This window comes from Rattus norvegicus, chromosome 5 (genome assembly GCF_021556685.1).
Source record: "Rattus norvegicus strain SHRSP/BbbUtx chromosome 5, alternate assembly SHRSP_T2T, whole genome shotgun sequence".
Lineage (NCBI taxonomy): Eukaryota > Metazoa > Chordata > Mammalia > Rodentia > Muridae > Rattus > Rattus norvegicus.
Genome location: NC_141538.1, coordinates 78,206,780 through 78,278,868, shown reverse-complemented (window position 1 = coordinate 78,278,868; position 72,089 = coordinate 78,206,780). Strand labels below are relative to the sequence as shown.

General features: G+C 42.6%; 1 protein-coding gene and 1 long non-coding RNA gene across 5 annotated transcripts in view; one reads left to right on the top strand and one right to left on the bottom strand.

Moving 5' to 3' along the window:
- The window catches only part of Musk (muscle associated receptor tyrosine kinase), a 106,012-nt gene extending 77,127 nt beyond the window's left edge, over nt 1-28,885 (bottom strand). For 3 of the 4 annotated variants that reach the window (XM_087551325.1, XM_087551327.1, XM_087551328.1), the window contains exons 1-5: nt 28,656-28,885; nt 20,789-20,915; nt 17,692-17,843; nt 12,817-12,944; nt 10,801-10,942 (exon numbers count right to left, since the gene is read on the bottom strand). In XM_087551325.1, the coding sequence (XP_087407451.1) occupies nt 10,801-10,942; nt 12,817-12,944; nt 17,692-17,843; nt 20,789-20,915; nt 28,656-28,734 (628 nt within the window). In that variant the 5' untranslated portion in view covers nt 28,735-28,885. 4 annotated transcript variants of the gene reach the window in all.
- A 7,306-nt stretch (nt 28,886-36,191) lies between these two features.
- Nucleotides 36,192-65,978, top strand: LOC148005811 (uncharacterized). Its single transcript, XR_015620240.1, has 6 exons — nt 36,192-36,289; nt 52,114-52,321; nt 53,842-54,105; nt 61,185-61,604; nt 63,890-64,038; nt 64,459-65,978. It is a non-coding gene; the product is annotated as an uncharacterized LOC148005811 (long non-coding RNA).
- Nucleotides 65,979-72,089: the final 6,111 nt, after the last annotated feature.

Genomic DNA, 72,089 nt, shown 5'->3' with positions numbered 1-72,089 from the left:
CACAAAATTGAAACAGATGGAGCACTACCGAATTCCTTCTACGAAGCCACAATTACTCTTATACCTAAACCACACAAAGACACAACAAAGAAAGAGAACTTCAGACCAATTTCCCTTATGAATATCGACGCAAAAATACTCAATAAAATTCTGGCAAACCGAATCCAAGAGCACATCAAAACAATCATCCACCATGATCAAGTAGGCTTCATCCCAGGCATGCAGGGATGGTTTAATATAAGGAAAACCATCAACGTGATCCATTATATAAACAAACTGAAAGAACAGAACCACATGATCATTTCATTAGATGCTGAGAAAGCATTTGACAAAATTCAACACCCCTTCATGATAAAAGTCCTGGAAAGAATAGGAATTCAAGGCCCATACCTAAACATAGTAAAAGCCATATACAGCAAACCAGTTGCTAACATTAAACTAAATGGAGAGAAACTTGAAGCAATCCCACTAAAATCAGGGACTAGACAAGGCTGCCCACTCTCTCCCTACTTATTCAATATAGTTCTTGAAGTTCTAGCCAGAGCAATCAGACAACAAAAGGAGATCAAGGGGATACAGATCGGAAAAGAAGAAGTCAAAATATCACTATTTGCAGATGACATGATAGTATATTTAAGTGAACCCAAAAGTTCCAACAGAGAACTACTAAAGCTGATAAACAACTTCAGCAAAGTGGCTGGGTATAAAATTAACTCAAATAAATCAGTTGCCTTCCTCTATACAAAAGAGAAACAAGCGGAGAAAGAAATTAGGGAAACGACACCCTTCATAATAGACCCAAATAATATAAAGTACCTCGGTGTGACTTTAACCAAGCAAGTAAAAGATCTGTACAATAAGAACTTCAAGACACTGAGGAAAGAAATTGAAGAAGACCTCAGAAGATGGAAAGATCTCCCATGCTCATGGATTGGCAGGATTAATTTAGTAAAAATGGCCATTTTACCAAAAGCAATCTACAGATTCAATGCAATCCCCATCAAAATACCAATCCAATTCTTCAAAGAGTTAGACAGAACAATTTGCAAATTCATCTGGAATAACAAAAAACCCAGGATAGCTAAAGCTATCCTCAACAATAAAAGGACTTCAGGGGGAATCACTATCCCTGAACTCAAGCAGTATTACAGAGCAATAGTGATAAAAACTGCATGGTATTGGTACAGAGACAGACAGATAGACCAATGGAATAGAATTGAAGACCCAGAAATGAACCCACACACCTATGGTCACTTGATTTTTGACAAAGGAGCCAAAACCATCCAATGGAAAAAAGATAGCATTTTCAGCAAATGGTGCTGGTTCAACTGGAGGGCAACATGTAGAAGAATGCAGATCGATCCATGCTTATCACCCTGTACAAAGCTTAAGTCCAAGTGGATCAAGGACCTCCACATCAAACCAGACACACTCAAACTAATAGAAGAAATACTAGGGAAGCATCTGGAACACATGGGCACTGGAAAAAATTTCCTGAACAAAACACCAATGGCTTACGCTCTAAGATCAAGAATCGACAAATGGGATCTCATAAAACTGCAAAGCTTCTGTAAGGCAAAGGACACTGTGGTTAGGACAAAACGGCAACCAACAGATTGGGAAAAGATCTTTACCAATCCTACAACAGACAGAGGCCTTATATCCAAAATATACAAAGAACTCAAGAAGTTAGAACGCAGGGAGACAAATAACCCTATTTAAAAATGGGGTTCAGAGCTAAACAAAGAATTCACAGCTGAGGAATGCCGAATGGCTGAGAAACACCTAAAGAAATGTTCAACATCTTTAGTCATAAGGGAAATGCAAATCAAAACAACCCTGAGAGTTCACCTCACACCAGTGAGAATGGCTAAGATCAAAAACTCAGGGGACAGCAGATGCTGGCGAGGATGTGGAGAAAGAGGAACACTCCTCCATTGTTGGTGGGTTTGCAGACTGGTAAAACCATTCTGGAAATCAGTCTGGAGGTTCCTCAGAAAATTGGACATTGAACTGCCTGAGGATCCAGCTATACCTCTCTTGGGCATATACCCAAAAGATGCCTCAACATATAAAAGAGACACGTGCTCCACTATGTTCATCGCAGCCTTATTTATAATAGCCAGAAAATGGAAAGAACCCAGATGCCCTTCAACAGAGGAATGGATACAGAAAATGTGGTACATCTACACAATGGAATATTACTCAGCTATCAAAAACAACGAGTTTATGAAATTCGTAGGCAAATGGTTGGAACTGGAAAATATCATCCTGAGTGAGCTAACCCAATCACAGAAAGACATACATGGTATGCACTCATTAATAAGTGGCTTTTAGCCCAAATGCTTGAATTACCCTAGATCCCTAGAACAAATGAAACTCAAGACGGATGATCAAAATGTGAATGCTTCACTCCTTCTTTAAATGAGGAAAAAGAATACCCTTGGCAGGGAAGGGAGAGGCAAAGATTAAAACAGAGACTGAAGGAACACCCATTCAGAGCCTGCCCCACATGTGGCCCATACATATACAGCCACCCAATTAGACAAGATGGATGAAGCAAAGAAGTGCAGACCGACAGGAGCCGGATGTAGATCGCTCCTGAGAGACACAGCCAGAATACAGCAAATACAGAGGCGAATGCCAGCAGCAAACCACTGAACTGAGAATAGGTCCCCCGTTGAAGGAATCAGAGAAAGAACTGGAAGAGCTTGAAGGGGCTCGAGACCCCAAAAGTACAACAATGTCAAGCAACCAGAGCTTCCAGGGACTAAGCCACTACCTAAATACTATACATGGACTAACCCTGGACTCTGACCCCATAGGTAGCAATGAATATCCTAGTAAGAGCACCAGTGGAAGGGGAAGCCCTGGGTCCTGCTAAGACTGAACCCCCAGTGAACTAGACTATGGGGGGAGGGCAGCAATGGGGGGAGGGTTGGGAGGGGAACACCAATAAGGAAGGGGAGGGGGGAGGGAGATGTTTGCCCGGAAACCGGGAAAGGGAATAACACTTGAAATGTATATAAGAAATACTCAAGTTAATAAAAAAAAATACGTTAAATAAAGCAATGAACTTTTGAGAAAAAAAATATAATAGGAGCAGAAATTCAATCTTGCAGGGCAACGTTGTCCCCAGTGATCATATGACTTTGTGCATATGACTTTTAAGCAGCCTTACCATCCATATCAGCACTTTCTGTTCTCATCTCCCCAAGCCACTGTGCCCCCTAACCTGGAGAAAGCCTTTCAGATATACAAGGAAACACTTTGGCTCACTCTGTGGATATGAACCATATCCAAGTTAAATGTAGAGCTGATTAGAGAGATAGCAGGACTTTCCCTGAAGGAAAAAAATGTCCTACTATGTAGCACTGAAAAGTCAGTGTGTCTCTGTTTTTAGCCTAACAAAAATAATATATGAATAACAATTTTTGAGGTGAAAACCATTGCATGGAATCATTTTACTGGGGAAAATGGGATTCTTGCTTCTATGGGAGCTCATTAAAATAACCGATGACAAGCAGAAAAAAATCATTTCTAGTCTAAAAGAAGGCAGGCAGCCTTGTAAGCTAGCATGGTTAGCATATGTCTTTTTGATAGCTGCATAGCAATTCTCATATGAGAAGATAGTTAAGTAATGAGTGCAGCTAAGGGCTGAAAGCCACAGCCCAGTTTAACTTCCTTTAGCACCGGTAAGGTTGATCTCAGCAGGCACTGACGTTTGCAGTTAAGGAAACCAATGAGACTGTGGTTTGACCCAGATACAGGAAAGTACTAAAAATGAACATCTTAGACTTTATGCAATAGGTCAAGCAGATTTCCCTGGCTGTATCCATGGTCCCAGAGGACCCAGAGACAAGAGTTATCCTTCTGTAGGAGGGCAGGCACAGTCATGAGACTGACAGCCCTCTTCTGCATTTCATATGACCATGGAACTCAACAGACAACGTAGAGTCCCTGTCAAGGTGTAATCGGTGTACCTCTGTCCGTCTCACCTAAAACAACACTCTATTTTTCTATGGGAGCCTACATTTGTTTTATATTCCTCTTTTTCTATAAGTCAGTGGCCAATGGAGCTGGAATACATTCATAGAAGGATCAGAACATAAACTCAGTGATTATGCTGGAGGCTCCAGGCCACTGGAGAATCCTAACAAAAATTTCAGGTATCTGCTTCTCAGTAAATAAATGACCAAATGCAGAGAACCCAGGCATATACCTGTCCTGTGTCCTCCTTCACCTGAACCATCTAGGAAGTTCTGGTTACTTTCTCTGCAGAGCTCATGCAGGATGTCTTTATGGATTGATTTCCTTCCTAGAAGGAAGAGCAGAATTTCATTTTCTGCTCACCCAGGTCCTCACCTCCAATATGCTCCAACTGAACCAAGTATGGTGAGTCAACCTGTAGGCTAGACCAAGGACTTTTGACTAAGTGTTCCCCATCCTTGAGTCTTTTCTGGAAAAGCATAAAGCATCACGCAGATGAATGGGAAGGTTCATGATGCCTTATCAGAGCAGTACAATATTTGGGAGATATAATTTCCCAAACATGAACATGGTATATTAACTTCCTAATTATAAAAGTCTCTTTACACAGGTTCAAAGAGTATACAGCTATTTAAATTGTATAACCTAACTTCTCCCATAATTCTATAAACAGAGATGTGGGCCCTTAGCTTTGATTCACATTTACTTAAATATATGAGTAAAATATGAGATGGTGTTTAACTTACTTTTTCACTTATGAACATATTACTAGGCAACTAATTGATACTTTTCAAGAACCATGTTAATCCTTGTGCAAGGACTTATTAAAGGAGAAGAATAATAAAGCCTGAAAATAATTGTGTGGTTTTCAATATGTGCCCATGCTAGCCCATGCTCACAGCAACCTAAGATGTGGGTGACAGTCTTATTTGTATTTTAGAGACAGGGAAAATGAGGCTCAGAATAGATATGAGGGATATTCCTATACCTACAAATCTGTTTCACATTTTTCATGGCTGGGTGGAATCATAGGCCTTTTTTTTACTGATATACAGTATAACTCTCATTTAATTTGCTGCTATTATATGCAACTTTATAACAACTAACCTCAAATATACACTGATATAAGCTTTTACTTAGACAATGCAGAGTATAAATTATTGAGATGATTCTATATACATCTTAACGGGGATCCCCCCCCCACTAAAAGACCACCACTAAACTATCCCAAATTATCAGGTAAATTGAAAGTGGTTGCTTGGCCATTCGGTCTTTCTCTTTGAATGTGTATAAGCTGTCTTTTCTTCAACATTTTGATAACACGCAGTTCTTGCTGTCTTATTGTGATGGGTCTGGATAAAGCTGACCCTGTTGGCTGATTAAGACTTGATTTTTGTTGTTTGTTTCTTTGTTTGCCCTACTTGGGGGGGGGGTTAAGTCTTCCATCACTTCTGGCACGTGTTCTGGGGGTTCATTCGCTGTTATGTTCCTGAGTTCGGATTCTTCCTTCCTTCCTTCCTCCCTCCCTCCCTCCCTCCCTCCTTTCTTTCTTTCTTTCTTTCTTTCAGATTTTCTATTAGCATATTTTTCATTATTTCTGAACTCATTTCCTCTTTTCCACCTTTTTTCAATGTAGCTGCGCTGATGTCTGAATTCTAAAGTGGTCTCTTTAATGAGTAAATGACCTCTCTGTTTCCACCAGGTAACTATTCAGCAATCAGATTTCAATTTCATCCATTATATATCTTCACTTACTAAAAGTACTCTTTCAAAATTGCCTCCCATCTTCCTAAAATGCATTTTAATTCATCCTTTGAGAATCTCACACGTGTATACAGTACACCTTGCTCATATCTACCCCCTACTCCATCGTCACAACTTCTTGTTCACTTATTTATTTCTAATCTCACAAAGAGCTCAATCAGGGATGCCCTTGTTTGCATAGGTGTGGGCCCATCCACAGAGACATGGAGACCATTCCCCAAAGGGTGAGTGCTTGTCCCTCTCCAACAGCCAATAGCTACTCAGCGGAGGTGGGGCTTAGGAGCCCCTCCCTTCTAGGCTGGATTATCACACAGGAAACATACATTTTGTTTCTATTTCTCCTTTTGTGGTTTTCACTGCTCTGAGCATGTTTATTTGTGCTCCCTACTATGCTATTCTGCTTGCTGAACTCCTCTGTGTTGACGTGAACTCAGGAGCGTTCCTTCCTAGACAGCTATAACTCATGGTGTGAGCTCATCCTTCCTGTGTTTCTAATACATCAAAATGCTATGTCCCCTGAGTAAGGCACTTTCACTTTGCATAATTTTTTTCTTGTTAAACTTTTCACTTAGAACTGACTCTTTATGTTAATTTCTCCTACCAGTGATCCCCAACTGTGTCAATTTAATATCCTATCTCTGTGTTCTGAGTGTTGAATATGTTTCTTTTTTTTTTTTTTTTTTTGGTTCTTTTTTTTCGGAGCTGGGGACCGAACCCAGGGCCTTGCGCTTCCTAGGTAAGCGCTCTACCACTGAGCTAAGTCCCCAGCCCCGAATATGTTTCTAAGAAGACTTTTTATTCCCTTATAATTGGAATTCAGGTAAAGACAGACAAGTTTTTACGTGTGTGTGTGTGTGTGTGTGTGTGTGTGTGTGTGTGTGTGTGTGTGCGCGCGCGCGCGCGCGCACATGAATCTTCCTGGCTTCTCTTGCCATCGCTACGTTCCTCAGCCCTAAGCAAGGATCTGGGTGTTCTCCTCTCCTTCTCATGGGGTCCAAAACCTCGTCTCCTCATCTGTACGGATCTTAAAACTGGGAAACGGAAATGGGGATATCACCCATGGCCTCAGAGCAGCAGGGAACATACTTGGGAATTTACCAACAAAGTTGCTCATGCCTAATTACTTCTGGTGTCTGGATTTATACATTTTACCCCCATGAGTTGTGTAGTGCGTCCTGAATTTCTAAGTCTTTGCAGTAGGTAGGCTCTCACATTATCATATCTGTCCTATTGCTGGCGCTATAAGATTTAAACCCAGGCTTCAACCCTTTTGGATTCAGTGTTTGGATACTAAGCTACATACATTTCAAGCATAAAAGAATCTGGGATTCATTGCTTTACTCTCTTGGGGAATATTCTTTTTTGCCTTATTTTCCTTTCTGGCAAGATTCTAATACTCATGTCTTGCCTTTCAACACAATGTAAACATTCTCTTTCTAAATGCTTATCTGTAGAATAGATCAAAATTCAAGTGGGTGGGGAGTGGTGTGATTCAGCCATGCAGAAGAGGCCTCTCCTTCCATATCCATGATCCTGTTCTCTGCTAAAGTCTTAAAGTTGTTCCACAATCCCGTGTTTCCTTTTGAGTCATCTCCCCCATCCCATGGCTATTTTAAAATCTTTCCACTCTCCTCACCCTGCCGACCTCCAACCCCCACCGTGCCCTCTTTACCCAGGATAACCTACCATCTACTTCCTAAAAGAGATGTTCAGATCGGGGACTATTCCCATTTCCCCTCTACCCCAAGGAAGAAAACTCTCTGTCCCTAGGGAGAACAGCTGTATAATGGACCATGGAATCCTAGATACTTTAGAAAGTAAAAAGCGGAAGTCTATTAATATTTACTCCAGAGCGACAGGTGTGAAACAGAAGTGTCCTGGGAAAAGCAGGGCATGTGATTTCCCTCTGTATAAAGTTCATAGTTCCACCTGAACCCTGGCTGCAATCCTTGTGTGTGCCAAAGCACCCTGTTACTTTGACTGTGCCCCTCTCCTCTGTATGTTAAATTCCCTTCCTGTGATGTTTTAACATGGTCAGTATTTCTAACTGCTCCCTATTCTGATGCCACACCTCTTTTTGCCATGTTCATTGAAATATTTGTGAATCTCTACACACATACAGAAGCCTGCATGCACTCACACAGGCACGCATGCACTCATGCACACACACATACTGACACACTCACACACGCACTCACAAGCACACACACATACTCTTAAACACAGCCCCATACACATGCACACACACTCATATACATGCAGACACACACATACATGCACACACATGCACACTCGCTCACAAACACACACAGGCTCACAGACACACACTCACTCACACACATGCACATGCTCAAACACATTCACATACACACACATTCACATACATGCACACACACACATATACACACACACCATCATGGAGAACTGTCTTCTTCTTTAATAGAAGAGACAACATTTGATGTGTCTCAGCTTCTTAGATACTGCCACCTCTGTGACCCCGTGTAAATGAACCACCCTCACTGCCCCTTAATTTCCTAAAATGGTGCAGTATACGATACTCCTGTTTCAAATACTCTGAGTGGCAAGTACACATGGCTCTCCACACGAACCATTCAGCATCATTTGCACATTTCAACATTCTAGCCCTCCCATCAAATTTGAATGAGACACATGCTACAGAGGCTTGGGTTTCATCAGGAACTCTATATGTCACGTACGGTATCTTTTGACAGAAGACAGAGGATTAGTATGGTAGTTGGAATAAGGATACCTCTCATAGGCTCCTACATTTGAGTGCATGGTCCCCAGTTGATAGAACTGTTTGGGAAGGATTAAGAGGTGTGGCCCTGTTAGAGAAAGTGTCTCACTGGTGTTTGAGCTTTGAAGTTTTGTTGCCAGTGTGCCGTCTCTGCCTCCTGCTTGTGAACCAAAACATGAGTTTTCAGCTGTTCCTGCTGCCCTGCCTTTGCAACATCATCATAGACTTGACAGCAAGAAAAATTATGACTGATATCACTTACGTTATAATTATATGGACTAGCAACAATATGTCACTTATTTTGGGTATTTTCATAAAAAATAGAGAATGTAGAATAGACATAGGCAGTATATAGGTTTCTTACTAACTGTTAGAGAAATTCCAAGTGTTAGCATGAGCTCCCAGCCATAGCAAACTTTGATAAGACCTCCAGCATATGTTAAGAGTCAAGGCAACAAGCACGATCATTTCAATGTTAGAAAGAAGGAAGCGGTATCTCATTTTATTGATTCACAATTAAGTGGCAAGAGCAGACTGTGTAACTGGGCTCCAGCAGATTAATACCGACAACAACTTTCTCTGAACCAGTTTGAAGCAATGTGTTTTAATAACTGAGAGGACAGAAAACTTGAGTTTGAAGGGTTGATAAGGAAATCTTTTGTGGCATTTTATATAGTTGGATAACATCATTCTCTATCGAACATAGCATTCAAGGTGATCTTGTCACCAGGCAGGTGAATTTGAGTTACAGAAAATTGTGAGCTGCCCTGTTCTGGGAATGGAACCCCAGTGTTTTGGAAGAGTAACCGGTGCTTTTAATCACCGAGCCATCTCTCAAGCCTGCATTCTAATCTTTAAATAGCATCAACAAATTAGAAGATGTTAAATTGTACCAACTATGTTGCAAACTATGCCAAGATATATTATCTGTATATATAATAATGCTATTGTGTAAGATATATTATACCTTATGTATACATGTTGTTGGCCATTTTCTAATGGAAATTTTATGAGCAGTTAGTGGAATGATACCATAAAAATGTTGCCTCAACCTGAGACAGATATGGAAAAGGAAGTCATTAAAGCTGTGAGGGAAAGGACCTGGGTCTATTCAGGAAGTGAAGTTAACTTTAATAAAAGCCTAGTAAATAATCTGGGGAAAATGCGGGGAAGGACAGAGTTTGGCTGAAGCAGAGTGAGATGGTACAAAGGTCAGGGATCCACCCATATTTTCCTTGTTTTAATGGCTGCTCCCGTGTTATGTCTAGTACAACATTTGATCTGTCAAAAACAGAAAATAAAAGCAGAAAAATCTGTAACCATCATCTGTGAAGTGCATACCAGGCCAGACTGCTGGACAGAATCAATAGCTTGATTCTTTAAACTCGATTTTACAGAGGAAGTAAAAAGTCAGAGCTGTTGGATCCACAGCTCAGAACAGGGGGAGCTGGGAAGGATTTCATGGCCGAGTCACTTGTTCAGCACAGGGAGGCTGGCAGTCCCCCTCCCCACCCCCATTTATTGAATTAGATTTTTCATCTCATATAATATATCCTGATTACTGTTTCCTCTCTCTCTCTCTCTCTCTAGTCCTCCCAGTTCCTCCCTAGGCCTCCTCTGGGTCGTAGTTCCTATTTTTAAACCAAATGTGATAAAATCGTAGGTAAAAAACCAGACAAACAATGAAATGGAACACTGAAATCCATTTGGATCCTGATTTCTCAATGGAGATCTGTTTTGGATTCCGATTTCTCAATGGTGGTCTTTCCCAGGAGTTTATTGAATGACCTAATTTAAAAAGAATCGGACAAACTATTATTATGCTCAAAGCAGTAATTGCTACATAATTCACAGAATTAGGACCGTGTTTTATATGTTTTATTCATTGCCTTATTATTCCCATTCGTTGTGAAACTGTAATTGGAAAAGGATTAATTTTTTTCTATCTTCCTATGTTTTGAAGTCAATCCAAGTGTATTAAAAAGATGAACTTATTTGCATCCAATCTTATAAATGAGAGAACTGTCTGAGTCTGAGCCGGAAAGACACACCAAAATGGTGACATAGTTTTACCACCATTGTGAATTTCGTTTGCTGCAATGCTCAAAAATAGCAGCAATTGGGGCCATAGATGGGATATGATCGTTTATGCTAAGGAAATGCCTTTTGACTTCTCTTTTCAAAGCCTTGCCCTCAGGCTGGTGAACCACAACTTCCTACATCACATCTTTCTCCGTCCAAAGTACAGCCTTCCCAGACGGCAGTGACGGGCGCTCGCTGCCCCTTACCCTCCACTTCCAGCTTCACCAGTTTGGAGTAAGCTGTGCCCAGGCTGTTTTTTGCCACACATCGGTACTGTCCTGCGTCTTCCTTTTGCACATTATGGATCCTTAAACTCCCAGATTCAAGAACTGCAATCCTGGAATTTTCCTGCCAAAGACAGGGACATGAGTTTGAAAACAGCCTTCGTCAAAGACACACTTGCCTTATTTCACTGATGTATCATTACCCTTAACACCCGAAGTTTCGGCCTCCTCTCCGCCCATGCCTATTAACATATACTACTGAGACCATGCAAGATGATCCAATTAACCGTCTCAGTAATCTCCTAAGAATGCATCTGTTCCTTACTTTTCCCTTCATCACATTAGAACACAATGGTGATCATGATTTCTAAAGGTGGGGATTGTTTGAAAGCATGGCACTTTGCAGCTGGAGGCGTAGCTCAGTGGTAGAGAACGTGCTTAGCATGCACACGGCAAACCCCCAGAATAAAACACAAGGCAAAGCATTGCTTTTCGTCACCGTGATTCACACTGTACCCTTAGGATCTCCTTAGGAGAATGCATACCTTCGAGAATTTCGTAATTACCCTTTGGAGTTCAGATGTGACATTTACCTCCTCTTTTTGAATTCATTGTTAACCTTACAAAGCCATTCACTTTTTAATTTTTATTGCAGAAATTGCATCAAGACTTATAACCAAAGGAAAGTCAAGTGGTGCACATATTGAGATTAAATTTGGTGAAACTCACCAAATTTATGGTTTGTTTCAGTTATTTGCCATGTCTTAAGAACTGTGTATTATTTCCCACAGAGTGGGTTGGGCCTGGTAGGATGGGAATAGTCTGTCCTCTCATTCTTGGTGAGGGCAGAGCTATAGAGATGATGATCATGCATGAAAACAATGTATTAGTAACCAAAGAGTCGACACACAAAACCATACAAGCTAACCCAATGAATAGTTAAATTTTTTGTAAATGTGTGTGTATTTGTGTGTGAATGTATGTGTGGGAGTGTCTGTGCAGGTGTACATGTGTGTGTAACCATGTGTACTTATGTGGCAAGAGGAGGGCATCGATGTCATAATAATCTATTCTCTACTTTGTTCCTTTGATCTTCACTGAGCTTGAAGTTAGGCTGGCAATCAACCAGCCCCTCCATCTTTTTTGTCTTCTCCTCCTACAGCACTGGGGTTGCAGGCTCATGTGTGTGGATGCCTGTGAGCTCAAGTTCTCATGCAAGCAAGCAAGCATGGTGACCCAAGAAATCAGCACCAATAACAGCTTTAACCTAACTTCTCTTTGGTACTGAGACGAGTTTGTCTCTATCATTCCAAGTCTCTATGCTCTAATCTCTCCCATGTTTTCTCTCATTTTCTTCCTTCCAATCCTTATTTCTCTGCTCCCAGAAGCTATCAGTTCTAAAACTTGGATATTAGTTCAGCTTTGTTATCCTTGAGGTCTCAAACAATCAATGATGATGCTGATGCTGTTGTAATTGTTGCTGTTGATGATGATTGTTAAGTGATTCAACTGACCAAGAAAAACAAGCCTTGCTTTGCTTGGGCTCTGCATCCATTTCATCTCTAATGTTACCATAGAGGGAGTGTGCATAGTTAGGAATAAAAGAATCTGTCTGCCTAGTGCATATACAGAAAACATATACTAGAAGCTTGTTACTATGTAGATAGTTAATTAGAAGTTCAGGATACTTATATTTAAATCATGACTTATGCCTGTTGGAAAGGAAAGGAAAAAGCTCAGCCATTAAGAGCCTGCTGCACTTGCAGAAGACTGGAGTTGGATCCTAGCTCCCACATTGGGTGGCTCGCACTGTGTGCAACTCCATTCTAAGAGATCTGATTCTCTCTTTTGGCCTCCAAGGATACCCATGTTCAAGTCAATGTGCGTGCGCGCGCGCACACACACACACACACACACACACACACACACACACACACACACACCATAAATCTTAGAATGATGTCTTACTCAGAGATTTTTGACACCACGATCACTTACCCTGAGAGCACTGTCCCCCTTAATCCAGGACACGGATGGCTTGGGGTTACCCATCGTAGTGCACGGTAGGACTGCTTTCAATCCCTCAATTATTTTTACATTGATGGGAGGACGAGTTATTTTAGGCTCTGTGGGCAAAATGAAAGTCAGATGTGAACAGTGTGTCTATATTGTCTACATGTGTCTATATTGAAACTGAAATTTTAACTTTCTGATTAATTTTTGACGTTCATTTCAAGGATCTTCTTAGGGAACTTAAATGTCAAAGTTTGCCAAATGGAAAATCAGTCTTAAAAGGTGGTTAGATCTATTTTGTTAAAACCTCTATTTTCTTTTGCAAAACTCACATTTATGGAACATACCAGATACCTGACATTTCTTAATACTCCTTATTTTAAATGGCATTTAATTAAATGTCAATCATCATAAACTGCCCTTATAACTCAACACTATATTATACCAATGGATGTGATACATTTGAAAGTTGTTCTTAAGTTAATCTTATATCATTTTGAACTATAATCTTTTTTCCCTTTAGTCTTCATCTATTTATTTGTTTGTTTGTTTGTTTGTTTAGTGTTTCCTGAGACAGGGTCTCATTACATAGCTCTGGATGACCCAGAAATCACTATATCAAAGGGGCTGGTCCCAAATTTGAGCTGATCATTCTGCCTCAGGCTCCCAAGTGTTGAGACTGTAGTCATTTGTTTCCAGGCCTAGTTCCCACCTTACTTTGACTACTAGATGTCATGTCTCCTCTAGAAAGCCTAGCAACTGCTTTTCTATTAGTAACTAGAAAAAAACCTGATACAATTTAGAGAATCAAAATTCTATGAAGGGAAGTTTCCTCTTCGGCCAACACTCAGGTTAACTTTACTGAAGAAATGGGTGCTGTTGGCTCATTTTTATTCTCTACTGTGAAGATTTGAAAGGAAGAAGTTATTAAATCTAACATGTAGAATGAGGTTCAAATGCCTCAAAGCACTCATAAAGTAATTAAGCTGCCTTATGCTCCCGGGGAGCATATTCTGTAGATACAGAACAAAGAGATGTCTTTGGAGGACTTATTTCTGAGACATATGTGATTTAGACCACTTTGAGAGATGAGTAAGGGGTACAGATTCTCTTTTTCCTTATATTTGAGTATGTGGGAGGGGTGTAGAGACATTTACATCAATTATAATTCATATTTTAAAGGTTAAATGCCTGTTTTAACCCAGGCATTTATTTCCTCTTACAGTTAATATGATTCTACATTATGGCTAAAGTACAAGGCAGGTTTAAAATATTGTACAGGAAAGTATAAACTTTGACCATTCTGCGATGTCTGGAATTTACAGTTCTCTTTTATATTTCTAGGAAACACCTAGAAAAATTGGGCATTTCACCACCTGAGGACCCAGCTATACCTCTCTTGGGCATATACCCAAAAGATGCTCCAACATACAACAAAGACACATGCTCCACTATGTTCATAGCAGCCTTATTTATAATAGCCAGGAGCTGGAAAGAACCCAGATGCCCTTCAACAGAGGAATGGATTCAAAAAATGTGGTACATCTACACATTGGAGTACTACGCAGCTATTAAAAACAATGACTTCATGAAATTCATAGGCAAATGGAATGAACTAGAAAATATTATCCTGAGTGAGGTAACTCAATCACAGAAAAACACATTTGGTATGGACTCATTGATAAGTGGATATTAGCCAAAAAGCTTGAATTACCCAAGATGCAATCCACAGACCAAAGGAAGCTCAAGAAGAAGGATGACCAAACTGCGGATGTTCCCATTCCCTCTTAAAAGGGGAAAATATCCATAGGAGGGGATATGGAAGCAAAGTTTAGAGCAGCAACTCAAGGAATGGCCATTCAGAGCCTGCCCCACATGTGGCCCATATATATACAGCCACCAAAACTAGATAAGATTGATATAGTTAAAAAAATGCATGCTGATAGGGACTGGATATAGATCTCTCCTGAGAGACACATCCAGAGCATGTCCAATACAGAGGTCAATGCTAGCAGCAAACCACCGAACTGAGAACAGGACCCCCTTGGGGGGAATTAAAGGAAGGATTGAAAGAGTCGAAGGAGCTTGCAACCCCATAAGAACAACAATGCCAACCAACCAGAGCTTCCAGGGACTAAACCACTACCGAAAGACTATACATGGACTGACCCAGGGCTCCAACTGCATAGGTAGCAAAGAATATCCTTGTTGGGGCACCAGTGGAAGGGGAAGCCCTTGGTCCTGCCAAGGTTGGACCCCCAGTGCAGGGGAATAGGGGAGGGGGTAGTAGGGGATGTATGGGGGTATACCGTATGGGGGAGGGGGATGGGATGGGATGGGGGCTTATGGACAGGAAACCAGGAAGGAGAATAACATTTCAAATGTAAGTAAATAAATATATCTAATAAAAAAATTTTAAAAAAGAATGATTCATAATATAACAATCCAACTTATCTTTAGGCAAAGTATTTTTAAAAAAAGCCAATGGTGATTCCCTTAGAGAATCATGAAATGCTGTATCATCCAAGAAGTACAGATCACTATGAAAAAGAACCATTAGAGACAAAGTAATCCTTGAGAATCAAAAACATCCCATGCCTGGCAATAGGTAAGAGACACCTTGGTGGTGGTGGTGGTGTTCTTAGATCCATCAGGGGCAGAGTAAATGGCAAGTCCTTCTTCAGCCTAGCTTCATCTGACTGTCTTGGTGGCCAAAGCTGTCTTATGCCTCCTGAAGGTGTGTGGACAAAGGGATACACTGTGGGACATGCTGTGACACAGGACAGCTTCCACAATGAGACGTTTTCTATGCTTTGTTTTCTGGTTGTTGTTGTTGTTGCTGCTGCTGCTGCTGCTGTTTGTTGCTTGCTTGTTTGTGTGACTTTTATTTCGTGGGGAGGTTGTAAGAGCAAAGGTCTGGTAGGAGGGGATGGGGAGATGAGCAGGACAAGGGCGCAAGATTTGATACTAACAAATTTTCAATAAAAGGTTTTTAAAAGAATTAGAAACATCCCTTTTAAAGATCAAAATACTGAAATCCAAAATTATGATATTAAAGAAAAGGCTAAAGAAATATCGTAGCAAGAAGAACATAAAGAGATGTAGAAAATATGGAAAAACCGTAAGTTCCAGAAAATGAGATCTGATATTTGTTGAATTTGAAAATAAAATAACAGAAAGAAAGAAAGAGCATTAATAGAGGAAAAATAATTTTAAAACCCTTTGGTATCTAGACTAAAGCAGAACAGGAATGTGAAAATAAGCACATATTTTGGTGGATTTGTAAAAAAAAAAAAAACATGTGAGCTCTGAAGATGATAGAAAATACTATAATTTTAAAGTAGGCAAGCCTGAGATTTACTTTTAAAGAAATAAAAAGAATTTTCATCTGTAAACTAAGTGTGTTGTTATACCCAACTGAGGATTTTCTACTGAGAGCTGAAGGAAAGAGCTAGAGCTCTGGATATACACAGCAAAATTTCTATCCAATAGGAAGGCAAAATGAAAAGTTTCAGCCCTGCAAAAGACTCAGAAAATAGCTCACATATTCTCTAAAAAAAGGGTACATATTGGTTTCTTCCAACAAGACAACAGTAAAAGATAAGAAATGATAGGGAAAAAATGAAGGCCTAAAATTAAAGAGGCTCCAATAGACCGAGATTCCTTCAGATGACAACATGGTAGCTTCTTATTGGTAATGAGAAAACTCAGTTTGCTATTGCAAGGCTGACAGCATTGCCTACAGCCGGTGCCTTCGGTACAAGGTGCCATGAGACCAAGAGATGTTGACACTGTTACCTGAAAAGAGACAGCAAGCTTCTGCCTACTCCACAGAGGCAAATCATGACCCTGGAAGTCTCCACACCCATGAAGCTGGACAAAAGTGTCCACAACCAGAAAGTGACATAGTAGCACCTAGGACTTTGTAACTGGTCCACTGCCAGTGTGTGTGTGGCAAGGTCTGCCTGCTATTGACCCTTGCCTTTGGAGATTGGCAAAGAGTTCAGATAAATAACACTGGAGTTTTTCAGGGTGAGGACTTGTGAGTGACTCCATCTTCTAGCTATTAAAGCCCTCCAGGATGATGGCAAAGACAAGGGAAAGATACTGAGATTGCAATCAGACTGTCTGATGAGTACAAAAGCATCTATCTAGGAGCAAGTGCTTGCCGGGATGAGAGAGGGAGATTATCAGAACATCATAAACCTACACAAGAGAAAAGAGTTTGCACAGGAATAAGAAAATAATGGCTCAAAAGTAGCATCAAGGGATAGGAGACTTGCTCCCAGTTACAGCTAAACCTGTGTATCCGAGGATGGGGGAAAACAACTTTAAATAAAGTATCTACAAAGTGATGAGAGATTTAAAGGAGTGTTTGTGGAGCTCTGCTTTCTGAATGCACAGTAAGAGCTGAACAGGAGGCTCGGCAGTTAAGAGCACCCCCGGCCTTTCCAGACCAGCCATATCATGGGCACACAATAACCTGTAACTCCAGCTCCAAGGAACATGATGCCCTCTTCCGGTCTCTGTGGATACCTGGACATGCACATGATACTTACGCACATAAATGAGCAAGATAAAAGTGAATCTTAAAAAAAATCAGCGATTTCAGAAGGAAGTTCCCAAATCTAATCAAGAGCTGTGTGAAGGCCAGAAACAAGTGGGAGAGGAGAGATCTAAGGCTTGCCCTAGGGTGGCAATGGCAGCAGGAAGAAGGGACTTGGGACAGGTTGGCCCTGGAGGTTGTATTCTGTGCTTGGGCTTTGCTGAATGTCAGGTTGTCAGAGCGCTCTGTTAATGGCTGTTCCAGGTTATGTGGGGACAACTTTAAAACCACAGACCATGCTCCTCCCTACTCACTCATCTTCACTTGCAGGGCGCCACAACTTTCCACCGCTCCTCCCACTCCATTGTTGGCTGTGCAGCAGTAGATGCCATCATCACTGTCCTCCACACTCAGGATGGTGAGGAGCTGACCGTTCTCTCGGATGCTGTAGCGGGTGTCAAACAGCCTGCAGGTCACGAGGCAAAATGGAGGTCAGTGCATCCTCTGTGATTTACACACACACACACACACACACACACACACTTATACACACACATACGCATACATATATACATACACACACGCAAATTCAAACATACATATTTACACATGTAAGCACACACACAAACATACACATGCAAGCACATACATATATATACACATATACACAAACACACCCTCATATACAATACACATAGATATATATAAACACATACAAATACATACATGCAAACACACATATACATACACACATATATACACACATATACACAAACACATACTCATATATATATGTATATATATATATATTACACACAAACACATACATACACACATACATACACACATACATATACACATAGGCAAACATATATGCACATACAAACACAAATATGGACAATACACATCTGTGATTAATGGATGCAGAGAAAGCATTAGAAGAAATGCCTGTTTTGAAAAGCTGAGTAGCCTTGCTCAGTATAGCAAAATTAAGCTACTTTATATTCTGACCTCTCTGTCTCCATAATCAAAGCTCCACTAAGTTGTACAAAACTCTCCTATGAAGTGATAGCCGCTGCTAAGATTGAGTGTAACATTTACACAGGAAAGTGTGTGCTTGTGTCTGGTTGCACGCCACTCTGAACTTAGAGTATACAAGGCTGTCTGACCAGCAAACCACACTGGTGTGCCTGCCTTTGCCTCCATAGAGGTGGGATCGCAGGCACCCACTACAACGTTCAACTTTCCTGGAGTGTGTGTTCTGGGGATTGCACTCAGGTCTTATGCTTGCAAGGAAAGACCATTACTGACTAAAGAGTGCCCCCCAGCCCAGGGAAGTCATGATTATTTAATAATTTATCTAGTAATTTATTTAATAATCATGAACATGATCACATTTTAATAAATGTGAATACAAGCAATGAGTTCATAGTTTATAATTAACTAAATAAAAATTTTACCGAATCTTATTTCCATTTTGTTGAAGGCATTAATGACTGAATGAATACCTTTCATAGAACTGCTCCTATTACCTTTGTGTTTGTAAGTGGTATCGTTCTTTGTGCTTTACAAACATGTTAATTGTATAAAAGTAAAAGGTTTCAATATGTCATTTCCATGCCCATATATAATAAGCTTTGATTATACTTATCTCTTATTACTCTTTCTGCCCCCATGTTGAGGAGCATGATAAAAGAAAATCAAATATTTGATATCTCGAGACTGTCAGCTGACACACGTGTTAACGATAGCTAGCAGAGTCTTAAGAGAGAGCTAAGAGGCATAGTGGAGAAATGCTGTATCATCCAGGAGAATGCCTCCATTATCATTAGTTGATCGTTATGATGCAAGTATGCATGCTAAGGCCTCTACTTGTAGGGGCCAAGATGCTGCCTGGAAACAACAAAACAAAGGCGGTCCTTCCAAAACGATAGCAGAGGGGTCAGCTAAATGAACTCAGATCTTAAAGCAATGGTCTCACAATGAGCTAGGAAAGCTCTAGACACAGTGTTGAAGCCACATCTGGGGTCTTTGGGAGTTTGTAGCAAAATTCGAGAAAGATAGCTTAAAATACTTCAGGGGCTGAAGAGCTGGCTCAGGGCTTAAGTGCACTGATCGGTCTTGCAGAAGACCTGGTACTGGGTTTTTCCCTAAACCTATAACCATGTGATTCCAAATCCAGGGGATTCGGCCCTCTCTTCTGGAGTCTTTGGATATCATGCATGCATGAATTGTATATACATATGTGCAGGCAAAGTGCTCATACACATAGAATAAAACTAAAATAAGTCTTTCGGAGGCTGCTCATAAAAGAAGAAAAAGTACTGCCGGGTAAAGACAGAAATTCAAGCTTTCTCATGAGGTTTTCCAGTCTTGGTTGTTTGTGAGCTGTCCTGTGGTGAGCTTCTGAGAGGGCTTGCCTGGCAGAGATCCTGGAGGCTGTAGCTCACAGTGATCCTCCACAGTGTTTCAGAGTGTGTGTCACAGCAGGAAACACATTCCAGTCAGAGGCAGCAAAAACATGTCTGTCTTGTCTCCCCTCCAAGTCCATGGATCCCAGTCTATGGACACCAGTTTAAGTACTTGATGTAGATGAAATGTTCACATATCCCCAGAATATATGACAAGACTAGTGTCAGATGTGATAGGATTTGACATGTGGCCTTTGGAAGGTGATTAGGTCATGAAACTGGAACTCCTGTGAGTGGGACTAATGTCCCTATAGAGGAGAACTAAGAGAGTGCCATTTATGTGAAGAGACTACGGAAAAATGGACATCTGTGAACAAAAAAAAGTAAGCTTCACCCCCTGACTATACGCTGTTGGCCTCTTGAACTTGGGACTCCCAAGTGGGGTAGGAAGTAATTTTCTGTTGTTTATAAACTACCTAGTTTTAGCAATTCTATCACCAGGGCCCATGTACTCTAAGAGCATTCGGCCTTGATGCAAACTGCATTGCTTGGTAGGGAACCTCTGGCTCTCTTTGTTTTGGATTTAAGTATTTTCAGTGAGACAACTATTGTAATGAGGGAAGGAAAGCAGAATCTTTATCTGCCAGATGGGAATTTTGTTTGTTTGAAAATCTGTCTCATTTCGAAAGAAGAAGAAGACAGTGACCTAGAAGTCAGACTCCTAGACACAGTTTGGGGATCCAGAAGGGAAGACAGGCTGCTCCCTCAGCTTCTCTGTGTGTCGGACCTGTGCCTGCAGACTTAGAATACAATGTTGCTTCCTAATCTGAGAAGCTTCAAGATTGCCATCTGGCATTCCCCGGGTCAGATAAATCAGTGTTTCTCCCTGACTCAGAACTTCCGCCTACAAAGTGAATGACCTTTAGTACCACCCACGGTGTAGGTGTATTTCTGTGGATAGGAAAGCATTAGGCAGAGCAGGATGAGGCAGGGTACTTACTTGATGAGAATTTTATTTCTGGTCCAAGAAATTTCAGGCTGAGGGTAGGATTCCACGGCGCACATGAAAGTCGCCACTTCTTCAACTAAGGCATCTACAGTTTCAAGAGGCGTGGTGATGACAGGGGCTAAACAGAGCAGAAATAACGGGGAAATTTTGAGAGCGCTATTTTGTCACTTGTCCTTTATCAGCCAGAAGCTAAGACATACCTGAATGAGTATTACCGTTCCAAGGTCCACTGGGCATGGGAGAGCCTGTCTGTAATATCAGTGTTCCAGAGACACGGGATTGTGGCTGACAAACTGAGTCAGCAAATAAAATACAACAACCAAGGGAGACACCTCACGTCAACCCCTGACCTCTTCGTGTGTGTGTGTGTGTGTGTGTGTGTGTGTGTGTGTGTGCCCGCGCGCGCGCAAATATACACCAAGCCACGCAGAAACACACAAGCAAAATTTTAAAAAGTAATTAAAATGTAAATTAAAGCTATACTCACTGGGGAAGCTATAAAGATAAAGGAAAATAACAAATGTTGGCGAGGATGTTAACCCTATGCATTGTGGGTAAGAATTAAAATGCTGGTCTCTGGGGAAAAGAGTAGGGAGACAGAAACGGGAAGAGAACTATGATCAACAGTTCCACTCCCAGGCGTGTATTCAAGAGAACTGAAAGCAGAGATTCAAATATTCAGATATTTTTGCACGTCTCTATTTGGAGCAGCACTATTTGTGATAGCCAAAGCGTGGAAGCAACCTAGGTGCGTCAACAGACGGAAAAGCAAAATTAGTATACACATACAGTGGAATATTACTTGGCAATGAAAATAAGGGAGTTATTATATCCTATGGCATGGAGGAAACATGGAAAGAAAAAACAAAGTCTAAGGAATTAAACCCAGAAGATCATGTTAATAGGATTCTATGCATAAAGTGTGTCTAATTCAAACTCCTACAGAGCAAACCAGATGTGTTTCGATGGCTGTGTAGGACTGGGTGGGAAGAAGGATGTATTATCCTGCGGAGCTGGATTCCAGGTGGTTGTGAGTCACCCATCATGGGTCCTGGAAACTGAACCCGAGCCTCTAGACCAGCAGGGAGTGTTCTATACTGCTGAGCTGTGTCTCTAGCGCTACAAAAAAAAATTAAGTGGTTATTTATACTTTATAATCGATTATAAATGAGTGATCACACACGTAGATGGGTACATCTGAATCGCGCCTAGCTGTGCTGAGTGAGTAGTGTAAGGTAAGGGTATGGGTGGTCTTGCCTTCTTGCCGTGCTCTGCTGGAGTTGGCCTGTGCTGCCAAGAGGACTTGCTCTTTTCTATTTCTCCGGGAATTTTGTGAGTAATTGTTAAGTACCCGTTACTGATAAATTCTATTGCATACATTTATAGTTAGGTTATATCAATCCTGCTTTAACAATCAATCACATCTAAGCTGGAGAGATACTTTAAGTTCAGTTCCCTAGGACCTAGGTGCATAGGCCTGTAATCCCAGCGTTAGAGAGGCAGAGATGGGAAAGGCCCTGAGGCACACTGGCCAGCCAGGGAGGCTGAGTTAGTAGTGAGCTGCTGACTCAGCATGTCTCAAAAAAATAAGAAGAAAGGCAAGTTAGAGAGGCATATGGAACGTCCCCCCCAAAACACACACACAAGTGAGAGAGGCACATGGACAGCCCCTGTTAGCATTTTGTCTAGGCTCTGCCCCAGAGTTACCTGGCAACAGCCAGGTGTGCCTGACTCACTCTGTAAAAGGGGCCGCTTGGTCCCTCTTGGCCTCTTGCCTTCTCTCTCTCTCTCTCTCTCTCTCTCTCTCTCTCTCTCTCTCTCTCTCTCTCTCTCTCTTTCTCCCTCTCGCTCTCTCTCCCTCCCTCCCTCCCTCCCTCTCTCCCTCTCCCTCAATTCCCCTTCCCCTCTTTTCCACAAGCTCATGGCCAGCCTCTCCTACTCTGTCTCTCTGCCTTTCTCTGTCTCTACTACCCTCTCAACTCAACTCCCCATGCCCTGAATAAACTCTATTCTAAACTATACCATTGTGTGGCTGGTCCCTCAGGGGACAGGGATGCCTCAGCATGGGCCCATGGAGGCACCCTCTTCCCCCACACCTGACTGCACCTCCACCAAACATATTCCTTCCCTCTTTATTTTTATAAAACACAACACACCCCTCCCAAATCTATCGCTTGCTTTTTAAGTACACCGGATCTATGTTCTGGGGTCGTTTTGGTGGTAAAGATGGTCCACAACGGTGTGGAATGCTGTGGTGTTGTGCCTGCTGTTTCTTGATTCTGTTTCCAGGATTTCTTGGTCATTTGAAACTGGGTGTGGTTTAGAATCCTTTTACAGCAGAAGGAGATGAATCAACAGAGGTTTTTGATTGTGTCGTTTTTACTTTTGATTTTTCTCATAAAGGTGGATGTTAAATATATTTCAGTGCCCTGTCTGGTAAGCAGGACAAGATGTGATTGTTATAAATAGTCCTTCAAAGGCCGTCAATAATAAACAGTGCCAGGCAGCAGAGCAACATAGAAGAAAATATGGCAAGTCAACAGCCTTGGAAACAGAAGTAGCCTTTTCTGCTTCATTTGACTACTTCGTCTTTTCAAAATAAATTCCATTTTAAGAATGAGCTTTATCCATCAGGTTTTTTACTCCACTCAGAATCTGAAATGCAGACGTAACAGGGACATACACTTCTCTGAGAACAGTTAGGATCAAAGAAGGACTCAGCGAAGTCTCGAAAATCTTAGACATCGAAATCCGTGAAGTGTCCCTTAGAGCAGTGCTGTGGTTACACCTTCTCACAATGCTCCGTGATGTGACAGCCTTCGCTGATGGCTGACTCTGGCTTTAGTAATGTCAGTACCTAAAATTGTTCAAGAACCTTCTATGTAGTCTCCTACTTCATCTTTATATCTTACTTATCAAAGTGAGAGTTAAATACAATTAAGTGTTTGCAAGTGACACAAGGGCTAATGATAGCTGAATACTTTTTTTTTTTTTTTTTTGAGCTGGGGACCGAACCCAGGGCTTTGCGCTTCCTAGGTAAGCGCTCTACCACTGAGCTAAATCCCCAGCCCCGCTGAATACTTTTTGAAACCATCACAAAAGTAGGAAGTGATAGAGATGGGTTTAGGGTTAAGGTTGGCTTAGAGGTTCTGTCTTAGGGCTGGGGAGACGACTCAGTGGGTAAAATCCTTGGTGTGCAAGCATGAGGACATGAATTCAGATCTCCAAAACAAGCATGAAGCTGAGCATTGTGGGTAGGTCTGTAATCCCCATACTCTCAAGGTAAGAACGGGAGGTGGAGACCGGAGAGTCCCTGGAAGCTTGCAGGCCAACTAACCTGCATTGCACAATAGCAAACGAGAGGTCTCTACATACATACCTTGGCTTGCAAATATCTACATTCATTTATTTATTTATTTATTTATTTATTTATTTATTTATTTATTTATTTTTGGAGCTTGGGACCGAACCCAGGGCCTTGCGCTTGCTAGGCAAGCGCTCTACCACTGAGCTAAATCCCCAACCCCAAATATCTACATTTATACATGACACACACACACACACACACACACACACACACACACACACACACACACAGAATCAGAGAGAAAGAGAGAGCGAGATCTGACATAGACTGTCTTATAATCTTATGCACAGAAAATGGGAGGCTTAAATATTAATTTTAATCACTATATTAACTTCTAAGAGCAGAATATAGTTTTTCAGATCCACTTCGAGAGTTATCCAAATTCCCTTTGAAATGTTCCCTGACACAATCGCCTGGCTGTACTGAAGAGTGTAGTTGATTGACAGATCTCTTCCTGTTTACTCACCTCTAGCACCCGGCTTTCATCCCAGCCAGAGCCTGTCTAAACTGGAGCTCTGTCTCTTCCCCTGATCCAAGAACCATATGAACAACAAGCACACAAGGACACACACAGAAATGTAACTTGGATCCACAGAAAATGTAACTCGAATTCTAGCTGTTGATAAGCAGGGTATGGTACTACCTTCCTTGGTCCTTTGTGGGCCTAGAACTGCAGGCACACTGACTTCTGGTTGAACCCTTACTGATAGACTTGTTCAAAAGCAAAGTAGCCGGATACATGGTGTTTTAAAAAGAAAATTAATACTAAGACCTTAAAAATTCGTGTTTTTCTAATTATTATCAATACAGCATTGTTATCAGTACAATAATATCAATACAGTTCTTCTTTCAATTTAAGAAAACACTTTGGTATTGGAAAATTTTCAGATTCCCCAAAGAGAGCAACAGGTATCGATCCTCACCTGATATATCCTAATAGCTGGCTCATTTAATTGAGGTCAAATGGCAGTTTTTGTCATGATGTCTCTGTAACTTGTAAGATTTATCTATAACAGCCAGCACGTGGCGATTTTTAAAGCTGTGTCATTAACTACTCGAAACTGAATGCACTTTCCCCAGAGTCCCTCTATGTAGCTCTCGAGTCTGCATCTCTTGGAGGTCTTAAGCCACAGTCCCGGAAGGACCCAGGTAAAGCATGCTACCTGTGACCCTCACAGCAACCATGGGTAATCCTTAGTGTGACACTGGCTAATGGCATTGCTTCACTCCACAAGGAAGCCCAGGCAGAGACTAAGTACTTTCTTTAACTTTATGCAGCAAGATGCTGGAGATAGGAAAGGGAAACGACCAGTAACACCCACTCAAGCCTTCAGTATCCTTGTTTTACATCCTTCATCATCTGACCTCTAGCCTGAGGTATTTTTCATGTAAGTGCAGATTCTGTATCATCAGCTGCACGGCCCCTGAAAATCACCAGTCTTGGGTTAATCTGAACAGTTGCTCTCACTAACTCCCGTGTTCACATAGTGCTTGCCGGACACGGGAAAGCAGTTGTTCAGGTCAGAGTACTCTTAAACTGCTGTCCACAACCCTAGCTTGATGCTCTACTGGGTCATGGACTCCTGTCAAGGGCCCAAAATGACCAATCGGCTGACATTACTTCACCTATCCTCGGTGACCTACTTCATCTTCTGAGACATTATGAAATGTCCACACTTTGGCTCTGCACATAAGTGCAATGACGGAAAGCAACCGTGCTTTCCTGCACACGCGACGAGAGTAACTCTGACCATGAGTGTCAGTATGAAGCACTCACCCAGGACTTGCTGTCCTGGATGGGGTTCACAACAGCTGTGTCAGCTCTCACTGACTCATGGGTGGAATCTGTGCCTCCTATCCCCGTGTACATGTGATTTGAAAGACAAGGCTTCTCTCCACTCATCTACGGAGAAATTAGTTAGACATGAAACACTCTGGCTTTGGAAGAAAACAGGGTCACTTTGAAGGTAGGCTTTTATGGGGAAATCCTGTGCATATTAAAGAATTCTGCCTATGTGAATCTCCTGCTCATACAGAGGTTTTAATACCCCTTCGTGTATTTAACACATCCTGATAAATCAGCGAGTGCTCTTAAAATATGTGGCTATGGAAATTCAAAGAAACTTTGACTACCTTCATACACGATGATTTCCAAAACACCTCTATTTGAGGTGAGGAAATGAAATCCATTTAAAAAAAAATCTCACTGGTTGAAATTATCTAGAAGGACAATCACCTTTTGGTCTCAGACTATTAGGCATTGACATTCATTTAAAGCTAAAATAAAATAAACTATTAATCTCTGTGTGCAGAGGGAGAGACAGATCCTTTTAATATTCTTCCAAGGCTTAAACAGGCCCCGTTTTAAGGTCGTCTATTTGAACCCATCCACTATACGGAATGCTACAGTGTGCATTGTGAGCCGGTCCTTTGATTTCAGTCACCACACTGGACTTGGACAAGTAAACTCTCTAACAAGGTCTTTGACTAGCTACTGCCATGAGGAAGTTCAGCAAAGCCATCGTTGTTCTCAACTATGTGTTCATCAAGAGAAGAACACATTCAAATGGTTCTTTTCTATCGGAATACGCCATAGAGCACAGCATTGAAAATCTTAAGGATTTCGTTTTCCATAATGGTACCTACTTTCAGAATTCCCCTTGTATGTCGAACAGATGTCTAATCACCTAGGGGTAGGGCTTGGGAATAAGGCAGACATGAACCCAATGGTAATTTCAATATTTACAGTAAACAGAATAGTCTAAGAGAAACATTGTTTTGATTTTTTTAAAAAAAATTTGCAGAAAACACATTGTTTCAAAAAAAAAAAGAGCAAAATTGAATTGGTGTTCTGGTAGTTTTCTTTAAAAGTCGGGATATTTGGTACTGTTACCCTGTGCCATGATAATCTGAAAGTTTGTAAAACAGAGATGATCATGCACATTTGAATGAGGGCTTGGGGGACAAAAACAACAAAAAAATCATTTGTCTCCAGACTCTAAACAAGCACACAGACAGAGGTGTTTTGTGGAGTTTTGTTGTTATTGTTTTGTGTACCCACAGTTGATTTAGAACTCAAAACAGTTGTGCTGCTCTTAACAGGCTGAGGTTTAACACGAATCCCCCTCCCTTGTCAGCTTAGCATAGTTTAAAATAAATAAGACCGGTCAGAATCCATAGGTGCGAGCAGCCAGGTGCCGGACATCCGTGTTTTGATCAGGAAGTATTAAAATAACTCGGAGCCAACGTTAAGTTCTTCTGGCTATTATTAGTTTATCTTAAAAGGTCCAGGTTCTTTTTTACCTAAAGACATCTTAAAGTATCACGGTGGCGTAAGTTATTGAGAACATTAGAAGATACCAACCCTTTTGCCCCAGGAGAATTAAGTAAATAAACAAATAAAGTAAAATAAACCTGGAGGGATCAGATTGTTTGGAAAAGAATGCTGCCTGCTACGGGAGATCCATGACCCCGTGGTCCCAGGACTGCAGGTGAACTATAAGACTTAAAGATGTGTTTCCCATGTACATACAAACACCATTCATTAATTATTCAAGATAAATTTTTTCAGTAATTTAGCAACCCAGTGGAAATGGGAATTAATTCATCTGACTAAAATCTAGAACTCTGCACAGCTCTGTTGACAGACACTTATCATGCTGCCGTCTGATAACATTTAGTGTGCTTCTTCGTGCCTGGTTTTGAAGCTCCCTTCTCTTTGCAAATCACGTATTTTCCACTCTCCCTGATTCTAACTTTCATAATTCTTGGCCAGAAACCACAGCTCCGTGGACGTTCTTGCTGCTGCAACAGGTGTTTGTCACTTTCTTAAGTTGCTTTCCCCCTTAGGTGGTGTTATTTCCGGTACATTCCAAAAGCGCTAGGAAAAAAAATACTAGTGCAATCACTTGCCAAGCCTAAATCACAACCCCGGTAGCAAAGTTACAGGGACTCTGTTGTCTCCGGGATTTTATCTGTACTCTTCTGTGTGCCTTTCTCTGGGTCTGATTTCTAGCTACTGAAGTGTTCACTAAGAGTTTGGGAAAAACCAAAACTGAAAGTAGAAAGGACTTTTTCTCAGAAGCAAAACACTCTGGATTTCTGGAAGTGGGGTGGATTACAGTCTTGGCAAATTCAGTGTAGACCGACTTTGATCGCCCTTTAGAAGACCACCCCAATGTTTGACACACAGAAAAACTCCATAACTCACAGTCTACCTGGCAACATCTCCCTAGAAGGGAGGTCTCTGCACACCATGTTGTGTTTAATTGTAGAGCTTAGAAGAGAACAATCAACCAGTCTGAATAGATATCTCTCTCTCTCTCTCTCTCTCTCTCTCTCCCTCTCCCTCTCCCTCTCCCTCTCCCTCTCTCTCTCTCTCTCTCTCTCTCTCTCTCTCTCTCTCTCTCCATACAGTCTATCCCTACATCACACAAGTATCAGCCACCACGAAACTCACAAGCACTTAAGGGCAAGATTGCACAGACCAACCTTTTGGAAGTTTCTCGGTCCCGCTGAAGGCAACCAGGGTGAGCATCTGTAACAGTGGAATGTTGACGAGCTCTCTCATGATTAATCCAGGCTCAGGAAGAAAGGTTGCTTCTGGACAATGTGAGGAAAAAAACGCTCCCTGGTTTACATTTTAAAGCACAGTTTATTACAATAGAGTCGTCCACTAATGACTGTTTGCGTCTGCTGCGGCCGCCACGGGCTCTAAGTATGATCAGGAATCCACAGACCTTATCATGATGATGGACAAGGCCAGCTGGGGAGTACTCACTCAGTCGGGTAATGCAAGTGGAGGGCTGGAGGAACAAGGGAAAGAAAATCCCTTCAGAATCCCTTTTAAGACAGTGGCAGAAGGACAATACCAGATGCCTTTTATGGCCACCACTGCTTTCCCTGAGATTACAGCATTCCTAATGTGAGGTTGGTCCCCCACCTCTCCTGCACTCCAATGAGGAATCCGGATCAAACTAATTTTGACTTTCTTCATGGCTCACCTGACCCCCAGCTGACAGCCAGCCTAGCCCAGCTGCTCCAGACTTCACCCATCACACATTCCTTGAATTCTTTCCCTGGCACTGGTAAGGTGTGATACTAACCTGTTTCTGGCAATCATTAAAGTCTTACACTTTATCCCTGGGATATATGACCATGAGAGAGCCCCTCCGCCCCAAAGGCTGCTGTGACTTCTTGTTGCATAAAAACACATGCGATCCTCTCTGCTGTGACGTAAGGGGACTCGCTGGTATCTCGTCGCCTCTCTAGCTTCATCTTTTATGATCCATGTTTCTTACTATTCGGTATCATATTTGATGGCCTGGCTCCCGAGCAACCCTAACTGACTAGAAGGCTGATGATATCTTCCCACATCTGTGCTCGACTGCATGAAGCCATACCCACCACCTACCCCCATAACATAAAGGCTGGACGCACCAGTTCTTCCAGTAGGACACAAGCTTAAGATGGTGCTCAAGTAATGTTCATGAAGGCACACTATCTTCATGACTTTTTGCTCATTGTTATGATGGAAACTACTCAGTTTCCACCCTAAATTACAGCAATTACTGTGACAGGTATTGACGAGAAGCTGGAGAAAAAGAGCACTTAAAAGAACACATCGTTGGGGGCTGGGGATTTAGCTCAGTGGTAGAGCGCTTACCTAGGAAGCGCAAGGCCCTGGGTTCGGTCCCCAGCTCCGAAAAAAAGAACCAAAAAAAAAAAAAAAAAAAAAAAGAACACATTGTTGGTAGGATCTAAATCAGAGCTATACTGGAAAGTTGATATTGATCTGCTGTGTGTGTGTGTGTGTGTGTGTGTGTGTGTGTGTGTGTGTGTGAGAGAGAGAGAGAGAGAGAGAGAGAGAGAGAGCATGGTTTGTAGTGAAAACCCCCTTTTCTTGGGAGGATACATTCTATCACCCCACTCCAAGCTTGAGTCACACCTGGTCACTCTGCATTCACACTTAGTAAGCAGAGACAGCTAAAGGTTGCATTCAACTTGCTTTCTTCTTTCTCCCTTTCAATTTATGGCACCCACATTTGGGGTGGGTCTTCCATCCTTAACCTTTCTGAACACATCTTTGCAGACATGGCCAGAGGCGTGTCTCCTAGGTGACTACAAGTCAGGTCAAGATGAAAATGGGAATTAGCTATCACATTTGCAAACCATAGTAACGAGGGCAAAACTCCAATCCTCCAATTCCCATTTTGTCAAACCGTCTAAATGTAGTTCCTAAAGCACAGTAAATGACATAGGCCAGCATAGAGAGAAGAATTACCCTCATACTTTCTCTAATTACTCAGTTTCCATCCCGAATCACCACAATTACTATAACAAGTATCGGCAAGAAGACAGAGAAAACGAACACTTACATGTTGTTGGTAGGATCTAAATCAGAGGCATACTGGGAAGTAACATGGTAGTTTCGTGTAACTATACAAGCCTAAAATACAGTTAGCGTCTAATCAAGCACCCTCCCTCTTCACATATAGTCAAAGAAAAGTGACCTGAGAGTAAGTGTCCACCAGTGTGACTGGAGAAAGAAAACGTTGAACAGATACCTCAAGTACCACTACCCGATAGATGGAAATTCTGATGTTCACAATATAGGTGAGCCTGAAGGTGAGAGGACAGGGGAAATAAGCCAAGCACGAAGAGTAAAATACTGTGTGAGCGCCCTTCTATGTGGACTCTAAAAAAGTCAGTGTTGCAGAAACAGACAGTAGAAGGGGTTTTTATCAGAACTTGAGGGAGAGAGACTGAGGTCCAGGGAGACGTGGCTTTTAAAGAGGCTCACATCTTCTGTGAGTCTAGAATGGTGAGTTTTCATGATCTACCATGCTGTGTGGTGACTACATTTAGTCACAACGGATGGTTTTAAAATTGCTAGTATATAGTTAATATGACTGCTGCCTTGAAACTGGTATCTCGGTGAGGTGGTATGTGTGTTGATTAACTTGATTGGATCTTCCTCCCATGTGTACATAAGTCAAAACCGTTCCCCAGACATATCAATGAAACATACTGCCAACTTAAACAAATGGAGTAGGGGGGTAAGGAAAGGGCTAGCTCACGGATTTAAGAATCTTCAGAAGGATTAAAAAGAGTGGGAATGTTGGGGAGGAAGACGTTGGTTGGAAACTGAAATTTTCAAATATTTGTCGTAGAAATGTATTATGCAGGATCCTGTAAAAAAAAATGAAGAAAACACAAGGCAGGGGACAGAGGGGACAGACTGTTCCAAGTCTCTGGGAGGGCAGGAAGAGCTGAGCCTACTAGATGTTGACTACAACATCTTGACACAAAAGTTGCCAAGGAAGCAGACTCGAAGACTGCCGAGAAGTCAAGAGCACTTGCTGCTCTGCAGAGAATCTAGGCTCAGCTCCTAGCACTTCCACTGGGAAGCTCACAGCCTCGTGCAGCTCAAGTTCCAGGGAATTCAACGCCGGCTTCTGGCCTCTATAGGACATACATGGTGCACATACATGGTACATATGCATATACTCAGACATGCACACATACATGCAGAAACAAATAAACTGTCTTTGAACGCCGAGGAAGACATGAATAGGAAAATGCATAGGCAAGGTAGCAAAGAGCTCGTGGAGTCCCCATATGAGTCAGAAAGCGCTGTGTGGGATGATTTAAAGCTTTGGCCTCAGAGATTAAGGAAGCACACAGCTGAGGTCGTTGGCTTTAAATTTAGACAGATACTCATTTGCTTTGGCATGATACTTTTTTTTTCGCCAGTATTTGTCACCTTCCTAAATGACACACATTGAATGGTTGGGTAGGTTTATTTGGGGCATCAAGGGAGGAAAAGGTATTAGTTGGTGTTACATTAGTCCAAGGAAGCAGCATTCCCGAAAAGAGAGTGGAAAGTGGTGGACACTAGGAGGCAGGGCAATGGGACAGTCAATCAGCAGGCGATGACACAGGCAGAAAGCACACAGTGACCAGCACTTGTCCTCATCTTAAGATCACTTGAGCAGTGAGAAACTGGAAAATGGGGTCAAGCGAAGGGAACGGCCTAGAGTCAGGGGTGAAGTCAGTGGTTTAGGTGTTAAACTGGGGAACGGAGCCTCCACAATCTGCGGTTGTTTTGCTTGAATGGGGGTAAGCTCATTTCTCAGTACAGAGACAGGTTCTGGTGTTTATGAGAACGTAAGGTTGTTTGTAGTAATGTGGATGGAATGAATTCGAGACAAATGGAAACAAACAAAAAAGAAAGGAAGAAAGAAAAGAAAAAAGATTTGGTTATAAATCCAAGACAAATGTCAGATTTCCAACTTAAAGAAAACCATGAATTATTTAACTATGTCAGAATTACCAAGAAGAAAAATTTATTTATATCCTGTATATTTAAAGTGGCTGTTAGGTAGGGCCTGTTAAGGTTTGACTGAAAAATGCGTCTCATGGAGTGAAGTATTTGAACACTGGTTCCCCAGCTGAAACGATGTTTGGACAGATAATGGAACCCTCAGGAGGTGGATCCTTGCAGGAGGAAGGTACATCACTGGGCACAGCTTTGGGTCTTTACAACCTCAACCCACTTCCTCTTTTCTTTCCCTCTCCCTTTCTCTCTCCGTGTCCCTGTCTCGCTCTTAATCTCTTTCTCTCTCTTTCCCTCTGTCCCTCTGTTTCCCCTCTCTGCCCTTTCCTTTCTCCTTTTTCTTTCCCCTAACTCTCTCTCCTTTCTCTCTCCCCTCCCCCTCTCCTTCTCTCTTCTGTCCTCTCCCTTCTCCTTTCCTTCCTACCCTCCCACTCACCTTCCTTCTCTCCCTCCTCTCTGCCCTCTCTGTTTCCTGTGTATGAGTGAAAATGTGACCAGCTAGCTTCCTGAACCTGCTGCCCTTCCTGCCTCACCAGCCTTCCTCACTGTTAATGAACTCTGTCTGTCTGGATTCATAAGCTAAAATAAACCCCTTTCTTCCATATAGTGCTTTTGGTCATAGTATTTTATCATAGCAACAGAGAAGTAACTAACAGAGGCTTCCACAAGGAAAGGAATGGCCCGCTCAGATAAACACAGGCTATATAGAGAAGTACGAAGCATAAAGAAACTTCAAAGACCTTAGGAAGAGCCTGGAGCCCCCTAATAGATGCCGCTGAGCATCTGTAGAAGAAACAGTTACTGTGATCAAAATACAGAGTATCCAATGAGAGGGAAGACCATTGGTTGAGAGATACATTTCCAGGAATGGCTTTGATTTCTAGAAAATTCTTTCTATTGTCTAAATCCAGCTGGAAACTTGAGGCCAAGAATCCCCAGTGGTGGGACTCATACACTCAGTTTCTTGGGTTGCAGAGCAAGTGAAAGTGGATGAGGAATGGATTTAGAGGGAAAGTAGGGGTTATTCAGGAAGGATTCTTTCAGGAGTTTTGCCCTCCTTGGAAGGCAGATCCATGCTAAGGAGGAGAGACAACCATGCCCAAAGTTTCATTTGTTGTCACTGCTACATGCTTTAGTTGTTCAATCATAGCAACTCTAGCCTCTGTCCTTGCTCCCCGAGTCTGACTAAACTGTTTCTGTCATGCCGTCCCTGCCCCCTTTAAGCCCATCTTCAGCACCACTGTCTTATAAGGGGGTTTTCACGATATTCTCTGAGAACCACTGGTCATATTCTTGAATCTAGAGTTTCTTCATGGTTCAAATTGATCAACATAGATACATTTCATATTATACTGGGTATTTCAATGACTTGACAAGCTTATCAGTCTTCGAGTATGAGTCTGAAAACCCAAGGGAAATAGAGTTGGAAGAGACTGGGGTCCTCACTTCTGATTTGACAGTACTGAAAGAAGAGACCCTCTGTTCTGTCCACTGGGGATGCTGCTTTCATTGTCTAAGTACTGTAGGGTTGTGATGCTCTTATTCTTCAGGCTTTCTTTCTCTTGATGTCATCTCCTGCCAAGGGCTATTCAGATGTTCAGTGATACCCTAAAGGGCTTTTTAAGTACATTATATATATATATATATATATGTGTGTGTGTGTGTGTGTGTGTGTGTACATGTATGCACATATGTGTAGATATACATTATGTGTGTATACATCTATATACATATGTGTATATATACATATATATACACACACATACACACATGTGACCACATGCCATTCTATAACTAGGTAGTAATCATTAAAGAAAAGTCTGCACAGATGCCATTGTCTTTGACAGTAACCTTGTTTTGAAATCCTGTACTTGAGTATTTATTTATGTTTATGTGTGTTCTAGAAAAATCTGTTATCTGCTCTCCACAGAATCCAAGGAAAACAAATACCTGCTCCTCCTCCTAACCCAAATGTTGGGTATGGATAAGTTACCTGAGCTCAGATGGTCAGATACCTTTCAGGGACTTGGAACATGTAAGAAGGGAAAGCTGGTATATTAACAATATATATAACAATACCAGTAATAATATATTAAATTTTAACAGTTACATTATTTTATTTTATATTATTTATACATAGTATATAATTGTCATAAGCATACATATTCTCCTGAGTTCTTTTAGTGTTGTTTGTATGTACATATGCTTAGGGCTGACCACTTGTGTGATTGGTGCCACCTGTCACCTTGTGTTTTTCCACCCATCTTCTTTGTTCCCCAAAATAACAACTCTGAGATTGAATTATTAGGAATAAATTCTTCAGCTAAATGTTATGGTTCTGTTCCCCAACTAGCTCATAGTTTAATGTCCCATCTATTCTAGTCTATGAATGCCAGATGGCTGGTTACCTGGTTCTCATCCTCATGTGTCTGTCTCTGTCAGCACTCCCAGGGCCAATCTCCTTCCTGTGCCTCACTATGTCCCAGAATTTACCCCCTCTCTGCTAGATGTCCCACCTCCTAATCCTGCCTCACCTCATTGGCCAAAGGCGTTTTTATTGACAGGTGAATGCTTTTACACAGTGCATAAGAGATTATCTCTACACACTTGGAATTGGGAGTTGATTCTCCTCAGGGACTCATGCCTGGAGAAAACTGATTCTCCCTATTAGAGGTAAACCACTAATGCAGATCTAACTTTAAAGGATGGCCTTTCCCCTTGAAATGGCTATATGTGTATGTGTATGTATATGTATATGGCACAGACAGACGTCATGTTTTAGTTGTACTCCCTAGCTTAGCAGGCTTAGATGTGAGATTGGTCAGAGGTATTTTTACCTTCTTTCTCCTGTCCCGCTGTGCTCAGTTACAGTCATGTACTGTTGCCATCTTGGAAATATTAAATATGGCTGCACAATGTGCTGGACGGAGACTTGGACTAGAAAAAATTGTCCAGAGATCACAATGGACAAGGCCTGGCATCTGTGGCTGATTGACAGATCTCTTTACAAAGTGACATGAGCAACTTGGTAAGTAAAAGCACACATCATGATAATGTGCTCGATACATACAAGTTGCAGCTCAATTAAAATTTTGACATTAAAGTATGTGAGACCATAGTTCATTTGGTAAATAAAGTGTTTGCCTTGAAAGCCTAAGAACCTAAGTTTGAACCCAAAACTCACAGATGAATCTAGGTGTGTGGGGGCGGTGGGCTGTGAAAGGTACCCTGATTCCTGGTTGAGATAGATCGAATCTCCAGAGACCCTAAAAGGGACGGCAGGCACATTCCCAGTCTCCCAGGAGACCAGGACCTTCTCATGTACCTGCAGCTCCCACAGACCCCTGTAGAAAGGTTTGAGACAGATCAGTCATGTAGGGCAATGCCTCAAGCCTCTTCTCCACAGGTCACACAGGCTCAAGACAGATCAGTCATAGAAACAGGACCATCCCCCTGAATATGTAGATGAGGTCTTCCCAAGCTCTCAGGCCAAACCAATAGGAAGTGTCTGCTGCCAGACCCTGACCCATCCTGAAACTGTATTTAAGAATCGTAGTCAAGAATAAAAGTGTGCAGGAATTATTTCATCGTCTGAGAGCTTCTGTCCTAAGAGCTGTAACATCACCTCCTGGGGAAGAGACCTGCTCTCCCAGAAATCCACCCTGCAACCCTCCTACTGCCAGCTCGTCAGTCCTCTGCTGGCTCAGCCCAGCCTGAACAACAAAAGCAGCAGCAGCAGAGAGGAACAGAACCAGCAGCTGAGGTGGAAGCAGTCACCGCTCCCTGAGTGAGTTCTACCCCCCCCCAAACCCATGCACATAGCCAGACCAGAGATCTGCCACAGGGAGCCTCCTGGGCCAAAGAATCACATAGGTGTGGTTTCACAAGTCTGTGATCTAACACTGGGAACTGGGGGGGGTGGGGGTGGGGAGATAGGAAGCTCCATGGGCTTTGCTGGTGTGAGTGAAGAGGATCCCACATTGCTCAGTGTGTAACAGCCCAGTGGGTGGATTAGGCAGTGTGACCTTGTTAGAGATGTGTCCCTGGAGGTGAGTTCTGAAGTTCCAAAAGCTTATATTAGTCAGTCAGTCAGTCAGTCTCTCTCTCTCTCTCTCTGTCTCTCTCTGTCTCTCTGTCTGTCTCTCTCTCTCTCTCTCTCTGTCTCTCTCTCTGTGTGTGTGTGTGTGTGTGTGTGTGTGTGTGTGTGTGTGTGTGTGTGTATGTCCTACCTGTGGATTAGGATATAAGCTCCAGAACCATACCTGCCTGCCCGCCACCACTCTCCCCGCCATGATGATCATGAAATAACTCTTTGAAACTGTTAGCAATTTAGAAGAAATTCTAAGAGTTGTTTTGGTCATGGTGTTTAGTGACAGCAATAGAACAGTAATTGAGACAGCTATCCAGTCAGCCTAGCCTAATTGGTGAGCTCTAGTCCAATAAGAGATCTGTCTCAAAGGGGGTAGATGGTGTTTCTGGGGCTGACACCTCAGGTTTTCCTCTGTCCTTCAAAGGCAGCTGTACACCTGTGTACACTCACCCCATAAACATGAACACACATGCCCAAAAATATAAGTAAATAGAAATGTTTACATTGGTATGGCTTAAGTTGGACTCTAAAGTGTGCTTTCTCAGTGTTAAAGTGATCCTTGCTTGGGTGACAGTATTAGACAGCGTTCATATAGCTCTCTGTATCACCGAGCAAAATCATGTCAATGTTTGTCCCCCCCTCCGCCCTAATTCCTATGAGAGTGGGAAGCTATTTTGGAGAGTTTAGGAAAACATGAGTCTAAATTTCTACAATGCAAAAAATTTGTCTTCATTTAATTAGTCCAATACTGAAGATGCTTAATGGAGCAGGAAGATTTTGGACCTAGGTCCTTGTAATATAGCATATCCAATAATAAATTCATCATCCTCCCAGAACCCTGAAAATTGCTTAATCTCTTCTTTTAGCATATATCATTATATTCTCCTCAACTTCCAAAGGCCTTCATGTGGGGATGATCCCTGATGCCTAAGTCTTCATCCTGTATTTAGGCTAAGTCCTATCGCTTTACATGGTGGCAGTTCAATTCATACCTCCCTCATCACACTCTGCCTCAACTTAAGGCCCTATTAATTTGTTGTCTGTTCAGCATAGTGTCGACCCAGTGGGGCTCCCTACCAGTCAAGTCTCTACCACAGTGTCGTGGTTTGGAAATGAACTTTCCCCTGCAAAGTTTCCTGCAGAAGGAGTGTGGTTACATTAAGCACCTCAGAATTCTGTCTTGCCATTTGGCTAGATGATCGTTGGAGAGACTCTCAGTGTTGGGGAGAAAGGAAGACCAGGAATTCCATGTTGAATACTTGAAATCTCTACTTTTGATGGAAAACAAAGGGGGTTGTTATTTATTCAGTTTATCGGGGGAAAAATACCAGGCTGGAATCCTGGGCATATTCCACGAACAGGAAAAGAATGGCTTGGTCTTTACCAGCCTTTGCCATTTGGAGTCAGAAGAGCAGTGCCTAGCTTTTTATAATACAACTGCTATCTGGTCCCTGAGTACACAATAAACCTCCATTCTGCACCGTCATTCCTTCCACCTCCCTGAATCCTAGATCTTACCCAGAAATTCCTCATTTGGAAAGACAGAGAGAGGAGACTAGAAACTGCCATGCGAGTCTCTACCCAACAGCAAACCCCTCTCCATTGCTGCCTATCGTCTTCCTCCTCCTGCTCCTCCTTCCTCCACACTCAAGATACTCGTCCCTTAAAGGATCACACATGGGGCAGGAGATAAGTGCTTGGAGTCCTAGCTACTTAGAAGGCTGGAGCAGGAGGATTTCTTGAGCTTGTGAGTTCAAGATCAGTCTGGTCAGTATAGTCAGACCTCATTTCAAAACAAAAATAGCTGTGCTTTAAAAACCCCTGAGGAAAACAATGATAAAAGTCTGCGCTATGTCATCTTGAAAAGGAACACCCCAGCAATAGACTTTACTTCTAGATTTTTTTTATTTCTCAGCTCACTCCCAGCCAACAGCACTGTTTACATGTTCTGACTGCGGCTTACAGCTGCACAATGCAATTCAGTTCAGCAAATCGCAGCCAGGCCTTGAGCCAGCCAGTACTTGAATCCAAAAGCAACACGGACAACTGCACCCATCAGGCTGGGCGGCCTTGTGAGAGACACTCTTGGCCAAGCAGGGATCACTGAAGAAGGATGAGAATACTTCTCGCCACGCCTGCCCTCAGACGAGTAGAATGTGGTCTGTAACCTTTGCAGTGGCCCCAGTATAATCCCCTGTCCCAGAGTATAAACTAGATGTAATGACTCTCTTTCAAGAATCAGAATGCAAAAGATGTTCCCGCCGTGTCGTTTCTGAGATAAGTTCATAAGTTCACCTGCTTCCATGTAGGTGTCACAGTGACAAGACTGCGCTGAACTGGCTATTGGATGGCTGTGGTGGGACTCAGAGGACTGGAAAGAGGAAACATCTGAAAACTGAAAGTTTCTTGGATGAGACCTGGCTAAATTGGTATACTGTTTGCCTAGGATACACTGGGTTCAATCACCAACACCCATAAAAATAAGGTTGGTGGTGCAGGTCTATAATCTTAGCAGGCAGAGGGGGAAAGGTCAGAAGGTCAGGTTCTGCCTTGACTACATAGAAAGTTTAAGACCAGCCTCGGCTGTATGAAACCCAGCTGGAAAGAAGGAAGGGGGAGGGGTGTTCCCTAATCGTGATTTAGGAATTTGCTGATAGTGTGAGATGTCTGTTTAATATTCTCGAAGGCCTGAGCATTGCAAAAACACCCTGCAGTGTGGATTTGCCTTTTACTCTTCTTCCGTTTTGCTAAACCGCTAGATTACCTTCCTAAGGCTCGCTGCCAAGGTCTACTCCCTCTGTGGTTACTGACCCACCCCTGAGACTGGTCACCACGGTCCAACTATCAAAATATCAAGGTCCAGCAATCAAAATTCGTTATTGTGACTAACCTGATTAAAATACCCAATGCAAACTCACCAATGCGATCTAGTTTATCCTAACACAGCCCTCCCACCTTTTCCCTCTTAAATTGAATCCCTGCAAAGCTACTTGCTGTCGTTTCTGCCCGATTCAGATTCAGACGCTTTGTCTCTGTGCCTCGCCTAATAAAAGATCACTTCGTGCTTGTGCTTGGAAGTTGGTGTCTTGAGTTTGGTCTGTGCCTAATCTGGGGTCCAGAGGGGAGTACCCCACAGTATGCGGGTCCCTTCACATCCTAACCAAAATGTCTGATGAGGACTTGGAGTTGTGGTCTGGAGCTCAAATGAAAAAAAAATCTGGACTGGAGAGTTAAATTTGGGATTGTCAATAGATTGATGTTGCTAAGCCATCAAGCAGCAGACATCATCACCATGGGCAAAGGTGAGGCGTGACCCTTAGTAAGGCTGTGACGAGGGAGCTCAAAGGAAGACAACAAAAGATGGGTGGAAATCGCTGAACGAGTGAAGTGTTTGGTTGCAGACTTGAGATCCTGAGTTTAATCTCACACCAATGGAGATATGGTAGTTCCTGGTCGTCATCTCAGCTCTGAGGGAGACAGAGGCAGGCTCACAGGGGCTCACTGGCCAAACAGCCTGGCCTAACCAGTGAGCTACAGGCCAAAGAGAGATCCTGTCTCAAAATACCCAAGGTGGCTGGCTTCTGAAGAATGATTATCAAATGAGAAATGACCACAGGCCTCCCCATTCCACATAAACATGAACACACGTGTACCCACAAGAACACATATATGTGTATGCTCAAGGAAAGCAAAGATTGAGGGATAATTGACAGGGAAGTTGAAGGAAGCCCAGGTACTCTTGTTCTTGTGGGCAGAAGGAGAAAAAAAAAGTCTCTGAAGAGGGAAGAGGAGGCCAACTTGGTCAACCACCGCTGAGAGGAAGAGAAGGCTAAGGAACAGGAAGTGGTAACAAATCTGCAAAGCTGGTAACCTTGACAGGCTAGGTCATACCATAGATCTGAGAGCTAGCATGAAACGATACCACCAAGCCCTTCAGAGAACCCTGAATTGGTTACGTTCAGTCTGACTTCATTTGATTGGTGGAGTGTTCATTTTAGAAGCGCAAAAACAAAAGTGCCATACAACATTAGAACTGAACGAATTGTTTTCCCAAAGTACCGGCCACCTTCACTGCCAGCTGACTGAAAGATCAAACACCAACTATGTCACATCTCCTTTCTTGGCTAACAGTTCCCATTTGAGCACACACATTCTCAAAGCGCTTCTGTCCAGGACTGGCATCACACCATCTAGCCTCATCCATTGACACTGTGCAAAATGCTGACAAGATGCTGAGTCACGGTGGCTCGGCCGTGTGTAACATTAGCATCCGGAGTCCCTGGAAAAGACATTTCTAGCCTAGCAAAATGCACCGCTTCAGGGGAACAGCATCCTTTGCTTTAACCTCTTCATGACTCAATAGCTTGAAACAGTTCTAGATGAATTGTGCAACAGGAGTGAATCAGCAGGACACGGTCAGATTATTCACAGTCTATTTTTTGCAACAATCTCTTCAAGCTGATGCAAAGATAAGTAGATGTGTTCTAGGCATAACTCTGACGCTTTCCAGAGATAATTCCATTAAAATAGAAGACCACAGATAAGACTTGCTTTTGTAGTGCCCTGGTAATCAGCTGGATTAGGGTCTACGAACCAACCTCACCTCTGGCCTTTGTTCAAAGACCCAGTGTGTGGCCCAAGGGCCAGACTGGAAGTTGTATTAGGTTAGCCGAGGGAAGGGCCAGAATGAACTGAGGACTACAGAAAGTCATGGAAATTCTGAGTGGTGATCTCTAGCACTCTATGTATAATTATACTACACACTCAGAATGATAATTTTTGTGGATTTCTGTTTATGAGTGAAGTAACTGTTTTGGCATCAGCCAAGTGAAATCATGATTGGCTGGATCTTTCTGGATTAAGAAATACTTGGAGACTGCACTAAGCTAATGTGACATTTAGTCAACTTTTCATTCTCTCATATTTTTCTTTTGAAAAATGTTTCAGATTTTAAAATAACAAGAAAAAAAATCAGTGATTTTAAACAACCATGTTTTAAGTATGTTTAAGTATGGCTGTAACTTAGGAAATAATAATAATTATAAATATATTTTTATTCTATTTCATGTGATGTATAGAAAATATATGTCCAATAATATTTAGAGTACCCTACATATGGTTTCATGCACATTTTCATTCTCATTGGTGATTACAAATTTTCTTTTAATAAACAGATAAACCACCATCTGTGTACTCATTCAGTTTAGGTTTTGCAATTTAACTGTGAGATATAAAACTGCCAATATCTCATTTATTTATATTTAACTCACCTTCTGATTAAAGCCTGAAGGTAAATATAGAATTTAGTTACTCAGCCAAAGTCTGTATTTATGAGGCCCCGTGTCTATGCTTCCAAATTTCCTTCCAAGTATTTTCTCCAATATTCTATCACAGGGATTCTACTCGTACGGATTCCATCACACCATATTGATGGTTTTATTGATGATAAATTAATTAGTGAAGAAAGAACCTGCACTATTTTATCCTTAATGTGAAACTTCGCCTTTTATGAGGTGTGCTTGATGCCTTGTGTGTGTTTGACATCAATAAATGTTGTCTGAATGAACCAGAGACTCTTAACAACCATGGCAAATTTCCCTTATAACATAAATATGAGTTTAAGTGTTTTAAATCACAATCTATGTCCTAAAACTTGTAAGACAATTATCATGATTACCTGTGTGGTTAAGGAAGTAAGAATGCTAATTATTTTTCTTTTCCATATTTTTATTACATTTGAGTGTGTGTCTATGTCTCTCTCTCTCTCTCTCTCTGTCTCTCTCTCTCTCTGTGTGTGTGTGTGTGTGTGTGTGTGTGTGTGTGTGTGTGTGTGTGTGTGTGTGATGGTGCATGTGCAGAGTTTGAAGGACAACATTCTTTTATTCTACCACATGGGTCCTACAGATTGAACTCAGGCTGTTTAGCTTGATGGCGAGTTTGTCTGTCTTCTGAGCCTTCTGATTAGTCAGTCCCCTTTCTAAATAGGGTGACTTGTCCTTTGAATAATGCACACATGTTCCTGTTACAAGCACGGCAGTAAAGATGATGCAGTTGCCGTTGAGGGGCTGGGAAATAGTTTAGCAATATAGAATATGTTCTGGATGCCCAAAGACCTGAGTTCCATTTTTAGGTCTACCATAGACAGTTGCCATCAAAACTGGGTCCACACACGATGACTGAGTACATATATGACATGTAGACCTAGTCGATTCTAAGCTGGAAAGAATTGGGTTCCAACTTTTTAATATAGTCACATAATTAATTAACAATAAAATTAATAATAGTTAATAATTATAACTCATGTTATAAAATTCTACTAAACCATGAAAACATGGGCAAATATCTTCAAAGGTTAGTACTGGTGGTATCCAACCTAGGAATCTTCCAGGGAAATTGAGATTTATCATTCAACTGGGCTTCTAATTCCTCTTAAAGTTATCATTAGTAGGATGATATTAGTATCCTCATGTGCTTACTCTATCCATCTCTTCTCCAAGTGTCTTCACCTAGTCACATAGTTCATCCTCAAGAGGGCAGGTGCCAGTGCCTCCTCATTTCACGGATGAAGAGACTAAGTTTGTTTCAGTCAAGAAAGCCTGAACCTAACACTGTACTCCCAGCCAATACCCATGGAGTCACTCCATGGATACTTCTTGTGTACCAGGCACTGTGCTGGCTTCTAAGAGTCCAGTGGTGCTCAGAACAGACGCCTGTTCTCTTTGAGGGTTCAGTGGGAAGAGCAAGGAATAAATATGGAAGCACATGTTGAGGTGCTAGTTATGAGAGGAACTACAGGGTGCTCTGGGGTGCTCTGAAGGGGCCCTTCCTGAGGTAAGACGACCAGCAGAGGTCTTTCTGGGAAAGTGATAATGAAGCTAAGAGCAGTTGGGACTCGTGAATGTTGATGAAGAACTGGGAGAGACTATACCAGGCTTTGAGAAGAGCTTGGCAGAGTGTTTTCTAATCCCTTGACAAGCTCTCAGAGTGAGATCCATCTTAGCCCTGGGCCTTCGGACTTCATATCCACTACATCTGCTTTAAGGTACAGATATCTGCTTTCCATTCAGTTTGACAATAAGTAGAAGATTTGTTATGAGAGTCCTTTCTCCTCGCAAATTAATAAATCCATGTTAGAGCAATCTTGAGCACATTGTCTTCCCTTCAATACTCCAAATGATTCTGTTCTGACCACCCTCATTCTTCCTAGAAATAGGTCATGTTTGGTTTAAAAGAATGATTTTTTTAAACTGACCATTGATTTAGTGAGCACTCACCCCTTCGTTGTACCGATGGGGTTTAGTGAAAAGAGAGTCCATCTGGAAGACAGTCTGAATGAAATCATGTTTGGAGTATTCGAGGAAGAAAACAGAGACCATCTTGCCTTGGCAGTCACGTGCTGAGTGACTAATGCTGGTGTTCCTTTACGAGACTGTTTTATGATAAAACTGTAGTAAACCATGCTGGCGTTTCCACACAGCCAGCATGGAAATGAAACTTACTCATAATATTTACTTCTTCTCCAGCGTGCCTTAGCAGACCCGAAACATCTGAACTAACAAAAGTCCTCCAACTTCTAATATGTCCCAGCTGCTCTGAGGATTGTGTGTGTGCCTGTGTGTGTGTGTGTGTGTGTGTGTGCCTGTGTGTGTGTGTGCCTGTGTGTGCCTGTGTGTGCATGCCTGTGTGGAGGGGATTTCCTTGTATTTATTCATTTATGTGCCCTTTGCAGTAGGGCAAGTTCCGTTCAACTGGAATTCGATGTGCCTTTACTGAGCATTTGTTTTATGTAGAACATTGGCTTGTGTCTAAAATGTCTTCCAAGCAGTGCACAGCTGAGAGCCATGAAAGATGAGATTGTATATTGTTTAGGGACAGTGATATGACCGAGTGGTATTTTCACAGTCAACAATTCATTTTTCTGCCAGTACAGAATGCCACGTTATTAACAAGTGGGTATTATCTGGCAACTGTCATGAAAAGATACATTTGTGTAACTGTTCTCTATTATTAATTGTTTATGAGCAGCTGGTTGGCTTTCAATATTACAGAGATAAAAATCATCAGTGGCTCTATGGCATTTAGTTCTTTATTTTTTACTTGTGATCTCCAAGTTGGGAGAACAAAGCAAATCAGGTCATAAATGTCTCAGATTTGGGGGAAAAAAAAGGTAGGAGGTGCAAGAAAAACCTATTCCTTGTCTTTCCCACCTCTTTCCTAAACAGGAGCGTTTATTCAAGAAACTGAACTTAACTCTGGGGTTACAGAGATGGGCAAGTCTCTAAGCAAGAAATCTGCACCCTGGCCAAGGAGGAGAGTGATGACATCAACCATTAAGAATGAGTGCGGGGGGGGGGGGGGTTGGGGATTTAGCTCATCGGTAGAGCGCTTGCCTAGCAAGCGCAAGGCCCTGGGTTCTGTCCCCAGCTCCGGGGAAAAAAAAAGAAAGAAAAAAAAAAAGAATGAGTGCAGGGCTTGGGGATTTAGCTCAGTGGTAGAATGCTTGCCTGGCCAGAACAGGATCCTGGGTTCTACCCACAGCACCAGAAAATGACCAAGATACGGTGAGCTGGGGACATAGGTCAGTTGATGGAGGGCTCATCTAGAAAACGTAAAAATCTACCTTCAGCTCTACAGAAGCAGGGAGTGTGTGCACTCCTAGCAAAAGGAGGTGAAGACAGGAGGATCAGAAGTTCCTCTGCTAAGTAATAAGTTTGAGTCAATCCTGGGATGCATGAGACCCTGTCTGGAAAGGGAATAGATGGGTGATGAGGAGGGAAGAAGGGGGAGGGGACAGTGTCAGAGAGGTGGGTTGGGAACACACGGGACCCAGGGAACATGAGAGCAATCTGAGGATGCTCGCAGAGGTTAGTGTTTGAGCCTCGAAGGCACCAACTAGGTACATTGGTGGTCAGGATAAGAACTAAGTTCCCAGGAAGTGGATTCCATAGGGTGCAGGGATATGAGAGCTATTCTTTATGATTTTTCTTTCATTTTGTGCCTTTCTGTGGCTGCCAAGTAAAAGCAATGTGCCAAAGGATGCAAAGGAAAAAAATAAAAGAGAAGAGATCACTTTGGCTAGTAGAGGGAGATGGGCACCTGACCCAGAAAATGGTGGCCTAACGACATCTATATAGAGCAATAAGGAATCATCTAAATCCAGGGATCCCTGTCATTCATCACAGGGTTGAAGAGGCCTACCAAGAGAACGTTGTTCAATACTGACTTGCCTCAGGGAGCAAATCATTTCAAAACTCAGTAAGGCGTTCTGAATGTTGAGAACTTGAACCAGCAGATCATAGGAAAGGCTCCACTGTCCACCAGGCCTCACTCCTGCGTCTGCCTGTGACAGACAGGACAGGACTCAGAAGTATTACTCCAGAGAGGCCCTAGTCGTAGATGGCACTCCCAGGTCTAAGGCTGGGCACCTGTTGGCAGGGCTGTCACAGGTCTAGGACACTAACCTCAGAGTGCTAAGGGTGGTGGTGTAGGGTGACGATAGGAATGGGATCCAAGGTTACACCATCAGGCACACAGTGTGCAAGCTGTGAGAGACAGTCTTGAGACACTGCAGAAGGGGCTCACATGCCGTGACTGCCCACTCCCACATCCCTTTGCATGCCTCATGGGTCAGCTGAGACCTCATTAGATCAGCTCAGGAGTGGGACACTTGCCACTTCTGGGTTCAATCTCCAACAACAACAACAACAACAACAACAACAACAAATTAGAAAAAAGCAGAAACAAGTCTTTAATTATGTGTAAATAAGCAAACAAAAATCTAGTTTCCAATGCAGACACTCACCACTGCTATACTGTGTGTGTGTGCATGTGCACACACATGCATACACACACACACACACACACACACACACACACACACACACATTTTCTTCGCTACTAATCTCCAGACCCTTCGCCCTTCCATTTTCAAGACCTGCTTTGGCATCAAGACCCTGTCTCTCGTTAATGATGCTGAGGCTTCCAGTTTCTACTTCCTTGGGAACTAAAGCATATCACATGATCACGTGACCAGGGTGAGCCAGAAAGATTCTTCATGCAAAAGCAAAACAAAGTGTTGCTTTAGGGGTTCATTCATTGTGGTGAGTGGCAGCAGCAGAGTCTGGGGAAATGGCCATGGTGACAGGAAGTCAGGGAGCCCAGTGGCTCCTGGACCACTTTCTTGTTTTTCGCGCATACTTCTAGTTTACATATTTAGGCTTGTGGTTGATTTCTTGCGCTTCGCACTCTTCTAGAAAATTCTTCAGAGCTGGTGTTGGTTGTTGCCGGTGAGAGTTGCGGGTCGTTTTGGGATTTTTGTTTGTTTTAAGCTCTACCCGATGCATCAGGTGCCATTCTACAGATAGAATTTTCATAGGCATAGAAAGTTGTTGTTATAACTCCTGAAGGCCCAGCACTGGGTTCTGCTCAAAGTGAAGCTCAAGTGATTGGCATTTAGCTAACATGTATTATTTATATGTACGCCATGTATTGTGCCCACTCATTGGTCACAGATGATCTCCCAACAGCCTCCTTGGCATCACCCACGTTCTGCGTTCGTGACTGATCCTTCACCCTCCTGACAGAAATCTGTCATGGCTTACCTACTGGGCCTTGCACCCCATCTCACAGCTGAACCAAGTTTAGAAGGTGACCTATTTAAATGCTCGGTGCAAGCAGGCTTTGGTTCTACCGTTGAACGTAAGTCAGTTGTAGCTTGCACATGTGGGTGTCACGTGGCCTTAGTCAGACCCTGTCAGGGCTCAAAGAGGGTCACGCTTGATTTACGTGTTCTTGATAGCACTTAACTTTTTACTTGGATTTAGAGATGGCTCTACACACATCAATCAAGGGAGCTGTTTTAAAGTCTTTCTTCTCAGCTGTCCCCGGTGCCAGATTGTCTAACAAATAGAGGGATAGACAGATGTAATTTGTGGCTTGCGGAGACAATTCTGTGTCATGCAGCAGGCCAGCTGGTGGCACAACCCACAGCGCAGTCCATGCCTGACTCACAGGCAGTAAGCAGGCTTCTATTCTAACTCATACCCAGATGGACGTTCAACTCCCCCACACGTCAAGTAATGAAGGTTTGCTGCAGAAAATCAACTTAAACATTTGTTTAAAAGTTGACAGCTGAACTTGGCCTTGTACCCTAACATGCTTTTGCATAGCACGCTGTTCTTACTGGATTAAAAAATCAACGTCCATGATAACTTGCAAAACAGAACGGGCAAAATAATAAGCAGGATATGTGATATCTGTACCAGGCACACATAAACAGACATTCCGGTCCCAAGTAGGTCAATAGGATTACAGTGCTCCTCTCATGAGAATAACCAGGACTTGTATGCAAATCAAGCTCATACATAAACATCAGGAATGAGAGAGCCCTGTTTTCTAACAGAATTTAACGGTAAATATTTGTCACGGGGCTTACAACTGGCTACTAACTACAGTGCACAAGAAAGCTTATTTAGAGTAATATTTTAAAAGAAAGGAAAAAGACTGTATAACACAAAGAACAAAGGGTAGGAAAACTATAGAGCGACAGGAAATCTCTTTCTCAGGGCCCAGAAAGCAGCAAAAACTAAATCTAGATATGGAAATGAGGTTAGGGTTGGTGCACTTTGGTATATGAAGCCCAATTAACAGCTACTTCTGTGACAAAGAGCCTGGCCCTGACCAACTACTAGTGATAAATGCCTTATTTCTGATGTTCTTTAGCTTCATCTTGACAATGGAGCTAAATCGAAAGCACTAATAGCCCCCAGTCTTCCCAGCAGGCCCTTGGTGCCTGCGCACTCAACGACCTCCCAGCATGATTGTCAGGGTCTAGTACAACCTGAAGCCTTGGCCTTATCCAGATGTGTCACAGTTTTGTTAGCAACATCTGGGTCCCTAGGACATCCTACTGGGTAACCGGGAAATTTGGGTAGGAATGGGTTGGTAACCTTCATACTTTATAAAATCAGGACGGCTGCTAAAAGAAGCGAAGCTCTCAGCCAACCATTGAACTGGGAACAGGGTCCCCATTGGAGGAATTAGAGAAAGGACTGAAGGAGTTGAAGGGACTTACAACCCCATAAGAACAACAATATCAACCAACCAGAGCTCCCAGGGACTAAACCACTACTCAAAGAGTACACATGGAGACACCCATGGCTCTAGGTGCATATGTAGCAGAGGATGGCCTTGTTGGGCACCAATGGGAGGAGAAGCCCTTGCTCCTACCAAGGCTTGATGCCCCCAGTGTAGGGGAATGTCAGGGCGGGGAGGCAGGAGGGAGTGGGCAGGGGAGGGGGAGAGTAGGGAACACCCTCATAGAAGCAGGGGGAGCGGGGATAGGATAGGGGGTTTCCAGAGGGGAAACCAGGAAAGGGGATAACATTTGAAAGGTAAATTTTAAAAAATCCAATTTAAAAAAAAAAAGAGAAAGCAAACAGGCAAAAACATTTAATTTAGAAATAAGGAAATAAAAGCATACACACATACACACATAATTGGAATTATAATAAACCAACAAAGACCAGTAAAAAAAATTAAACAAAGCAATATAAGATTAAAAGTCTATAAAGAAGAAGGAGGAGGAAGAGGAAGGAGAGGAAGAAGAAGAGGAGGAAGAAGAGGAGGAAGAGGAGGAGGAGGAAGGGGAGGAGGAGGAGGAGGAGTGGCAAAGCTGTGAAAGGCTGGAGTACTGCCCCACTATTAGCCAGCTGCATGGTACACCCAGGAGAACTGTTGGGAGGCCTGTGGACCTAAGCAAGCTGTACCCTGTGAGAAGTTGAAGCACAGCTGTGCACGTGCCTAAACTCTATTTCTCAGGTAGTTTAAGTAAATGTCTCTGAAACATGCAGCATGACCCGTGGGCACCACTCTCTGAGTCTGTGTGAAATGCACCAGGCATCAGAACCTTCTCAGGAAGCCTGAGCTGAGGAGCAGGGTCTTTGTTGATGCCAGGGTCCAGTCATTCACTGGGATTTCAGGATCTGAGTAATCACATGAATGTGTGCAAGGGCGGTAGAGAGTGGGCCTGGGGGTGGCTGAGGAGTTGGTTTTGCCAGGAAGGAAGTGGTGTATAGGGGTGTACTTTGCTCTGTAACTGCTTTGTCAACCTTGTTTATCTCAGAGAGAAACTCTGACCCAGATGACACAGGCCAAATGGGACGTAAATTGACCTGATTCACCTTTCAAAACTAAACGTAGGAAACTAAGTATTCTAATGATAATTATTGCTGTCAATGGGATGAACAAACCCTCGTTCATAGGTGAAGATCGTAGAAATGTTTGTGACAGAACCTCACCACATAGCCCGGGCTGACCTGAACTTCTCATGTAGACCAGGCTGCCCCAGAACTCACCGAGATCTGCCCGTGTTAAGGACTCTGTAAAACACAGATGTGCAGGTTTCCGTCTTTACTTTTACTGTCGTGAGTTAAATCTGAACTGTCACCTTACACATTTGTGATGCCTGGTGTCCATGTTATGGTGTTATTTTGAATTTGATCCCACAAAGCCATAACACGTGTGGTCTGAAGCCTGGGGTTCCCTGAGAGGCCTTTGGAAAAGGTAGGGAACATGAGGAGAGCCCTCTAAACTGATGAAAAGATTGGAGGTTTCAATCACTCTCGAATGTACAAGCTACCAGGTCCTTTTCTGTAATCAATTTGAAATAATTCCTTAAGTTCTAAGAACATATCCTATAAATATTAAATGTGTTCCTTACAACTAGGGAATTAGCAGAAGGATGTCCAGGAAGTACTATTCACGAATATAAGACATTGGGAATAACCTGTTTCCTGTTAGCATGCCATTTCTAAGGCAAATTATAATACATGCATACAGACCTAGCAAGTCACGTTGTTGAGAAAGATGTAATGAGGCAGTAATCTGTCGATAATGGAGTGTTGGCTTTTGAAACCCTATCTAGTAAACGCCTGTAGATTCCATTCTCATCAAATACATTTATGTGATGTTTGGCAATGTTAATATTTGTTTCTTATCAAATTATGCTTTATTTTCTCAAATTTTACAACCCATATTTGGAATGAAAATAGCAACTGTTAATCATTTTCAATTTATGTTTCTGAATTTTAGGCAGCCAACTAGGGATTCTTCAGGTTGGCGGCGCCCTCTGCTGATCAGTGTGTACACAGACCTTCAGAGACAGGAAGCCAGTTATTTATCAAAACCAAACTAAAAGGATTAAGAAGAAAAGTAGGGCAGAAGCAGGAATCCCATGGAAGATTGATTTATTTTAACCATTGCACGGGGCACCACTAAAACTCCTCAGAACAGCTGAGCGTGAGCTCAATCTTTTATCCTTTTGCTGGGCCTCATTACTGGACCATCTTCAATTCACAGTCACCCCTTGCTATGGAAGCCCTCAGAGAGAGAATGGGAGTTACAGACAAGAGTGCAGGCAAGAGAGCAAGTTGTAATGGCCAGTAGGTCCAAGGCCTAGAGTAAAGAAAGAGAACCAAGTAAATGACGTTTGTGTGGGAAGAGGTGGGTCTGACTGGCTCAGATGTGAGATCATAAGTTGGGGAGGAATCTTTAGCACATGTAACTGGAAAAGAAGGCACTGATAGATCATTTCTGTTGGGTGGGACATCTGACACAAATAAGTATGCCAATAGCTTAGAGAAGCAATAAGGGTCCTTATCACTGTTTATTTATTGAAGGTAGCCTATATTTTCCATTCACAGAGATATAATAAACAATTTGCCAAATATTTTCTCAATTGCAGGCACACTGTGCTTACCATGATTCTCAAACCTATTCATCTTGCTAGTGAAGGCATCCAGCTAATGCATTAGTACAAATGCACAATGAACTCGTCCATAGTCAATAAGAGCTTTACCGTGGTTTGAAAGAGGATGCCCCTAACAGCTTCATGTATTTGAATGGTTGCTTCCCATCTAGGCTGTTTGGGAAGAATTGGGAAGCACAGCCTTGTTGGGGGGGGTGGCCTTGGAGAAAGTTTGTCACTAGGGGTGGCTTTTGAGGTTTCAAAAGCCTACACCAGGCCTTGTCTTGCTCTTTCTGCCTCCCGCCTGCAGATCAGGGTGTAAGGTCTCAGCTGCTGCTCCAGCACCATGCCTGCCTGCCTGCCACCATGCTCTGTGCCATGATAGCCATGGACTCGGCCTTTTGAGTAAGCAAGTTCCCAATTAAATGCCTCCTTTTCTATGTAGCCATGGTCATGGGTTTCTCTTCACAGCAGCAGAGCACGGGTGAAGCTTTATCTTAGCATCTCTGGCATCCATTCTACAGCCGTAGAGAGGTCCCAGGTCACCATTGTTATAATGGCCCTACAGAGCACACTTTAATTTTTATGGAAGGTTTAGGCATATTTATGTATTTGCCGTCCCCTGCGCCCTTACTAGCTCCAAATATTAGTGAGGTGGTTTTGTACCTCGCCAACTTGATCCCTCTGTATGCAGATGCCACAGATGCCGCCGCTCATCTGTTATGGAGAGCTGCTTTTTTAGAATTCTCAGCTGTCTGTCCATTTACTTTTACAGAAAGGATAAGTGTGTGCCTGTATTAGGAGTAGATCTGAGGCTGAAGACGTGGCCAGCTCAGTTGGCAGAGGACTTGCCTGGTATGCACGAAGCCTTGGAGTCCATCCCCACCACAGCATCAAACTAAGGCTGATGATGACACAGACTCAGAATTCCAGCACTCAGGAGGAGGCAGGAGGATCACAAGTTCAAGGTCCTTGACAGTATGGTGAGTTTGAGGCCAAGGATATGCCCAGCCTTCTCTCTCAAAGACAGATAGAGAGACAGGCAGGCAGAGACAGGGGCAGAGAGTAGGCTTGTGCAAACACACACACACACACACACACACACACACACTATTAATACTACATAAAGGCCTAGTCTGTTTCTATGGCCTCTATGGCAGAATTTACTGTGAAGAATCTTGGTCAGCTCTGTTCACTTTTAAAACTATACAATACTGGGACTGGACAGGTGAATCAGGGGTTAAGAGCAGTGGCTGCTCTCTCAGAATACCCAGGTTCAACTCCCACCACCCAGCTAACAACCATCTCCAGTGCCAGGGAATCCAGTGCCCTCTTCTGGACTTCTCGACATCAGGCACTTGCACGGTGCAGTGTGCAGCTAAAACATGCATGCACATAAAAACATGCATGCACATAAAAACAAGTGAAGAGTAAATAATAAATGAAAACTGCACAGTGCTGTAAGCAGGTGAGGCTGAGCCTTGACATTCCTGACCCAGGGCCTGACGCTAGAGCTAGAGCAGGAGGGAAGAGGCGGCAGGGGGTGATCGCCTCCGTGTGGAACTTCCTCATGCACATGGCTCTACAGCTGGGTGGTCTGATTCTCATAAAGCCACTGGCAGCACATGTAGAATGGGAATCGTATGAAAACGTACGACATGAAGAATCTGTTTGCTGCTCTTGGCCAGGAGAGGCATAAGACTCGGCGTGACTGATCATAAAGGTTCTACTTGTTAAGAACACGTTGGCCATGGTAACTGAGGATAGCTAGAACATAAACCTAATCCGGGAGGACAAGAAGATCTTGTCCTCACAGTGTGTCCTTAAACCTAGGCTATTCAGCCTCCGTGAATGTGACTATAAACATGTTTAATGCCATTTTAGCAAGTGTGTACCATAAGGGGACTTATATCCAAGTTGATACTGACTTCATGGTCATCTCTGTTACATCTTCAACACTGTCCAAGGAAGAATATTTGTGAAATAAGTAATTAGACCTGTTTCATGGAAGTCAGCATACACTCACAAGGACATTTACGTTCAGACCCAACAGTCTATATTTTTAATTATTGATGAAGTAAAATATGTTTCCCAGTAATAGTTGAAAACACTAAAATGTATCATGTACAAATAGGTTCTGGAAAATTTGAAGAAGCCAAGGAAGTTGTAGGAGCAGAAATTGAGGCCTCCCGATCTATGTTCTAGAGGTAAACATTGGAAGGAGAACAAATGAGCTACACAAATCTCAAAACAACTTCCATATGTAAGTTTCATATTTTCCATACACTTAGAAAAAGTGAAGAAAAAGCATCCCTGAACTCTCTCACAGTAATGAGGAAAATACTTGGGAAGAATGCTAAGTCTTGAATCTGAAAGTCCCTCTTGTGGTTGAACATTTGGTCCCCAGTTGGTGGCACCTCTTTGGGAAGTTGTGGATCCTTTGAGGCATAGACCACACTGGGCCTCGGTTCTAGCCCATGCTTTCTGTCTCTTGGCCTACCAGGATGTGAACAAGCTGAGCGACCAGTTCCCACTGCCATCAAGTCCTTCAGTCCGTCAGTGCCTTCTTCCCCACTGTGATGGACTAAAACTGCCGGACTTAAGGAATGGACCCTGCTTCTGGCAGCTACTCACAGTGGCAGATACAGAGAGAGAAAAGAGTCTGCAAAAGTGTTGAGACAAGGAAGGAGGCAGCAGGTTCTGAGGTGTACCAACTCAACCAAAGAAAATGACCTTAGGGGTGAGATGCTGAAAAGAAGTGTCCATGGTAAGAAAGACTTGACAATGGTCACGTGGTAAGATGAGTCCGTTGTGAGGGGCGTGTCTTTAGGAGAGATAAAGGATAAAGAGATGGGAAGGGCCCTCTAGTTGGAAATTCCCTGAGAATGGGAAAAAGAAGCAAAGTCTAGGGGTTTCAGAACCAGGAGAAGAGGACATCAACAAGTCAGAGAACTCACATCCCTCTCCACCCTCTAAAGCAAAGCAAAAGCCACCCAGGAAGAGGTTACCCCTTAGACTTTCCTTCGGGGAGGTAGAGTGACTAAAGAAAGCACTACAAAGAGGAGAATTTATATATTTTTACTGATGTGCTCATACATTTTGGGGTTATTTAACTACTGTATCCCTTTTTTGTGTTTGCAGATTGTTTTCAATTAATAATAAGTCAGGAATATGATAAGAACAGTTATTTCAGGGATAATTTTTACTGTGGGGGCTTAAATAGGTTTGGCCCCATAAACTCATGTGCTTGAATGCTTGGCCCATAGGGAATATCGCTATTAGGAGGTGTGGCCTTGTTGGAGTAGGTGTGGCCTTGTAGGAGGAAGTGTGTCACTGTGAGGATGGTCCTTGTGGTCCCCTATACTCAAGCTATGCCCAGAGTGGCCGTCCCCTTCTGACCAAGATGTAGGTAGACTCTTGGGTCCTTCAGCACCATGTCTGCCTGCAAACTACCATGTTTTCTGCTATGATGATAATGGACTAAACCTCTGAACCTGTAAACCAGCCCCAATTAAATGTTTGCCTTTATAAGAATTGCCTTAGTTAGGGGCTGGGGATTTAGCTCAGTGGGAGAGCCCTTGCCTAACAAGCTCAAGGCCCTGGGTTCGGTCCCCAGCTCCGAAAAAAAGAAAAAGAAAAAAAAAAAAAAAAGAATTGCCTTAGTTATGGTGTCTCTTCACAGCAATGAAACCCAAACTATGATGCTTACTAAAGCTTTTCCCTGTCACTTTAAAATAGCTCTAATTTATGAACACTAAGGTGTAATTTTAAATCTACAGTCCAACGAGCTTCAAACACATTCACAAATGTGTAAGCAACCAACAGCCAAGAAACAGGAATGACTCTCATGATTGATACTCTGCTCCCAACCTAAACCCCAGTCTTCTGCTCTCTGTGGTAGAACCATGACCTTTGCTTCAAGGTGGTAGAAGTGTGAGTGATCCCTGTACAGACCACAGTGTCTACGTTCTTTCCGTGAAATATGCTTCTGGCAATCACATACGTCACTGGGAGCAATCAGAACTGGCTATTTCACCTAAGTATTTTCGTAAGACGAGGAAGTCAAGTTAGCTCAAATATTGAGTGAGTGTTCTATTATGCAAATGTGGTATCAGCATAAAGTTATCATTATATAAACTAAATCTTGTTAGATTTAAATATTCTTTTGCTGGTGATAAGTCTATAGGATATGGAATTATGGTTAGGAGACATTTTATTTTTTTTCCAAAACGTATAAAATAAGAAGCAGGCAAAGCAGTTCTAGAGGAAAGCACTGCTTGGATCGTCAATGTCTTGTATATGTTGTATAGTGTTTGCATTCACAACTGCTTTCAAATGCACATCAAGTCCCACTGTACCTACCAAGAATGAGAAGAAGAAATTGCTAATGTTTGTGAAGGACAAATGGGAAATACTGAGTACGAAAAGAAATTAAGCTGTAAGACACTGGAAGGTTGGAATGTAATGGCGGCCTAGGGAAGATCTGAGACACTTCCAGGCTGAAGGGAAGCAGCATCCCAGAAGGACTTCAGAAACAAGAGCGGCCTTACTGACTCAGCGGCAAGGACTCAGTTTAATATCACCGCCTACATTCCTTGGGTGAGATCTGAATTACAGAAAAGCTGGGAGTAGATAGAAGCCAATGTCTGGAAGGTTTGCTCTCACACCCAGATGAAGGACCAAAAGAACTCAGCATGGACTCTCCTAGACCCAGGCCACAGAGGCGGCCAGTTCTGACACCAGCTTGCAGAAGATACTCAGTGATGCTTCCTGTTAAGTGAATATCTTCCTACAGCACAACACTGAGAGTTTAGATGTGAAGATTATGAATACTAAACTACCCTTAGTATTCATACAACTCATAAGATTATGAATGAATGATACAGTGTGTTATTTATGTGACTTCTACCTAAAGAGCACAGGAGAAAACCAACACCATCAATCACTTTGTAAGTCAACAACCAAGAGCCATTTCCAAAGAGAGCACAGACATGTGCTCTCTCTCTCTCTCTCTCTCTCTCTCTCTCTCTCTCTGTCTCTCTCCCTCTCCCTCTCTCTCTCTCTCTCTCTCTCTCTCTCTCTCTCTCTCTCTCTCTCACACACACACACACACACACACACACACGCCATTCATCAAGGACTTTACTGCACAAACACACACACACACACCACACCACACACACACACACACCACACGCACACACACATACCACACACACACACCACATACGCACACACACCACTCAAACACCACACACACCACAAACATACCACACACGCATGCACACACGCACACACACACACCACACACACATACACACCACACCACACACACATGCCATTCATCAAGGACTTTACTGCACACACACACACACACACACAAACACATACCATTCATCAAGGAATTTGCTGCACATAAACACACACCACACACACACACCACAACCATTCATCAAGGACTTTGCTGCACACACACAAACACACACACACCACACACACACACAAACACATACCATTCATCAAGGAATTTGCTGCACATAAACACACACACCACAGACACACCACACACACACCACACACACCACACACACACCACACACACACACACCATTCATCAAACACTTTGGTGCACACACACACACCATTCATCAAGGATTTTGCTGCACACACACACACACACACACACACACACACACACACCATTCATCAAGGACTTTGCTGCACACATACACACACACACACACCATTCATCAAGGACTTTGCTGCACACACACACACACACACACACCATTCATCAAGGACTTTGCTGCACACACACACACACACACACACACACACACACACACAAATGCTGACTAATAGTGTGTCTATTGCATCTTCTATTAGTTCAGTTTACCCTCCTAATGTGGGAGAAGACGGGATGCACCTGACCTCAGGAACTGCTCTTGAATTAGATCATGTCTAGGAGGAAAACACCAATGGCATTCATTCTCCACCAACAGAAACTTGCTTTTTATTTTGTTTTACTTACTTTATTTTGTTTACTTTTCCATTTTCCCCCCTTTTCTTTTGAAGTCTTTCAGCTCCTAGCGGATTGACCACTGGAGGGCAGCAGAGACAAGATTTTAATAAACCAGTTCTCAGCGCACTTTGTTCTTGGACTTACCCTATTCGACAATTTCATTAACCTCCGACAACATATTAGCTGGTGTCTTCTGGATTCCAGAACACCGAGGCAAGTTTCCAAGGGGGTGCCTTCGAGTAAGAGAGACAGAGAAGTAGGTGGCCCCTTCTGTTGGGAGACCGTCAAAGGGACACCCCCATAAGCCTTTGTGTCCTAGAGATTTTCCTAAGAAAACATTCACAGCTGAAACAACGTGAGGATAAGGAGGAGATGGGGATAAACCGCTGAGAAGAGAACAAACGTTGGGCAGAACAGAAAGGTTTAAAAACCCAGATTGTGAGCTTAGAGGGGAGGCCGAGCCACCGAAAGGAGTGCCGGAAACCACGTGAAGATGTTCGGACTTTACCGCGAAAACACCATTTTAACTTTACAAAGCCAACTGTGGCCAGTGTGTAAAAAAGATGGGCCAGAATGGAAAATATTGTAGGAGATAGACCGATCACACCCAGAAAATGATGGTGAAGTTAAAAAGTCTCGATTCAGTCCAGAAGCTGATTCAGAATCTAGGTTTGGCAGGTTTTGAATACATTTCCAGAAGTGGTTTGGGGTGTGTTCGTAAATAGCCAACAGTTCCGTCTGGACTTTCCTGGGGAGACTACTGGACTGTTGCTATTCATTCAGCCACAATGTCAGCACCACTGTCTGGATGTCACTTACGGATACGTGCAAATTAAACCCTACGACGTTGAGTTCTACGTGTTTAAAACATGCACTCAAAAAGCACTTTATCTTTCACTACTGCTGAGAAAAACTGCAAATGCCTGGTGTTTCTCTAAGATAGCTTTCCATTTCAATGGGAACGTATTGACTTTATTGGAAACGTTTTAATTTAAAAAAAAAAAAAGTACCTTAGTTTTAGGTGTGTGGGTGTCTTGCCTGGACCATGAACACGCAGTGCCCTCAGAGGCCAGAAGAGGGCGTAGATTCACCTGGAACTGGAGTTAAAGACCTCTGTAAGCTACCTGATCAGTGCTGAGAATTGGACCTGAAGCCTTTAGAAGAAAAGCCAGCGCTCTTAAACCCCTGAGCCGTCATCTCTCCAGCCCCACAGATTTATTCTGCTGGTAGAGCTGCTTCTGTTTGTGAACTTCCCTTTGACAAATGGTCTTGCTTATCTAGTCGTTTACTGAACAACTGCTTACTCATGAAATACGCAAGGTACCGTGCAAGTTCATCAAGGTTTGCAATTCAGCGTATAAAACCACATCCCCGTGTTTTAAAGAAAAACAGTGCCTTGGTGGTACGTATAATACCTAAAATACTCGCTCCTTGGGCAAATTACAAACATAGGTCTAGGGAAAACTTGAATGGGAAATGTGATTATGAGGGAAGGTCTGCGCCGCCGTGTGCTTTTTGATTAATTCATCTGCTGCTTATTAAGAAACGGGCTGCAAGGGATGGAAATCCTTCTGATGTGTTTTCTTTAACAAACTTCCCTGAAGGAACTTCAGAACTTCAGGGTCTGGGAGGGGGAACTTGGTGAACATGCCAAATACTAGAGCAACATGTGGTACAGAGATTTTAGGCTGGGAAGAAGCTACAGTAAAGTTAGAGCAGTAAGTCAGGAAAATATTTTGAGCCTACAGATATTCATATTTCAGGGTGATCACTTGGTATCCGTGATGTTCATTTAAAACTGTTTAACTGGGCCTCGCCAAATTTTATCTTCAGTCACAAGCTGGCTGCTATGAGTTGCCAGGAAGATATAGAAAGGGAAAAAAACAAATTAGGCAAATGGCATTCCTTCAGGGATGTTTCGAGATGTAAATAATAATTGTTGACACATAATTATCAAAAGCACATGATTGCTCCCACAGCTAGATAGCTCAAATCAAAATATATCACAATGTTCTGAGCCAAAAGTGAAAAAAAAAATAAACACTGTAAGTTGAAAAGGGCTTTATTGTGTACCTAAATTCATTCAGAACATTCCCTACCAACTTAGTTACATGAAAGCACATTTGAACAGGCCTTAAAGAACAGCCAAATCCCTACTGACACAGTGGGGTTATTCTTTCAAACTGCATGTGCTTAGTGGGTGAAATTATCACATGATCCGTGGACACAGAGGATTCTGGATGGCACCTGGATTAGCTAATGCAGGGGGTTGTCATCTGGAATATCAGAAGGGAATTCTCCATAGATGAATAATGGTCAGGGAATGGATGGATCGGAAGGTAGAAGGATTGGCGAGAATGACAGCTACAGCTTTTGATTCATCAACCCTGAGATACTCACAGCCCAGTGGAGGATAGATACAGATTGCGAATGTTTAAACAGAATGGAGGTTTCTGTCTCATGAATATTCATGGGGGGGACAACGGGAACCTAGAAATGGGAGTCTTCACTGAGAGCCTTCATGTGCTGAGGAGAGAAAGCTGGGAGACCAGACAGAGGCAGAAGATGCTACACTGGAAACAGAAGTCACTGCTTACTGGCATGAGTCACAAACATTTGTCAAATGAGTCTAGATGTTAGAGACAGTCATCACCGAAGCTATGCTGGTTTCTTTAAAGTCTTTTGGTTAAAAGAGTGACAATTCCTTTTCTTAATTTCTATTCATTCTTTTCATATATATAAACAGAGCACCTCCGTCCTATGTACCCAACTCTCTGTGGGTACCTCCAACATGGCCCCCTTGCCCCATTGTATCCTCCGTATCCTCCCTGTTTTTGGCTAATGACCCATGAATGCACCCAGTGCTGGCTGGTGGATGCTGGTGGATGCTGACCTGAGCTTGTGTGGGTAACCATAGCTGTCACGTGTTCACGGGCAAGGTGGACATGCTGTTGATCACACTTCTCTCTACCCTCTGGCTTTTGCATTCTTTCCTCCCCCTTTCCATGATTTCCCCTGAGCCTTGGGGGCAGGAATTCATACAGATGTCCCATGTCGGTCTGAGAATACAGTGACAAGAGCTGTTTCATGGTAGTGTGATTGCTGACCCAGCAGCCTTGGCCTCTGACACTGGGACTGTGGGTTCATATTTAGTATAAAATTAAGCTGAATGAAAAATTAAATATGCAAACAAGGGACATAAAATAGAGCTGTGATTATAACCCAGAAGGCCATAGAGTAATGAGAAAGACAATGGCCGTGTTGGAACTATGCCATCTGGATGACAGTTCTAGCCACAATAGCAGATGGGACCCGGTTGATAAATGCTAGCCTCACATGCATGAGAACTTCAGTTTGGACTACTTGAACTCACACAAAAATACTAAACAGGACAGCACACACCTGTAATCCAGGCAATGATGAGATAGGAGTTGGAGACAGGGAGATCCTTGTAAGCTTTTAGGCCAACTAGACTCTGGCCTACTCTGAAATACAGACGAGTGAGTCTCTGTGTCAAAGTAAAAGAGGTGAAAGGTACCCCAGAACTGATGCCTGAGATTGTCTATGAACTATATGCCTGGTGTCACACACACACACACACACACACACACAGAGAGAGAGAGAGAGAGAGAGAGAGAGAGAGAGAGAGAGAGAGGCCAGGATAGAATAGCAATCCAAAACAGCAGATACTGAAGATTAACAGCTGTTGCTAGACTCTGAAAGAAATTTTCAGTAAGTATTGGACCAGTGAAAGTGAATTTATAACAAACCTGGTTTGTTTCTCTGCCATCATGGCTTTATGAAATAAACTGTTTCTGTCGCAGTGGAGTCTCTGGAACAATTGAAAGACAGCCTGTCTCAACGTCTTCATTGGTGAACCTTACTCACTGTGGCTTACTTGAATGAATGGGGCTTCTCAGCTCAGCTAAACTGGCCAAGTGCTTGGTACAAAGAAGAAGCAGACAGTACCTTCTACGTGAATGCTACTCCATGCTGATAAATATCTCTGAGCAAAACCAGAAAGGAGGGAGAATCTGGAAGAGCAGACACCAGCCAGGAATGTTGACAGCTTGTTACAAGTTCTGGGGAGGAAGTTCCATCAGTGTGGAAATACTCACAGTGCGTACTGGGAGACGCTGGCTCTGCAGGATACCACCTAGAACACGAACCAACGTTGCGAATTCACAAATGATATGCCGTTTGTGCAGAAATAAATACTTATAGAGTAGAAGACTACAAAATTAGTAAGTCTCTAAGTTCAACCCTAAAAATCATGTGTGTGTGTGTGTGTGTGTGTGTGTGTGTGTGTGTGTGTGTGTGTAGAGTTAAAGCTAGACCTCTTGTGAAATGGTAACTATTCATGAGTGTAGTGGCATTAGTCCCCCCACACACATACCCCAGCATTCACAGTTTTTAAAACAACAGTAAGTTTCTGGATTAGTAACTTGCCAGTTACACTCTGGTTACACTTGACTCTCTGGCTCTCAGAGTGGACACGGGATTTGGAGTGACTGTGCAGGGCTCCTGATACCTTGCCAAAATTCTGGTGCCCTTCTTGGGCCTTGCCAGGACCAGAGAGCCCTTGGGAGAATCCCGAGCCATGTGGCCAAAGGTGAGCAGAGGCTTCTCTTGTCCTTGGGGATGCAGCCGCATGATTGCTCCTACAGTGGATAACCTTTCATCTGAGGCCTGCATGTCCTCTATTCCTGTCCCCATGACCACATTTTTATAAGCCAGAATCATCATCTTCAAGGTCACAAGGAGGGAGATAGAGATGAACGATTGGTGGGATTCAAAACAACCTCTTCGGCTCAATTAGTAGAAGGTTAAGGGTTGCTTGTCTAGCCAGAAATCTGTAAAACTTAACTTTTGGTAGCTATCCTGGTTCTAGGGCTTCTGGTGTCAAAGCTGTAAGTCTGGGTTTGTTGTTGTTGATTTGATTTGTTTTGTTTTGTCTTTCTGGTCTTGTTTGGTTCACTGTCTAGTGTGTCCCAGGTTGACCTCTAACTCACCCTGTAGCAGAGGAGGATGACCTTGAACTTCCGATTCCCCCATTTGCTGGGATTATAGCTGTGTACAAGGTGTCCTTATTATGTGGTTCTGGGGTTCAAGACAAGAGACTCATGATATTAGGAAAGCACCCTCCTGACTCAGATCAGCTCCCATGAGGTCAAATCTGGCTCAGCTGAGATCTGGAGAGAAAGCAATAGTTCTGACCATTTAATCTAATACCACTGACGTTCAAATTTAAATAAAAGGAAAAAAACCACAAGAGTTGTGCCTCACCATTTCACTGGTATATATTTATTGCAGACGTTACTGAGATGTCTGTGACATTTGATGTAAGCGTTCAATTTACACTGGACATCTCTTGCTCTCCCTTTCTCCTCCCCCTGCTTAATTTGTCTTCTCTGTTCCTCTAGATCACTGATGATATGCAACTGTGTCTGTGACATGTTGAGCTTGAGGTCCTTCAAGAGTTGGTACTCCTGGGTCATCTGTTACATCCGTATTAAATTTCGAGGTTGCGCCAAACTGATTTTCATGTTATCTGGGCATTGTGGAACTATTCTCAAACCCACCAGCAATATAAATGATGCCACAGAATCTTTTCAATATTCTAAAGCTTAGACCTTCTCTGGACAGTCTCCTGACTACTCTACCAGACTAACCCTGGCCTACCCCACCTCTCAACTCTTCTCCCAGAGTCTCTGTCTCTGTCTTTGTCTCAGTCTCTCTCTCTCTCTCTCTCTCTCTCTCTCTCTCTCTCTCTCTCTCTCTCTCTCCCCCCCCCCCTCTCTCTAGAAGTTCTACCTTCAACTTCCTACTGCACTGTGGGCCGTCAAATCTTTATTAAATCCAATCAGATACAATTCTAGGTTGCCTTAGTCAGGTGAGAAAGGAACAAATATTTTCAAAGTAAGAGACCAGTGATAGGCCATAGAAATAATGAGACCAGGTCCTGCCAGCATTTAGCTCTCTGCTGGCACAGGATTAACGACTGGATACACAGAGACAGCTTCATGCAACTATCCCAACAGCTGGGGAAGGCCCCTCTTTATTTCAAGGTGCTTGCATTTGAGTTTCCCGTCCAACTGAATCTGCTTGGTAATGGATTACCAGAAAACATGGCAGAGCTTAACAGGGAGTGGACTGTGTTTGGTAAGGAGCAATTTCAAGTTCAGCAGCGTATTCTTGAAGTCAGGTAAACCTCTGACCTTGGGTGAGAGCACTGGGAGGATATTCAAGCACCACAACAGAATCTCCAGTGAGGGTTCTGTAGCTCTGTGCTTGTATAGCATGTGTAACACCCTGAGTCCCATTCCTACCATCTCCCCAAAAATTAAAAAAGAAATCTTCATGCGTCTTTCTAATGCTTCTCATCAGCATTCTCCTTACTGCTGTTAGTGATCATTTTGTACCTAAAAGTAGAAATGTGATTCATTGGCTCCATTAGCTGTCCATAACTATAACGAATCACCCCCAGATAACTGGTTTATAATGAGAATTTTTTTATTATTATTCCTAGGTGCCTTCATGTTTGAAAGTCAGTGTTCCAAGAGACAAAGGCTGTACAAGTTATTGTGATAATAATCCAAATCGTTGTGTCTTAGTCAGGGTTTCTATCCCTGCACAAAACATCATGACCAAGAAGCACATTGCTGTTTATCACCAAAGGTCAGGACTGGAACCCAAGCACATCAGGAAGGAGGAGCTGATGCAGAGGGCATGGAGGAATGTTTCTTACTGGCTTGCTTCCCCTGGCTTGCTCAGTTTGCTTTCCTATAGAACCCAAGACCACCAGCCCAGGGATGGCACCACCCACAATGGGCTGGACCCTCCCCCCTTGATCACTAGTTGAGAAAATGCCTTACAAATGAATCTCATGGAGGCATTTCCTCAAGGGAGGCTTCTTTCTCTGTGATAACTCCAGCTTGTGTCAAGTTGACACACAAAACCAGCCAGTACACATTGGATGTTATTATGTGCATCAGAGATCATCATCAATGGGCATTAAACTTTATTATAATGGTAGCAGAAAGTTTACTTTGTTCCTTTAATAATATTTCCTTTTTTCTTTCACTTACTGGACCCTAGGCCCTCTGATGAGATTGGTGTCACAGATGTGAGAAGCATTTTGAAGTCAAAGTCAAACCTTAACTTTAATATGTATCAGGACCAGGAAGAGTAAACAACAGCAACAAAGAAAAACAAACAAAAAAACCCCCAAAAAACAGAAGAGGGATGTTTGTCTTATAAAACAGAAATGCAGAAAGAAAAGTGTGGTGAGGTGACAGGGGAGGGTAGACTGGAGTCCTGGCTGCTCAAGGTTGGAATCAGCACTGTCAGCCTCTGCTGCGGACTCAAATCATGCAGGGAGCATCGGGGTCTTGGCTCAGAGAGATGCTGGTGGCAACATTATGTTCTTTGAAGTTTGGGAGAACCTATCAGTGAGAAGCTATGGTTACCATATGTTGTGCAGCAATTTCCTCTGAGATAAAACCATCTGTCTTGGAGGGAGGGAAGCTGTTAAGATACAGGATGTCTTAAAGACATCTTTCAGTTCAGGAAATAAACAACTGAAAAATCTCAGGAAGTCTCTGAAATAGACCAGAATCACTGTCCTCCTCAGGTATACGTAAGCAGTAAAGACTGCTGAGAGACACTCTCAGACAAGCTGGCCAGAAGAGGCTCTGACCATCAGAACCAATTAAAGAAGACTCTCTAACCTTCAAGTCATGTAATGAGCACCACATTTCCAGCTTTCAGAGGCTGTCAGTCATTCTGTGGTGGACTGTTGGTGCTATACCTGCCCTAGGGTCATCTGTGCTCCTGTAAGCAACCCATGCCCGTGCGCCTATCTATAAGTAACCCCCATGAACTAATTGGTTCAAGTTGGACTTTGGTGGTATGTTTACTTTGTCTGCCATTGATTCCCAGTCTGGGTTGAGTAGACATTTGTTCCTATCCTCCCCCAGAAACAGCACTTGGTGCTGAAATACAGATTACCAGAAGGATGAGTCTGGGAGGAGTGATTGCATAGTCCTGGTTATGGGTCGTAAGGCAAGCAACTGAGGATGAGCAGCCCAAGGATGGAGCAACCACGGAGGCAGGGGATGAATCTTGTAGCCTTTCTCTGTACAGTATGGGACAGATAATGTGCCTTCTTGCTATGTCAGTGATTATGGGGCCTTTATGATGGAAACTGAGGCTTACAACCAAGCCTAACTCCTCTATGCAGAAGGGAAGTCTAGGTTAGGAGTCCATAGGAGAAACTGCAATATGATTAACTTTTCCCATATGATATATGATAGTGTGCTTTTGTGCTAGGTCATTAGTCATATGACCCTTACAACGGCTGCTGACGCACACAACCGAGACTGAGTTCTCTAGTCAGAAGTAAACTCTAGGTGGGGAGTCTGTGGGATAAATACCAGTGAGGCCATCTTTCTTTATATGCTTTGGGGTATCATGCCTGCTTGCTGAGTGGACTCTGGTGTATGAGTATAGAAATGCCCTAAAAAAGAAAGGTTAATGCTTCAAAATAAGATTTAAGAGTGTCAATGTACTGCTTCAGGGGCCATTGCTATGGGCAATAAAAACTGTGTCTAAGGCTGAGACGAGTTCTCAGTGGGATTTGCTTGTGTAATAGAGGATTACATGGCGCTGTATACAAGAACAAGGGAGTATTAGTTAGATGTGCGCTAAAGAGGCCCATGGTTAGAATCAACGAGTGAAGAGAAAAATGACAAGGTAGGATCAATGGAAGATGTATCTTAGGTCAGACCTTTCATTTAAAAAAGAAAATGAAAAATCTGTGATTCCACATAAAGACAGGCCTAATACTGATCCTGTACAGAAAACTAAGGGACTTAGGAATGCACAGACCCTCATGGGGCTGAATTGAAAAAAAAAACTGTTAATGGTGACAGGCATGCCCTGACTAGCTTGTGAGCCTATGGATTGTGTGCCAGGTGGGATCTGTTTAAATACCTCAGAAGCAGAAAAGCTGAGTGATACGAACCCCTCTCTGTCCCCTAGAAAAAGGCTGAATAATCTGAGGCAGCATGAGGAAAACCAATCCTTGAGGACTGACTCATTCAAGACATTAGAAACGCAGGCTAGGCCCCAAAGGAGGAAGATACACATAGGATCCAGATGTAGGTTTAGTGAAGGTATAGCCCAAAGGAGGTGAACACAGGCCTATCCCAAAGGAGGCAGACAAAAGAAGAGCCCAAGGAGACAGGTACTGTGCAACCTTTAGCCCTAGACTAAACTAAACAGCTCTAGCCAACACCACTAAACTTACCATAGGTTGGAAATACCCAAGACCCCATGAGAATGGTCCAAGATAACAGGCTTGGATAACCCAGGGAGAGCAACTGTGAATTAAAGACTCCAATGAAATACGGACCATCATTAGAGACTATTTGAAAATTTATACTCCAAAAAACTAGAAAACCTAGATGAAACTGATAGGTTTCTAAGTGTATATCATCTATCTAAATTAAAGCCAGGAGCTATAAAGAAATCAGATTGACCCATCACAAGTAATGAGATTGAAAGGCAAAGCCTCACCTCACAGAAAAGCCCAGGACAGAATGCATTATCTCCTGAATTTCATAAAACTTTTGAGGAAGATCTCATAGTAACACTTCTTTTTCAAAAATATGGAAAGCAAAGGAATATTACTAAACTTATTCTATGAAGTCAGCATTATCCTACTACCCAAATAGCAAAATCACGACAAAAGGAAACTACAGACCAACTTCTTTGCTCAACGTAGTCACAAACAAAATACTTGTGAACTAACTTCAGGGACACATTCAGAAGGCAGACATAATGGCTAACTGGGCCTCACTCTGGAGACGCAAGGTTGGTTTAACCGATGCAATTCAATAAATGTAAGACACCACATAAACAAAGTTAAGAACAAAAACCACATAATCATCTCTATGGTGATGAAAAGGCAACCAGAGCTGCCCGGAAAAGTCACTCACCAGCCTCTGAGCTGCCTCAGAATGTGCTGTGAGCTCCAGGTCTCTGGGTAAGTTGTCGTCCCTGCTGGCGTTGGCTGTTGGTGATGCTATTGTCATTGAATCATTTCTGCCCCTGTACATAACCATTCCCCATAATATAAACATCCTCAAAGAATTCACTGGTTTACGAAGAAGCTGGTCTTTGGTGGTTCCCTTGTGTAGGTTTGTCCTGTCTTCCCATTCTGAGTTGAGTAGGCATTTATTCCCATCCGCCCAGATAGTATCACACAACACCATAGAACTAAAATTAGGAGTTTGGTATAGAAGACAGCACACAGACCATGCCTTTCTGGTCTTAAATTGTAGTGATGGTCTTGGATGAGGGTCAGAATTTTCAAGGAGTGTGGGAGAGAAATGAGGCCCAGCTCCGGTGGTTTAAAAACATCCATATTAAATATGGGGGTGGCTCCTGGGAAGCTCAAACATTCTAACTTTTTGGCTTAGTCAGTGACTCTATTGTACACTCCATTGCTCTCTCAAAATATGGCTGGGAAGGGCATTCTCCTTGTGTCTACCACATTACTAACAGAAGGCTGCCTGCAAGTGTGTATTTTTCCTCACAGGAATTAATTTGGAAAGATCCCTTTAAAATGAAGAGAAATGTATTGTCTTTAAAAATCAAAGAACAAAAGAACAATTAAAACTTTTTAGGTAGAGGCGAGAGCTCTGTGTTCACTGTAAATTTTCTCTTAATAAACTAACTTAACAAAGACTGAAAAGAGAAGAGGGATCTGAGATGTATATACAGAACTGAGATGTATATCCAGAAACTGGAGTCTACAAGTCATAAAATGCACTATTCTTCCTTGGATTAGAGGAGAGAGTTAGAACAGATGTTCTGTTTGTGTCCTAACATTGCCACAGTTATTTGGGCAGGACCTTGGCTCTTCTGAGAACTCTGGTGGTTCTTGTAGAGCAGGAAATAAGGCTCATGAGACAAGCCACGTGCTCTTGGTAATTGGTTGAGCTGGGGAACAGTGTTGCAAGACTTAAAGGAGAATGCTGAGTCGTGAAAATGATTGCACCACAGAAAAGTCAACCATTCAGCTCTGGGTCAGAAAAGAGATGAACTCACAGATCTGCAGAGAAGCCTCCAGTGTATCTCTGATGATATTAGATGGAGAGAGGTGCAGGAGAGGACAAGAAGGGGAGGACTCCTGGATGGGAAGGCTAACCAGGCCGTCTTGCAAATGCTTCTGAAGAGAGCCAAGCTGTTCAGGGTTCCTGAAGGCTGTAGTGGTTCTCACTCCTGATGAGTATGGTCTGGGAAAGAAGATACATGGAAGCAGTGGGTTATGGGGAAAAGGTCAGACCAGCCAAGGTTCAGATTAAGCTGTAATGGGAGCACTCAATGGTTCTAACTAAGTCCTGGAGAGTCTCCCAAAACAAATAACCTCACTTTGATTTCAGGTGACTTCTTGTAGCCTCTAGATTTCAAGGAAGTGTCCCATCTTAACTAAATTATCAAGGCTATGTGTGTGGGTTGTCTGTAGTGTGTATTTTCCTTTCCATTTCTCTGGTCTATGGGGTCTGTACTGATAGCACTTTCTGTTCCCCGGTTGATCATTTTCTTCTTTTACCCCGCCTTCCTCCCAGCTTCATGGTCTGATTGCTTAGTGTTTTATCAGAGGACGACTCTTTGTTTTGCTAATTTTCATCCATTGCTTTTCTCCTTTTCATTTTTTCACTGATCTAAGCACCATTGAGTTTTTCCTCCTCGAGTTCAATTTGCTCTGTTTTTTTTTTTTGTTTGTTTTGTTTTGTGTTTTTACTAGTTTCTTAAGAGGTTAGATGATCAAATTGAAGTCTCTCCTTTAAAAATATGAACATTTAAAGCTATAAAGATTTTTTTAATGTGAGCATGAACGCTACAAAGTGTTCTGTAATACTCTCCTTAGCTGTTTCCATAAACTGTGATGTATTTACATCTTTGTTTAAGTGTGTTCCAATTACCTTTGAGAATTTTTCTTTGGTCCACAGATAGTTTTAAGCTCTAAGTCTTTGGAGAGCTTTTAGATACACTACTCACCGGTTTTCCATTTAATTCTATTATGATTGGCACATGCATTTTGCATGGTTTCAATTTTTATACATCATTTGATAGTGTTTCGTGCCTCAAGTCGTGGATGGAGCACAAGTGTCAATCCTGTTCTTTTGTTCTCCTGCATCCTTCTCACTTGCCCTTCTAACCACAAGTAGACATCCCCCACGGACCCTGCAATTTACCTATGTTCTCTTTCAGGTTTTGTTTTGTTTCTCTCTTCCACTCCCTCTTCCTCCTCCTCTTCCTCTTCTTCTCCCTCCTCCTCCTCCTTCATGAAATTTGATTCTTGTCAGGGACAAACACTACAGGGTTTGTGTCTCTTTGGAGACCTCGGTCAGTATTTAATAGCCCTGTTTAGTCTTGATAATTTTTTCTTCTCCTGGCTTTTACTCTGATGTGAACACAGTCACTCCAGTGTTCCTCTGAGTGGGATTCTCAGGTGTCTTTGGCTGATCTCTTTTTGTCATCATAGAGGTGAGTTTAAAAATATTTTAATAAGATAGCTTCTTTTTATTGGTACATGTAGAAATATAGACGTTTTATATAAGTAGTTCCCCTTATGCAGTACCCTTCTAATATTATAGTTGTAACTATATTTACCTTGAAAACACCACCAGGAAACTCTCTAACTTTTACATTTGGTAGTTATACGCACTGAAAGAACTTCAAAGGGCAAAAGCTGGCTGTTACGTTTACCTTTGTGTGTACGGTTTCTGCTGGGTTTGTTTCTGGAGCTCCTTGATTTCCCCTGGCTTTGTTTGGTTTGGTGTGGTTGGTATTTTTGTCTCTGCTGTGTTTGGTTTTTCATCTTAAGAACTGGGAGAAAAAGAGAGAGGTCTTTGACAGTTTGATTTTGTTTTGTCTGGACTTGGTTTCTTTGATTTTATCCCATGTGAGGTTCTCAGAACCTTCTACTTTAGTAAAAAACAAAATCCCTGTGGTCACAATATTTAATAATGGAGCACCTATATCCCTTCCAAAACACTTTCTACCACTCTTCTCTCCTTCCTTTCCAGGCTCTAAAGTACAGTGTTAGATCTTCAGTGTCGTGCACTGATGCTAGAGACAGTTTGCTCCCACACTCCACTCCACCCTAGAGACTGCTCTTGTCCTTTCTTACTTCCTCCTTCCTGCATCCTCCGTCCTCCCTCCCTCCCTCCCTCCCTCCTTCCTTCCCTCCCTCCTTCTTTCCCTCCCTCCTTCCTTCCCCCTTCTCTCTCTCCCTCTCTCCGTCCCTCCCTCTCCCTCTCCCTCTCCATCTCCTCTCTTTCTATTTTTCACCAATTCAACTATTTCTATTTTTGTTGAAATGAAACGTTCTTTCCTCTGCTATCTTTCTTCAGCCATTAAGCCCATTAGTAAATTTTTATTATTTCAAAGGCTGTATTTTTCTGTTTTAAAATGAATGTATTTGACTTTTTAATGGTTTCTCTGCTCTAAACTCCTATTTTTTCAGTTCGTTCTAAGGATTCTGCTTTCACATATAAGCGAGTTTCTGAGAGGAGATTTGACGTCTGTGACAATCAAACCTCGTTGAGTCTGCATGTATTGCCTGTCTCCTCTCTTGATAATTGATTAGTTCTCTGTCTCTGTCTTTCTTAAAAATAATTCGGGATTGTGTTAACAACAATACTGTGACTTTCTCTATTATTTAACCATCTTCTGGAGGTGGCTTTAGTTTGGTTTTGTTTGAGCAGTCCATAAACCCAGTGAGGTTTAGATCACAACTTCTCTCGCTTCTTGTGTAGGCTGCACCTCTCATCTTCAAAGCTTTTCCAACTCTTGTTCTGGGATATAGGTGGGAGTTTGTTTTCAAAGCTAGGCTGTTTGTGTCTGCTCCACATATTTGTGGATCCTAAGGAAGGACTTGTCAGTTTCCATGCCCAATGAGGGAATTGTATCCCCCAAACACTCTCTGTACCCCATGACTCCTTTTCTTGGTTCCTTAACTATAAAGCTAAGGTATTTCTCAGAATTTGAGCACCTTACTCTGAGACTTCTTTCAGGATGAAGTGGTAACTGAAAAAGACAAAAATAATGATTCTCTAAAGATCGCCTGGACCTCCCGAGACCTTTCTTAGCCAGTCACACACGTAAAGCTGCTACAATGATAATTTCCACCAAACACGACACAATGAACACTGAACATCTGACATTTTCAGTGATTTAGGATCTAGATTATGGTGCTGGGCAGGGCTGACAGACATCTCAAGGCTGATGGAGAAAGGGCTTATTTCCAAGGTCTCTCACAGGGATTTGGAAGCTCTGATTCCAAGTTCTTAGGGTTGACATGCTAAGGTCCTCCTCATTGGCTGTTGGCCAAAGATAGATTTTTGCCATAGGGCACTTCGGAGCACAGCCACTGGCTTTCCTCAGAAGAAAAAGGAAGATGGGGGTGGGGTGGGTCTGACAAATATGAAAAACAGAGGCTTTTGTAGATTGATCTTTAAAACATCATCTGCAAACTTTCTACCATATCTTGTTCAAGTGAATCATCAAAGCCAGGCCCTGTTCAAGAGGAAAGAATTACACAAGAACATCAGAAGTTGCCTACAACACTAATCTTGAGCTGATTGTCTGGTGTCTTTGAGTTGGAATTATATATTTTACCTTCAGACCCTCACCAGAGGACAAGAAAAATTGTC